This window comes from Parasteatoda tepidariorum, chromosome 10 (genome assembly GCF_043381705.1).
Source record: "Parasteatoda tepidariorum isolate YZ-2023 chromosome 10, CAS_Ptep_4.0, whole genome shotgun sequence".
In the NCBI taxonomy this organism is placed as follows: Eukaryota; Metazoa; Arthropoda; class Arachnida; order Araneae; family Theridiidae; genus Parasteatoda; species Parasteatoda tepidariorum.
The window spans coordinates 35524134-35590018 of NC_092213.1; the positions used below are offsets into that span (position 1 = coordinate 35524134).

The 65885-nt window shown below is 26.7% G+C and overlaps 3 protein-coding genes across 5 annotated transcripts in view; 1 reads left to right on the forward strand and 2 right to left on the reverse strand.

Moving 5' to 3' along the window:
* Window positions 1-9617, reverse strand: part of LOC122271425 (multidrug resistance-associated protein 1) — a 49719-nt gene extending 40102 nt beyond the window's left edge. Inside the window, exons 1-5 of the mRNA XM_043052567.2 lie at window positions 9202-9617; window positions 5893-6069; window positions 3684-3809; window positions 3469-3606; window positions 2358-2480 (exon numbers count right to left, since the gene is read on the reverse strand). Of these exons, the coding sequence (XP_042908501.1) occupies window positions 2358-2480; window positions 3469-3606; window positions 3684-3809; window positions 5893-6069; window positions 9202-9231 (594 nt within the window). The 5' untranslated portion in view covers window positions 9232-9617. The remainder of the gene's footprint in view (window positions 1-2357; window positions 2481-3468; window positions 3607-3683; window positions 3810-5892; window positions 6070-9201) is intronic.
* An 8073-nt stretch (window positions 9618-17690) lies between these two features.
* On the forward strand, window positions 17691-47304 carry LOC107445289 (Rho GTPase activating protein at 68F). Of its 3 annotated transcripts, none has more exons than XM_071186673.1 (13): window positions 17691-17904; window positions 23133-23243; window positions 26595-26825; window positions 30862-30949; window positions 32150-32281; window positions 34188-34274; window positions 34781-34879; window positions 37059-37172; window positions 38399-38475; window positions 39438-39515; window positions 39596-39724; window positions 42600-42706; window positions 45342-47304. In XM_071186673.1, exons 3-13 carry the CDS (start codon window positions 26597-26599, stop codon window positions 45510-45512), a joined length of 1311 nt encoding a protein of 436 aa, XP_071042774.1. In that variant the 5' UTR covers window positions 17691-17904; window positions 23133-23243; window positions 26595-26596; the 3' UTR covers window positions 45513-47304. The 3 variants fall into 3 exon arrangements, with proteins under 3 accessions (XP_071042774.1, XP_015915133.1, XP_015915135.1); XM_016059647.4 differs by lacking the exon at window positions 17691-17904 and adding an exon at window positions 17982-18498; XM_016059649.3 differs by lacking the exon at window positions 17691-17904 and adding an exon at window positions 18472-18667.
* Window positions 47305-54748: 7444 nt separating this feature from the next.
* LOC107445286 (uncharacterized) lies at window positions 54749-60731 on the reverse strand. Its single transcript, XM_021148767.3, has 2 exons — window positions 58701-60731; window positions 54749-54866 (listed from the first exon to the last, which is right to left on the reverse strand). Exon 1 carries the CDS (start codon window positions 60249-60251, stop codon window positions 58719-58721), a length of 1533 nt encoding a protein of 510 aa, XP_021004426.1. The 5' UTR covers window positions 60252-60731; the 3' UTR covers window positions 54749-54866; window positions 58701-58718.
* Between the last annotated feature and the right edge of the window lie 5154 nt (window positions 60732-65885).

Genomic DNA, 65885 nt, shown 5'->3' on the forward strand with positions numbered 1-65885 from the left:
CTTCTAACAATGCATAGTAAAAAATACGATTTTTGATTTTCTTTTAATATTAAATCTGTTAAAATTTACCCCCCCCCCCAAAAAAAAANCCCCCCCAAAAAAAAAAAAAAAAAACAGTTGAAAAATAATTTTTGACCAAATATGCCTTATCTCCATAAAGCAAATCAGTGTGTAAGTGTTCCAACAAATTAAGAAAAATAATAATTCACTTTTTCCTTACAAAAACAAACATTCTAAGCAATTTTTTTGTATTTTAGTCACTTCGTTATCAAAATATTTTAAGGAATTCTATTGAAATAATGTTGCACTATTATATCAAACAAAAATAAAAATTAATTATTCCTATTTATATATTAACTTTCTATGAAGCAGATCATAATGTAAGTTTTCTGACAAATTAAGAAAGACAATAATAAACTTGTTCCTCATAAAATCAGACATTAAAAAAAAATTTTTTTATATCTTTAGTCACTTTTTTATCAAAATATAAAAGAATCCTCTTTAAATAATATCGTACTGTCAAATCAAGAAAAAAAAATCTTATATTTTAATAGTATGAAGCAGACCATTATATAAGCTTTCCATCAGATTACAATAGATATAATAAAATTTTTCCTCATAAAATCAAGCATGTTTATTTTTATTTTATTTTTTCTTTTGCCCATTTATATTATTTGTTACGTAACAAATCATCACTAAGTTTTTTCACAGTCTAAAAAAAAACTAAACCAAAAGAGAAGACTGGAAAAAAAACTAAATTCTTATTCCTAAAACACAACACGTTATGCAATTTTTGTATCTTTAATCACTTTAGAATCAGAATAAACAGCAATACTTAAAAAAAGAATAATAAATTAAAAAAAAACATTATATTTAAAATAATAATTAAAAAAAAGTTTGTAATTTTTTTAAGCATAAGAGCTATTTATATAAGCGTCAGCATAAGCTATTTATATAAGCCTTTGCCATGTAACAGATCATTACATAAGTTTTTATCATAAGAAACAAAAAACACACTTTTGTTAACAGCAATTTCACACTTTATATAATCCAAAAGAAATTAAAGCAGCTTAGATTAGATAACCTTATCAATAGTCACATTTCTAACACTGAATGCAACAAATTACACAACAAAGAAAAATTAAGCTTTAACTCAACATTTTTCTAAATTATATTTTATTTATTTAAATTTCATAAGAAAATGTAATAATAAATTTTGGTAAAAAAATTAGCAACAAAATTCAAAGATTCTTCTGAAATTAAATAATTTATGAACATAAGAACAATAGTTTAATTATCCATTTTAAATTTTGAAATAGGGTAGTTAAAGAAAAAAAACCTAGAACTAACAACCATAGTTCTGACAACTAAACTATTAGTTTACCTGCCTCAACACTTCTAATAATAACTTCTTAAAAAATAATCTTAAAATAACTTCTTTCAAAATGAAATGAATTTTGCTTTTCGTATTTACTTATTCTTTAAGCTTCATTTTAAGTTTCATATGATGAATTAACATACTAAAATTATAGTAACTGTTTTTGCAAAAAATATATATGCAATTAGAAAGGTTTCGTAAAACTCAGATATATAATATTTATTTAAAAACAATTTTCACTTAAAAACAATTACAACTTAAAAGCAATTAAATTATTTCACCATTAAAATGCTCATGGTCTGTGTCACAATAGATAACATAGTTTAATCTAAAATTCAATTATTTTTTTAAATGTCATAACTTAATAAAATTTAAATACATAAATAAATACATTTTATTGAAATACTATAAATCGTATCTTTATAACTGTAAAAGATTTAAGTTCCAAAAAAAATACATAAGCTTGATATGGCTGTATGGCCAGAGTCGTTTCTACACATGATCTAAAAAATTTTGATCTCCCCCCCCCAAAAAAAGAAAAATAAACATGAAAAGATTTATATGGCTGCATTGCAAAATCTGCTTGTGTGAGTTGCAAAAGATATGAATTCATAAAAAAAGAAAATAAATAAAACATGAGCCTGATATAGTGCTGCAAAAGATGTTTCTGCATGATAGGAAAAGTTTTATTCAAAATGAAAATAGGAAAGTTGGCGGGGTGGGGGGGTCAAGTTTGATTTTCAAAAATTGATTAGAATTACAATTCATATATGAAGTATGTGGTCATGAAATAGAAAAACAACAAAAAGGTGTTCATGAAAAAAATTATAACTTTAATTTCACACTGCTGCAAGAAGAATTCATAATCCTATTGTTAGGTAATAGGATTTAATACCAAGATAATACTCCGGTTTAATACCAAGTTTAAATTATACTTTATTAGTTTAACCAAAACAAAAAATATAACAAAAGTTCTTACTTCGCTAGTTTTTTCCTTCAGATCTGCAAAGCCATGAAACACGAATAGAGTAAACGAAAAGGCAAAGTACAGCACATACATTGTAAAAGGATACTGTTCAAACTCTGCATCAAAATTAAGATTCTATAAAGGAATAAAAAAATGCAAAAACATTTCTTTTAATAAAAAATACAAAAAAAATTAGAACTTGGTCTCAATTTAATAAAAACTACAGTAATTGATAGTACCAAAGAGTTAAAAGATTGTACAGATAAATTTCAACTTAATCACAATACCAATTTAATGTCAATCTTGGAAAAAAATTAATAAACAGTTACTACATAACTATAAAGATATTTGAATGAGAATATAATGAAAAAATGATTAATTATAATAATTTAACTAAACTAGAAATAAACTCAAACTCAGCAGACAATTATGGCCAATCACCTCTAACTTTTGACCATCCCGGTAGAAAGTCACAAAATTTTGACCCTGATAAAGTGAAACCAACATCAGAGTTGTTACACCTCATTCTAAACTTCTGCACCAACAGGACTTTAAAGCATGAAAGCTATGCTTCTTGCTGTGTGTACAAGACAATTATTTAGTTCGCCACCAAGATTGAACTCATGACCCCCAGCTCATTAGCAGTGAAAGGAAGGAGTCACGAGTACAAATCCCAGCTATGGTGGCATCCTAATCAACTGCAACTCTAAATAAACTTTTTCATTAAAAATTACATAGACTAGCAAAATTGTATTAAGAAAAATAGAAAACCAGATTTTTTTCCAATTGTAATAAAGAGAAGAGATAGTAATAATTTGATATGAAGATGTTGTTAGTAAAATAATAAAACAAATTATAGAATTTAAAATCATATCAAAAGATCGATATTAGCAATTTTTAAATAGTGAATAAAATGGTTCATTTCATTTACAAAAGCCCTTCCAACCAACTACTGATCATTTATTAAAAACCATTAAGAACAAACACTGAAAAAGAAATCTTGCAAGTGCAAGACCTGTTCATAGATTGAATTCGATAGCAATCGTGACTATTTTAACAACTTAAACTTCTTAGTAATAATAGTTTAATTACCTAAAATTTATACTTTAAATAACAAACAAACCTCATTATACAGCTTTTGTAATGAAGTGTAATAACCAACAGCAGTTCCAATGCAAGCAAAAAGCCAAAACAGTGATAATACGGCAGAAGTAATCCTTCCTTTTTTTCGTTGATATAGTGTTACAAAAGCATTCACAGCCTGTAAATAAAAATATGTACATAAGTAACAAAAATTTTATGTTATTAAGCAATGAAAAAGTAAGATAATTTACAAACCAGTGTCAGAAAAAGAAGAAATGGTGTGTAATACTCAAAAGGTGCAACATGGCCTGTCTTTGAAAATTGAACCATTTGATAAGACATGTCACCAATTGTGAGAGCCATCATTAAAAAAATTATCACCTGAAAAGGTAAAAAAATAATAATAATGATAAAATTCCACAAAAAAAATTATATTAAAAAAAAGAAAACAAAAATACAAGGATGCCAACTTGAGCCACCACTGTTTTTTCAAAGATATAAGACTTTTTTATTTTATTTATAGAAACAGAGATTGTTGGAACTACTTCCTTGTAGTTATATGAAGATATGTAATTTAAATAGTATGCTCAAACCAGCTCTTAAAATTTTAAAAAAAATTTAAAATAGTACTAAAAGCATACATTTTCCTTGAAAAAATTCTTATCAAATGCAGCTAAGCTGGGCAAACTTTTAGTGTAATAGATTTTAAATAAATAAAACATAAATGTTACATGTGAAAAAATAATGTGCATTGAATAGTTGAATGCAACTTATCCTTCAGAATTTTGTATTCAAGAAATATACATCTGAAAAAAATATTTGTAACTCATGTTGGTAGAGTAGTGTTCTACCTAAAAATTGTTTCAAGGATGGCCCACCCCTTTAATGAAGACGATTATCTTTATGAAGAGGCAAGCAAAGACATTCCCTTACTCTTTTTGTAAACGCACTGTAATTCTTACTCCAGTTTTTATTTCAAGAAAAAAGACAGCACATTTATAAATATTTATTTAACTTTAGATTTAAAACTCTACCAAACAAGTTGATCTTTCCTTTTGGAGATAAATAAAACAAAACCCTAAAAAAAACTGAATATTAAATGTAAAGAGAATTGGAATTTTGAGCTAAAGAGAGTTGATAGGAATAGGTTTACAGTGATTCTGAATATAGCCTTTTTTTAAGCAATAATATTTTAATTTTATACGAAGATAATATTAAATATTAAAATTTTCTTCAAAACTTTTGTAAGGATAAAGACTTTTTTTCGATTTATGAATTTTTAATTGCTAAATATGCAATTCTGAATGTTTTGTTTAATTATTTCAAATTTTACAGTTATTAATATATAATTTTAAATTAAAGTTTTGCTTACTAAGCTCTTTTTTTTTCTTTTTTAAGTAAAAGTTAATGTAAGTGCTCTCCAAAACTGAAGTTGCTCCTTTTTGTTTTTAATTGTAGGACTGTTTTTACAAGGGGGATTTCAGGGTAGGGTACACAAAGAAACTTCAAAAAAAGTTACCATTTATCTGATTAATGACATGCCATATCACAAAATGGAAAACTACATAACATAATTTTAAAATAGCTTCCATGTTTCTTTTGGGACTAGAATTTAAAATGAGTTTTTGGAACAGTTTCTGAATGGTTAAAAGTAAAAAATTATTGTAAATATTGCATTACGATTTATTTGCAAATTGGTCATACAGCATAAATTAGAATTGGAAAATTTCCTCCAACATAAGCTGAATATGGTATTACTATCTATGAAACACTTTCTCATTGAAGGCCTACATTTTAGACACCAATTTTACATTTCTATAATCAAACTGGGGCATGCTCTCTAACCTCAAAAGATGCAGAGATGTCAATTTTTCAGAGAAAAATTCTAAGAAGTATTTGTGGTGGAACTCGGGTGGACAGCTTATGGCAAAAGCAAACTAATTTAGAATTACCTAAAAACTTTAAAAAGCCTAATGTCGAGAAATATTTAAAAATCCAAAGGATAAAATGGATCTGTTATATATCTGGTCAGAATGTAGGAAGATTGAAACTGCCAAAAACTATTTATAACCAAAAATTGAAGCACAGTCTCCAAATCAAGATGTCTGGGAAAAACTTCTGAAAATGGCTCAGAAATGGCCCACCCAGAGCTAATGTGCAACTGAAGAAGAAGATTCTCACACTTTTCACTTAAGTATATTAACGTTATGTGCAATCTCTCATTTGAACACTCTTTGTACTCTTGATGACCCTGAACAGTATTCTCCACAGTATTTGAAATTTTACTTGTGTACACATTAAAATTATACTGCTTAAAATGATACATTTTCACTGTATTTAAATACTTTGCACTTGGACTAATAAGTTGCAAGAAAACTATGCACCAAAATATTCAAACTCTATTAAAACATAGTAACTGGTTAGCATTCTTTAAAAATAACAAATTAATTACTAAAAATCATACCAATTTTGAAATGTTGAGAACAGACCATGGTATTGATTTCTTTTTTGTTTTTGAGATAAAATAAATTTCTAAGGGAATGAACAGCCAAAAAAATGCGACTGGCGCCCATATTAAACCAACTTTTAGGAAACATGGTGTAAAAAGTGGTACTGTAGTGTTCCATGTTAAGGAGGGATCCTGAAAAAAAAAATTATATACATTTTAAATGCTTCAATCAAACTGAATATAAAAATACAATATAAGCACACAATTTCTTATCACAAGTACAAGAGTCCCCCCCCCTTTGTGTTTATTCTAAAGTATCAATATATTTCCCAATAGCTATATTGTTTTTGAAAACTTTCATGTATGTGACCAATAAACATATTTCAGATGAAATCAATTTTTGTAAATATTCTGCTTTAGGCATTTCTGAATTATTTGCACTTAATAATGTTTTAAGAATGTCTTAATTGATTATTAATTCTCTATCAGAGTCTGCCATTGACTTGGGTACCCCATAAAAAAAAAAATTTAAAAATAATAATAAAAAAAACCAAAACAATTTATCTCTAATTTTAAGTATCTGTTTGGAAATTTCTTAAATAAATTTAGAGTTGATGAAAAAAGCTAAACTTAATAAATTCAGACAAAAATCTAATAAATTAAAACTCTGAGCAATTAATTTTTTATGATAGTTAATATATTTGAAGAATAAGGTTCAGACCAGCAATGAAAGTTTAGTAGTCCAATATGAGCACCTAGGTATTCATTTAGTACACTGAAAACTTAATATTGTAGGCAAAATAGAGAAAAAAAATCTAACTTTACAATTACGTAATTTATGGTATGATACACATAAAACATTATTAATTGCCATCTATAACCCCTAACTAATTAGGTTCATTAGTCCATGATGATTGAAGATTGGTATTTATTGAAATTAAGTGCCAAAAAGCTAAAATAATATTAGTAAATAGATTCACATTCGAGATGAAAATGGTGAAACCAAAGCAAAAATTAAATGAGGAAAACAGAAAAAGAAAGAACTAACAAAATATTATATTAAAAATTAATTTATCTAAAAATTATAAAATTTTAAATAAAGTCAATTTTAAAAGAGCAAAAAATAATTGATGAGCAATTATACTGTCAGTACATGAATGAAAAGCACATCAACACAATATGTATTTTTTAAATTTCAATGCTTAAATTTATAAAAATTCTTACAGGCACTTTCCGTTATTTCATTTGAATACCACACATTGGAATTCCATACCAAGCATAGAACAATAAAATCAGTATAATTTTTTTTAAGTGTATGGAAAGCATTTAAAAATTATTAATTGATAATTATTTAATAAATAATTAATTTTACACATTAGATGCTAAAAAACTTTTTTTTTTCTTACAATTTTGTAAATTGCTAACATATTTTAAAGAGACATATTTTTCCCCCAAGTGTATGATTTTAACAACATTTAAAGAACATTTTATAACAATAGTCGCAATGCCGACGTGAATCCTACTGATATCAATAAAGGCAAATCATAATACTACACATAATACATTTTTAAAAAACTATAATAAAAAAAATATATATTTTATTATAATTTTATGATGTTAATTAAATTTATATTGACATAAAACGAACTTTTAGCCTATGTGATATTCATATCACAGTTTATTTAGAGTGAGCACTTTCAGGTTAAAATGTTTTATATAACAAACTTTATGTTTAAAGCAACAAAATTTAATATATAAAGATACTCATATAATAATATTGACAGTAACATATAACAATTGATAATAACATTGGCTGTTGACTGTTCTCAATTAACAGTGTAATAATAGATGCATAACTATTATAAAAACAGAAAAGCAAATGAATTTATAAATGTAAAATTTTGATTATATTTGCTACTCAAGACTGGCTTAAAAAACTCAATAAGTTCCCGTTTTTAAATATCATTATAAAAGTTTATAAAGACATTTGTACAGGTTTTACTTGAAATATTGATAATATAGGTATATAACATTTATAATAATTATCAAATTAGATATTAAATGAAATATTTAATATAAAATAACATTTAAGTTGTTTTAAATATAGGATCACAATGATAAATGCACCATTTATTTATTTATTTTTTTTATCCTGCATGCTAAAAAAAATCAGAAATAAAAGAACAAACTAGATTGAAAGAGTGTTACTATTAGTATTTAGATGAATGATTCAACTAATATGTCTCATATCCAAAAAAAAAGTTCAAATGAATAATGAAATTTTTAATTATAAGTATAAAACAGTAATAAAAGTCTTAATCTATTGCTAAAAAATATTTTTTTTAAATGTTTTCAAAAAAAAAAAAATAATCTGAAAATATATCTACCTGTACCAATATTAATTATAAATTTTCATAATATAAAATAAATGGAAAAAGTACTTTAAAAGAATCAGGGGATATTCTGTAAATAAACATCAGAAATTGTTTAAAAAATATTAAGAAATGTAGCAATTAGAAAGATGCTCCCAAAATGAATGCTACCAAAACATTCTTCTTAAGAAAAAATACTAAATACTAAAAAAAAATACTAAATACTAAAAAATATAAACATACTAATATAAATTATAGTTTCAAATTTTTATAATTAAAATTAAAGATTTTCGAATTTCAAAAGCACAATAGGGCATTCTGTGAAATAATGTAAACTGCAATAACAGTTCAATAATAATAATAATGAAATAATAAGTGACATAACAATGAGAAACATAATTCTTCCACCAAAAAAATTGCAAACTAAGGCCACTTCAATTAGCCTTAGCCTAACCAAATTAAGGCTACTTAAATTATCAAAAACATCCTTTTTCTGAGAAAATGCTTACTCATGCTATTACAATAATTAACAGATTTGAATTTTCATGATTTAAAAAAAAAATAGATTTAAAATTGTGCATGTAATTTATAAAGAAATATTTTAAATCATTAGTTTGCTACTACACAAATATTTTTTGTATTACAGAAGTATGTTCGTATTTTATTAGAATATATGAAATAAAGTTAGTTTAATGTTATTTCAATTTTTAACCCAGCAAGGATACATTTAATTTTTGCACAATAAAAAAATTCACTCTGAGCAAAATGTAATAAATTTTTTGAGTATTTTATGGTGACAAAATGACAAAGCATGCTATAAGAACATAAAAATTTTATATAAAACCAATATCGTTTCGTAATGAAATTATTTCTGGTAAGTTCTTGAAACATCACAAGAAATTAGCATTAAATTAAATTAAATATACAGCGGACAGTTTGATTTTATACATACCCAAAATTTTGATTCGCAAACACCATCCATTCTTTCTTAAAATAAAAAAACAAAACTTAATTTTTCACAATCGTCCACCCCCTAAAATCATCTTCCGCTACAACTTATTATCAGAAGTCGATAAGAGAAATAAAGAATTAAGAGAATAAATTGAAGATTAAATCCAAAACTTTTAGATAGTTGATAATCTTTATTGTTGACAATTACTAGCACAATATCTTCTTCAAAGGATATACGGCAATCGTAAAATATAAACAAAGCGGCTAATCTGACGAAGGTAAACACAAGGAGGAGAGTTGGACGGAAAATCAGAATTATTCATCGAGAACGTTCCGTTTGTTCAGTTTCAGTCATATTACGTAATTTTTCATTTAACAATAACTCACTATTCGAATTTGAAACTTTCGAACAGTTTATTGAGTTTAAATAGTATAAGCGAGATGAATTGGTAGAACGTGTTGCCAAAACAAATTTTCTCAAGTAAAAAAATTAGGGAAAAAATGTTTATCAGGGGAAAATATAAAATTAAAAATCCCTAATCGAAATCGAAAGATTAAGTGAAGTTTTCGTTTCAAGCAGAAGCTATCAAATTTTATTTATTATTATTATTTTTTTTATCTTTAAGGTTGAAAAATACCTGCTAAATAAATTGTTTATTAAACATACAATTTATGATTTTTAATTATTTATAGAAAATAGTTTATAGAATAGGTTTTAAAAATGTTCAATGTTATTTATTGGGAAATAATACAAAAATCATTCTTCAAAAGAACAAATTTCTATAAAAAAATGATTTCGTTATTATTATTTTATAATTTCCTTTATCATTTATTAAAAGATTTAAAAAAATTAAAAGAAAATAATTACTGGATATTTTGATGGGGCTAGTAAGATTAATAAAAACCAAATGTCTCTCTCTCTCTCTTACGATTTTTTAATATACAGAGAAAGAAAAAGAAAAATAGTTAAAACTTATAACAATTTTGATGAATCAAATAAGAATAAATTTGATTGAAAATAAGTGTGAAACAATTTCTTGGTTTATTATTTGCAACAAAAAATGATAATAATAATAATAATTTCATAGTTAAGAGTTATTTTGCTCTATTCTATTATTTATCACAATGAAACTTTTATATTTATAACATATTTTTTGCATGGCATTTGCCTGAAAGGGGCATAAGTTTAATTCCCCATCGCGTGGCTCGCTATATACACCCAGGGCAAAAGGTATAACACCTTTATAGCACACCCAATCTTCGTTTATTTATGTGATCATAAGACTGCCTTCACAATTTTATCTTGCTTAGTAATTAAGTAAAGTTTGGGAAAATGTCATGGAAAGGCACATAATCAAATTGTCCAGGAGGGCGTATTTTAAATTCATTCATGCTGAAAAGCACCATGATTTTTTCGTGGGTAATGATAGTTATTATTATGCATATCTAGGGGAAATTCCAGAAGCTCGAAAATTATTTATCTGGAAACAATATTGAGAAACAGCTATAGTAAAAAAATGTCACCGTTTGAAAAGAAGGGACTTATTACATTACTAAACCAAGCTTTACTTATATAGAGAGCGCAACATTTGAGAATTTTTCATATGCTGTTTTAAAAATACTTCTACTAATTGAGAAATGATGTTAGGAGTAATTAAAAATTTATGTAAATTAAATATAAACAATAAAAAATATTAATACAGAACGAATACAGCACTGCTTTTATATTTTTAATATATTAAGAAATGCTATGCAAGTACCGTCTGAATCAAATGTCGGATTTTATAATTTAAAATTACATAGATTTAGTTGGTGTAAACATTTGAAAACCTTACAAATCAAAATTTTTTCAACCATTAGTAAATTAATTAATAAAAAATAATAAATAATTATATAAAAAAAAACTATTTTTGCATGAAATTGTCTTAAACTAAACAAGTTTTTTAATTGTTTGCATTTTTTAAAAAATTCCTATCCTTAGTTCCACGGAATCATGGCGAAATTAAAAATTGCTTTAATACGACGAAATAAAGTACCTACCTACCTACTATAATGAATGTTCTATGAAATAGTTTACTATTTCAAGTATATGTTCCAGATTACGGCTAATTCCCTCTCCCAAATTTTGAGGGTAGGATAGGAATCCCCCTAAATTCGTAAAAAAGAAAAAAAAGAAGGTATATATGCATATGTATATATATATACACAGAAAGTGTGCTTTTATGTCTGATCTCACGAAATAAATTATCGTCTGTACAAATTAGTTTGCATATTTTACGTCAAGATCCCAAACCATAATGATAATGAATGCGAAGATTGAATTAAAAGCTTCCAAAAGTGTTATTTTTTCCTTGCACTATACATCCTTTTAAATTGAAGCAAATCAATCAATAAATTTACATCCCTACTTAGAATAATTACTGATATGATATAAAATAAAGAATGAAAGAAAAAAAAATGTAAGAAATTTTTTCTATGCTAAAAATTACTAAAAATTTCATTTGTAAAAATTTTGAATTTGATCATCAAAACTAGAAGAGAAATTTCGAAGGTGAAAAAAGGAATAGCAAAGCTGTGATATGAAATACCACCCTCCATGAATTCTTCTTTTTGCTTTTCAGATAAAATTCTTTTATCAGATTATCAGCTGAAAAATTGGTGTGCTAATTGAACATAACCGAAGAAATATTGTCAGAAAAAATGGAACACATTTATTGCTCGTCATTGTGACTCAATAAAACGTATTTATCAATTTAAAGATAACGTACTACATTACAGCGTTTTTCAGTGATTAAAAAAAAATGTCGCCAGTAATTTTTAACTTCTTTTGTTTTGTTATACTTTTGTGTCCTGTTTCATTTATCTTGAAATCCTGAATAATGTAGAAATATTATTTCCTCGAAACTTTGCAAAATAGATTGAAAAATGTTCTGAAGTTCGTTTATAAGATCATTTAGTATTTCAATCAACCTTCATTTTAACCACAATTAACTATGTATTTATTTTTCCTTAAGTGTTCTTTCTCTCATATACATACACAGCATCATGGTACTGGTGAATATTCAAGGCTATGTCAAAGAAATATATCTTCAAATTTTTGGTAATATTATTTTCCTATGTTTGGATTATGCTTAGTTTATCTCAAAATCTCAAATTTTAATTTATTTATTATTACACGCAGTTATGTTCGCTCGTTACAAATACGACTTATGACTTTGTCAGTTTGAAGAATTGATAGTACAAATTAGAGAAAGACATTACAAAGATATACATCAGGAATACCGCGGGATTCGAGCCCGCTACAAAGCATTTTGCGGAAAGTCGAATCCGCTCGAAAAGGGAAGTCCCAATCCAAAATTAGCAACTCAAGAACGTATAGATTGATATGAGAATTTAATATTAATTGAGCAAGATTGATTGTAAATGAAGTTCTCAATTGGGCAACAAACCTGTGATCTACTAGAAATCATATTTCACTTGTTGGTGTGCAACACTTCAGTAGTTGTAGTTGTTAATTTACGCAGCACTAGAGCTATTGGTCTGAATAACAATCTGTCTGGGAAACATCCCAGTGGATGATTTGAAGACATGCCATCCAATGATGTACCGTGCTAGTGGCAGGGCTGACCCTCGCCAGTTGCACCAGCTCAGTTTGGAGCGCAAATACAGTTTGAGCAATGTGGTAGAAATTTGAAACTTGCCAAAAAAAGAATGGTGAAAGAAACATAATTTTCAGTATCTTCCATCCAAATATTTTCCTTGATTTTCTTTCCATTAGTTACCCTCAAAGAACAAAAGCCAGGGAATTATATCTGAGTAGCGTCCCACTGTCCCTATTTTTCAGACTCATCTTTTTATTAGGATTCTCTAATTTCAGAGACTTGCGTTTATGGTTTTTATGGCATTTTCTTAAGAACACTATTTTGTCTATTACACACACTTATTGAACACTATTAGCATTTTAAAATAAATTTTAAAATTCGAATGCTAAGTAATTAACGAACGTAGCACCCTGCGATAGCTGACGATTATTATTGTTGTCTCTCTTTTCAACTCGAAAAACTGATGCACTGACTCTAGAACTTTTCGATAATAAAAATTCATTGTTTGTCTGGATCGTTTAATGCCATAATTACATGTAAGTGCCACGTGTTTTTTAACGCTATCTTGTTGAGTTCAGTTTTATTAAAGTTTATTAAATATTTTTAATTGTATTAATCCCTGATAGATATTTTAATCAAATGCTATTTTACACTCTAATCAATCATCCGTCCTCTAATTCTACTTTCTGTAACAATTATATCTGACAACTTTTACTGTAGTACTCTAATTTTCGAATCAAATTCAAATAAAAGATGCATTTTTGCATAAAACAAAATTTGCTTTTAAATTCATTTTGAACTAAAATTTTGTGTACATTATCAATGAATATTTTATGTAGTGCTTTTGTGTTTAAACTCATAATCTTCAAAACTCTTCGGGTGAATTTTTTAATCTTTTTTCCAGTTTTTACTTGCTCAAATTCAACTATTAACATAAAATTGACGTTACATTCTAACTGTGATTTTTAGAAAAATTTTGAAAAAAAAGGAGATTTTAATCTCGTATGTAAGCATGGTTCATTTCCCTCCTTCCCCCTTTTCTGCAAAAATTAATAAAAAGCTTTTGAAAATATTGTAAAACAATTTTTTCAGGACATTTAAAGTATAATTAATACGCTCGGAATAATACTTCAGAAAAATAAAGGTAGTTACATAATTGCGTATGCCTATTTAATGAATGTTGTTGTTGTTGTTACTTTAAGTCGCACTAGAGCTGCACAATGGGCTATTGGCGACGGTCTGGGAAACATCCCGGAGGATGATCCGAAGACATGCCGTCACAATTTTGATCCTCTGCGGAAGGGATGGCACCCCCGCTTCGGTAGCCCGACGACCTGCGCGCGAAGTCGAGCACTTTACGGTAGCACAGTTTAACGAGGACCAATACCGCACACCCTCGGTCCCTACGCAGACTGATCCAAGTGGTCCCTATTTAATGAAATTTTGTAAATTTTGCTACTAGCACTTTTTCAACATGACGAAGTTAAATTTAGTTCTTTATGGTTCGCATGAGCCAGAACTCTAAATAATAATAAGAATTTAACAACCAAAACAGTTGAATTAATAGGTTGAATTACATTTAATTTATTTCTAAAAGTTATTTCTAATTTCGGCAGAGTAATTCCACCAGATGCAAAATGTTTAAAAAAAAAATACTGGATGGCTAGTTAATATATTTTTTTGGTTAATTTATTTTTATGAATTTTACTTCAATAATAAAACCAAAGTACTATTCTAATTCCGGTCAATACTATGTTTTAGAAAATTTAAGAATACGCATTTAGTGATAAACGTATACGTAATCGGATCTCTTATTTTAAAAGCTAATTTTGTCATGGTAGATAAATTTATTCCTTTTATTCCATTTATCACTTTCATCGATTTTACAAATATTTTTATATTTAGTTTTCAGTTTTCCTTTATTTTGAATTTTCAGAGTATAAAGCGATGACTAATTAGTACAAGGTAATAAAATTAAAAAAAAAAAGTTTTTTTTGACTGAAACTTGAACTATTATCAGCTACAGCATAGCACAGAAATATAATAGAAATTTGAGCACTCTAGCTAGTCTGAAAAGGGTTTAAATTTCAATTAGTAGTAAATAATTCTGCCTGTAAAGAATAGGAAACGATTGAAACTCACATTATCCTACAGAACTGAGCCTTAATTGAAATTTTAGCACTCAATCTAGTCGGAATGTTGTGGAAATTTAGAATCCATGGTTTGCCACTAACAGATACGACAACGAGTTACATAAATATGGTAAAATTTGAAGGTTTTGAGCAATTTAATGATAAGCCTAAATTTTAAATTTTTCTGTGCAGCGTTTTTAGTGAAAACGCTACGATTTCAAAGTAGGCAGATGTTTGTGTGTATTGCGTTGTTATCGAGTGAAAATTCTGGAAACTTTTATGGTATTTATCTCGAAACAATACTAAAGAATTGCTTGATGTAAAAAATATCAACTTTATAAATAGGAGGACGCATCATTATAATTCCCAAATTAGAAACTACGTGTGTGAAAGATATAAGATAGCTTTTCAACAGCAGTGGATTTCAAAATCGTTTTTAATTTTTTCTCCCTTTTTCTAAAGTTGGAAGTACGGGAAAAAAGCTGTAAAATGTCATTCATATTAATTTAATTATTATCAAATAATTAGCTCCTATGAATGTATTATATCCAGTCTATCTTATCTGTCTCAATTGCTGAATATTGGATGTTAAAATGAAACTTTTTTCGGCACTTTTCTCGTGGAACAATGGAACAAATCATTTCTACTTGTTTTATAATAAACCAAACAATGGAGCGCAATCTTGTCATGACACATTATCTTGTGCATTATATAAGATAAGTTATCTAGAAAATATGCGACGTTAAAATTAAAAATAAGAATAAATGTCTGATAAAGTATAGAAAGGTAGATGTAAACGTGCTACTTCGAGAATTATTATCGAGAACTTAAATGACATTAAAAACCGTTTTAGTTTGACATTAATAATAATGATTTTTATTTTGTTCAAATTTTTTATTTAAATAAATATATTTTGTAAAAGAACATAGCTAATAATTATAATTTTTTCATAAAATTGTTTCATACTTTGATTACTGTATTACAATAGCGCATCTCAGATAAATCCCAGTCCCACTTCAACTTGATTTTTAGGTTAAATTTTTACTTTTAGGTTAAAAAAAAAGCTCCTATTAAAAAAAATGGTTATTTTTTTAACTAGAGGAATATTTTTTTCTGTTAGTTACTACTTGATTTTAAAAAGAATAAAAACATTTGCTTGTTGTGAAAACAGTCTTGTTTAAGATAACAATTCTCGTAATTTACGAGATGTATATGCCACGCTTAGCCAACATGGGTAGATTTTCTTTTTTTTTTTTTCTTTTCAAAAATAAAAAGTGATTGTAGTACAAGGGTTTAGTCATAAGAATTTATTTTACAGGAATAAGAAGAATCAGACGAGAAATCTACTATAATATAATAATAATATAAACAAATATATCTGGATCTGAAGTCAAAGCCAAAGTACTTTTTTATGGCTACTATAGGTCACGGCTTGCTACGCATAGTATTTTTTTTTTCTTCATATTTAACTGTCAAAAATATTTTCTAAAATTTATACGGCTTTCTCAAAACTATGTTTAATGCAGTTTTCAGTTCTATATAGTTTCCTGACTTAAAAGTCCGGACAGAAACTGACTTCATTCTCCTCTGACTATCCACACGCTAAAGGTGTAAACATGCGAAGTTTTGTTATCGATAGAAAGTTCTGCTCGGCGCCACATATAACCCATTTTGTTGTATGGAAATCAATTAAAAAATGAGAAGTAATTTTATTCCTTAACAACATAAAACGATAACCTTATCTCATAACACAGTTCAAATCGTAAGCGGTTTCTATCTCTCCTAAGTCTTTTATATATTTTGAAAATTTTTATTTAAATGATAAGTTTTATTACTGAAAACATTATTAATTTTACGATTCTCTTCTGAGTTTTGTTACTTTTGACATCAAGTTAAGCGTCAGTTTATAAAATAGAGTACTACAAGTTTAACAAATGATAGTTCTTAAACCAATAACCGAATCTTAAATTTTTTTTATTCCATCATATTCCTTACATTTTTCTACACATCCCCGTCATTTAAAGAATTTTCACTATTTACAGCAAATTCTTACAGTTTTCAGCAAAACACAGTTACAGTTTAAAGCAAGTTTGGCTAAGTAGCTTTAAAATCAAAAATATAATTTTTGTTCAAAAATTTTTCATTTCACGTGGTTGGTTTTAATTCAGACATAGCACTACATATCGTATTTAAAATACATAAAATATAATTGTCAAATGTAATAGTTGAGCCCAGATTAGATTGTTTGCATTTCCTTCGAATAAGAGGTGAAATAACAGGCGGAAATCATGCCGTATCCATTGAAAAGGCCAACTTCTACTCTCCTTGGCGCCGGTTCGGGTTCGGTAGCGTGGATCCTAGCAAGCGTTATACATATTCATAAATCCTCAAATGTTTTTAATTCACAATTTCAAATAAATAATCTTCCAAAAACCACCAGTAGTAAATTAATACAAATAATTATAATAAATTTCAAAAGTAGGCTTTTTTGTCCCAAGATCGCCCCGATTTTTCTGCACTGAGCATACTTTGGAACTGCTTTGGAATAGTTGGTATTGTTCACCATTGACCCCAAAGATAACTCAGCATCTTTAGAATTGTTTAGTTTAAAACAAGAAAAACCTTCAAGGAAGAAGTTTATACAATAACAGTTGTATTTATATTTTTATCTTTAGCTCTTTTTGTTATTATCAGCCAAGCAGAGTCTTTATCAAAAATTAGATATGCGTTCAATAAAATACGTTTTTATCTTTTTAGAACTATTGAATATTTTGTATCAAATCTTGAAAAACTGAAAACTAACTCATGAATGATGTTTTAAATTCACAAAACAGAGAAAACTGTGATTTATATTCATAAAGCAATAATAATAATGCACCTGGTTCTGTTTAAACATCTGCTACACTCGTAGGTCTTGTTTTCATTATTTAGTTTTTGCATCAAAACTCCCTCGAAACCATCTTATCAAAGGTACTTACTTTATTTTTACATTTAACTTTTTAGATTAGATTATTAAGTTAACCTTTAATCACTACGAGAAACTAATAGTCATAACAATCAATACCAATGGAACTTATATGGATCATAAATGGATATCGCGTAGGCTATATAGATCTAGCAGGCGAATATAGATCTAGTTTTCTTAACCCAATTTATCACCCTTGAAATAATTTTTACTATTTGCCGGGATTTCAGCGATATAATAATTGTTTATAATAATTTTAATGAGAATTACGTCATGATCTTGAACTTACATATAAAATATGTAAGACCGGAAGCTGTAAGAAGTTAATGACATCAATTTTGGCTGCAGCGCAATCGAGAAATAGAACAAAAACAAATAACAAAATGGAAGAGAACACTATAAAATGTTTGTTAAGAATGATATTACTTGTAAATTTGTAAAAGTATGTAAATTAAATTTATAGAAACGTTGGATTTTTGCTATCTTTCTATTCTTCGATTGTCAAATTGACATTATGTAGAATTATCGAGGTTTATCTTTCAAAATGGATGAAAGTGATTCTGATATTAGATCTAGAAGAACTGAACGTAGACTATCAGGTAGGCGTTGTGGAATCTAATTCTATTAAATGTGAAATTTTTGCGTGTAATATTACTTAACTATAGATGAAAGTTGAAACTAATGGTCTAACTTAATCATTTTAAGCTCATTTTCACCTTTTTTTGTTGTTGTTCTATAAGTGATTTTTGCAGTTGATAAGAAAGTCACGTAAGTAAATTGTATTATCGCGATCATTTCAGACAGTTGTATTATAATATTTAATTGAATTATCGATGTCTTACGTTTCAAACACGCTAATTTAATTATATTGTTAAAAATTAGAAGATAGATCAATATCGTTGAGTATCTATTCCATTTAAGAGAAGTTGTAGTGTTCTTTTACTGTAAAATATTGAATTTATTTTGTATCTCAGTTGGTAAACCGTCAAATTTTACTGTAATAAAAATTAATCTATATAAATTTTACTAGCACTGATTTATTCAATTTAAATTTTTCTAACCAGAGTGTTAAGGATTTTGTGTATGCTGAAGTTTAAAATTTTATTTCTGTGTGTGTATATTTCTTTTATTGTTTCAAATTTTTTAATCTAAGCTTAATATTTTCACGTTTGTCTTGCTCTGAGGTAATATATATATATATATATATATTGTAAAATTAATCTTTTAACAAAAATAGTTGATGCTTTAAATTGTCAGTAAGGGGTCTTGTCTGCGCATTTTTAATAATTATTCCCTAGAAAATTTACTAATTTCATAAAATATTGCTACTAAAATTTTAAATGAAATTATTGATTGGAAATTGGCAAAATAATTGCTGTAGTATTTAATGATTTAATAATTTGTTTTTAAAATGCTTTTATGAGAAATAAGAAAAATTTAATGAAAAATCTGCTAGCATGCGAGAATTACTGATGAAAATCTATTTGAAACAATAGATCAGTATAATATTTCTTAAATTTATAGGATGTTTGTTCAAATTTCGAAATTTTTTATGTAAATTAGGTAAACAATTTTTTTTTTTTAATGATAAAACTATTCATTCTAGTGTTAACATTACTGGAAATGTTTTCATACACATTTAGTCATAGTTTTTTAAGTCTTCATTTAATCCATGAATTTGAGCTTATCCTAATTATAAAGCTTATAGGTACTTTTTGTTGTTGTTTACATTGCACTAGAGATGCATAATGAGCTATTGGCGATGGTCTGAAAAACATCCTTGAGGATGATCTGGAGACAGCATACATATCACTCTCGTCAAATCCCGTTTTAGAGGGAGGACATATTCACTCTCTATCCATCATGGATGGTATCATAAATTATGATTCATAATTAAGATATCGGTTTATATTTATTACTTTTCCTACATGTACTTGATTCTAGATATAATAGTTAATTCCAGGATAGTGTTTACTGCTGCAGTAATAAATAAAAATTTTTCTAACTGAATTAGTCTGCAATTCTTAAGCTTTACTTCCTTTATAATTCAATAGAAGGTTTTAAATAAATAATCCTAAAATCAATTGGAGGTAGGGTGACCCCGGGTAATTCACGATCACTCTGTTTCTGGGGTAAATAATGATCACCTGAGTTTTATTTAAAGAAATAATATTTTTTTAAAATTTGAGACGTGGACAAGAATGCTTGTTCACTTTACTAAAGTATAACTACATTTACTTAATAAAAGTTTTTTGTTTAATCTAGCAAAATAAGTATCTTTTAAAATGCTTTGTGTATTTTCCATTTCAAAGATGGGTTTCAAAATGTGCACATTTCTGTAAAGATCCCACCTCCTTCTCTTAATAATAAATATTTTGAGTTACTTTCTTTTTCTTTGATATAAAAATAGTGTAGGCTTTTGCTTAATTATTTCACAGCTACTGTAAACATTATAATTGGTTATAGGAAACTATATCAAATGTTGCCCCCTACAGATGGGGTAATTATTGATCACTGGGGTAATTCCTGATCATTGTCATTTCTTCTTATAAATAGTATAAAAAATAGCTAATAAATAGTCAATTGTCTTTTCTTAAATAACAGTTCATATTTATTAAGTGGAACAACTATAAAATATATTTTAACTATAATCACAAAATTTGTTTTTAACTGTATACAAGAAAAATGTGTTCTGATATGCACCATTTCTAGCTTGTCTTACCTTGCTTCTATCTTAAATTTATGTGTGTACATTGTTAGAATAATTTTTAAGTTGATAAATTAACCTAATATAAATATGGTGAGAAATTATAAGCTTAAAAAGGATACTAAGCTTCTAGAAAGCAAAAATAGTGAATTTCTTTTAATGATTGAAAATGAAAATTTCAGTGTGAGAGCTGCTGCCAGAGTTGAAGTGTTAATCTTTATTCCTGATTTTAAATAAACAGTTTTATTAGCTGCTTAAACATGTCTTTTTGATTTATTTGTTTGATCTTAATGTCTTATTTGTTAATTACCATTCTATAATTATTTTTAAACAGCCCATCTATAAAAACTGGTGATCAGTAATTACCCCAGAAATGATCAAGAGAAGGGGTAATTCCTGTTCACTAAAAATTTAAAATCTTTTCAATTCTAATTAGATTTTCAAACAAAAGAAGGTAGCATAGGACTCATCTCATATAGACTCAAACTTCCAGAAAATATTAAAATTCTATCTTGAATAGTTTTCTCTCAAAATAGATGTTTGCATTTTTTGATCAGGAATTACCCCAGGTCACCCTATTTAATCTTAACTTTGAACTGTTTATATCGGGTTTTAAAGTTCTCATGTTAACATTTTAAGTTGAGTGACTTTTAAATAATTGACGTGTTGAATATGATGATTAACTTTGGCTTTACAAATGTTTCTTGACCTTTTATCTATTATTTTAATGTTAAAATATATATTATTGAATATTGTACCCATACATTGACTCTACAAATTTGGATCTAACAGTAAATAACATTTAAGTCATAATAATATGTGTTTAATATGTAAATAGGTGAAAATAAATCATTTTTGTATGTTTAATGAAAATTGTTGTTGTGAATAAACTCAAAATGTAAACTACGATTTTCAAAAAGTATTTTTTTTTCTTCAGAAATCTTACAAAATATAAAAGTATAAAAACTTTTGTCCTAGAACCCATGGAATCTGCGGTCTGTCCTTGTAAATTTTTATACATATTTATTAAAATCAAATCTCATTCTGTGCAGCATAATAATGAAGAAATATATATATCAAAGGTTAAAATTGAAAAAAATTAGTTATTGGTTCAAATGACTAGTAATTGAAAGATATTATTAGTTTGTACATATTTTCATTGGTTTTTTTGTATATGTTTAAGAGATTGTTTTTAAAAATAATTCAATAAACTGAATTCAAATGAAATGTTACAATGCAGAGAATGTGTAATGTTCTCACTTATGATGAAATCAGGGGTCTGTCTAGGTTTTTCTGAGAGGTACCTATTTTGTGAAGATTTAGACATAATTAGTGAAAAATTACAAGTTATATTAAAAAATCAACCCAAAAGTATGGATTTATCGTTTCTTATGAGACACAAAAATAAAATTTTCAGAAAAAGTATTTTGTGAAACTACCGTTTTTCCTGAAGTTGAATTTGTGAAGATACCGCTAAACAGTAGTAAATTTGGCTTGTACAGATTCCTGGAAATGTACTATTTTTTAAGTAAAGGTAATAAGTAAATAAAGTAAAAAGCAGCATACCTTTCTTTTACATCGATTGCTGGTTTGAAGGACCACTGATAATCTATTTTATGATGGTCCGAGTCCTATTTGAGTGAACCTGGATCAACGGACCACCCTCAATTTATAGCCCTGTATACATTATAACCAGGGTTGGCAAGTTTTTGACACATGACGGTTTTTACAGGTTTATATCATGGTTTTTACTGTCATGTCAAAAAACCCTCTGTCAAAAACCCATAGTTTTGATAAAACTGTATTTTAATTTGAGTTTAACTGCTTATGATTTAAAATTAATTCATTTTTGGGCAATAAAATTAGAAAAAAAGTTGTTAAAAGATATTTAAGAACAGATTCTTGCATTTTCCCAACATGATTATATCAAAACATACTATTTGAAGTAAAATATTAGGATACTAAACAAAATTTTCAACATTTCCAAGCATCATTTTGTTTGGCATATTACATTACTGAAGAATGTCAAGTCATTCTTGACTTAGAGTTTGTTAGTAGTTACAAGTTTTGAAAGTTTTGTTTAGCTTATTTCTAATATTTAAGAAATGCCAAATTTTAAATTCTTCTTTTTAGTTCTTGAATTTATTAATAGTTCCAAGTTTTTTTGTTTGTTTGTTTATTTCTAACAATTAAGAAGTGCAAAATTTTGAATCCTTTGCAAATCAAGCTATAATGATAAAAGTTAAGTATCACTATTTTCAATAAGTATGTTACAATATTTCTGTATGAATGTATACCCTTCTATAAGAATACATGTATATCGTTGCAAAATCAATAGCAATCATTTGAAACATTCATTTATAAAGGCAATAAAGTGAAAGTAATATATTGTCCACTACATGCCATAAATTAAAGAAAACGGTAGGTTTTTGACAGTTTTTACCACTGTCATGTCAAAAACCAGTATTTGACGGCAAATACCCAACCCTGATAGTTGCTAAAATTTTTTACATATTTATATTTTAGAAGGATCATCTCGATCTTCAAGTAGTGACAGTGTCCCAGGAGATCATAGCTGTGATTTTGAGCCTGCATTAGAATTTGACGACACTGAATTAGTTCATGCTGTTGAAGCAGGTATTCATTATAAATTATTATTATATAACTTAATTTATTCAAAGTTGCATTCTTTCTAATTCATTTACATTTTCCAGATTTGTTTATTAACTAGAGGGCTCTGGCCCTTGCTTCAGGGGTGGATCCAGAAATTTTTCCTGGCNCCGGGGGGGGGTCATAGACTCAGATTCCCCCCCCCCCCCCAGTTATTAAAAAAAAAAAAATTTTTTTTAAATATTTTTTTTGGAAAAAAAAGAAAAACTGGGGTTTTTAATCCTAGTCTTCTCATTTATTTTTTTCATAATGAACAATAGAACAATAAAATAATTGAAGTATTCAACATCTTTAAATAATAAATGTAATGCGTTTTTTAGAAACTTCGTCAAATCTTGACTTTGGAAAAAAAATCGATTTTTCTGACCTACCTAGGTGTATATGCCCCCTTAAATAATTCTTAAAATATTTCTTTTGTAAACTATTAAAAAAATTATTATTAATTTTTTTATTTTTTTTTTTCAATTTTGGGGGGCCATGACCCCCCCCCTTCCGCTGGATCCGCCACTGCCTTGCTTGCAGTGCTACATGCCTACATCTTCACATTTGGTGAAAAGTGCTAGTTTTGGTCGCTTTATGAAATTAAAGATTTCAAAAATGGGAGGGAAAAAACTTTAATTGTAATGAAAGAGTAGTCATGGCAGTCATAAGAGTACATGGTTGCAAGAAATTATAATTTTACTTTGATTAGTTTTTCTTTTACATCGAAAACACCAAAAAGAAAAAAAAATCAATTTGAACTATTTAATTACTACAAAAGTATATTGAAATTAAAACAAATGAAGAGTTTTTACTCATTTTGAGACATAAGAATGTGCGACTCTAAAAAAGATCATACTACTTCTGCTTACAGTTTTTGCACAATTGAATTTCACAGCTTAAAAAATATTCTTATTTTGTCGGCTTAGAATAACGCAAAAATTATTGGCCGCATCATTAGCATTTTTATATCAAAATATTTTTATTTTTGTAAAAATATAAAAATGTATAAATAGATATAAAAATTTGTTTTAAAACATTAGTTAATATAATTTGTTTTATAATTATAAAAATCGTTCTTCTGTGCAGAAAAAAAAATATACAATCAAACTCGCTTATATCGAGTGTGTAAGGATTGCAATATTTGCTTATTACAACGTAGTATTTGTAAAAAATGGGTAAGTGAAAAAAATCATAAAAGTTCAAAGTTCATCTGAAAAATGTGGACAAAAAAAAATTGACTCTAAAAACATCAAAAAAAAAATTTTCAAGGAGGGATTAGCTTAATTGGATAATTGAAATTAAGTAGAAATTTCACGAACCATAAAAATGTTGCTCGCTAAAACTCGGGTTTGTTTGTCAAAAGCGAGGTATGCTCCAATATATTTAACATTATACCAACGACGTATTCATTAAATCCAAGTTCTCGTTAAATAAGGGCTCTACTGTATTGATATGTATTTAAACTAAACTTTTAGTAGAATTTTTTGTGTTCGGTGTGTTAAAGGTTACTTTAAGATTTTTAGTTTAGTTACTTTAAGATTTTAAAATGGGTAAGTGAAAATAATCATAAAAGTTCAAAGTTCATCTGAAAAATGTGGACAAAAAAAAATTGACTCTAAAAACATCAAAAAAAAAATTTTCAAGGAGGGATTAGCTTAATTGGATAATTGAAATTAAGTAGAAATTTCACGAACCATAAAAATGTTGCTCGCTAAAACTCGGGTTTGTTTGTCAAAAGCGAGGTATGCTCCAATATATTTAACATTATACCAACGATGTATTCATTAAATCCAAGTTCTCGTTAAATAAGGGCTCTACTGTATTGATATGTATTTAAACTAAACTTTTAGTAGAATTTTTTGTGTTCGGTGTGTTAAAGGTTACTTTAAGATTTTTAGTTTAGATACTTTAAGATTTTAAAATGGGTAAGTGAAAATAATCATAAAAGTTCAAAGTTCATCTGAAAAATGTGGACAAAAAAAAATTGACTCTAAAAACATCAAAAAAAAAATTTCAAGGAGGGATTAGCTTAATTGGATAATTGAAATTAAGTAGAAATTTCACGAACCATAAAAATGTTGCTCGCTAAAACTCGGGTTTGTTTGTCAAAAGCGAGGTATGCTCCAATATATTTAACATTATACCAACGACATATTCATTAAATCCAAGTTCTCGTTAAATAAGGGCTCTACTGTATTGATATGTATTTAAACTAAACTTTTAATAGAATTTTTTGTGTTCGGTGTGTTAAAGGTTACTTTAAGATTTTTTGTTTAGAGTTATTATAATTATTGAGGCATATAAAAAAATATTACTTATATATTACTTATATTATTTTATCCAGCTTTAGGGTTTGTTTGTCAAAAGCGAGGTATGCTCCAATATATTTAACATTATACCAACGATGTATTCATTAAATCCAAGTTCTCGTTAAATAAGGGCTCTACTGTATTGATATGTATTTAAACTAAACTTTTAGTAGAATTTTTTGTGTTCGGTGTGTTAAAGGTTACTTTAAGATTTTTAGTTTAGAGTTATTATAATTATTGAGGCATACGCATATAAAAAAATATTACTTATATATTACTTATATTATTTTATCCAGCAGCTTTTAAATTCCACATCATTATTAAACAAAGGGATAGCAATATTTTTTTATTCTAATTTTTTGTTAGAAATATTTAACTTTTAAAAAACAGAAATAGACAGAAACAGCATTTGAAATTAGGATATTATATTTACATGCTATTCATATATAATTTGCCTTGAAACAATTAAAATTATTATTTTTTTGCATTTTTAAAAATTTCTATGCTTTTTTTAATGTTAAAACAACATATTTGGTTTAAATTGTTAATATAATTTTCGTATGTTATTAATTGCTTATTTACAGGGGCAGTAAAACATGTTAATTATATGCATGTTACTGCTACCAAAAAGGCAATGTGGACATGTATCTTCGTATTTTATATATTTCATATGAAGGTACTGCATGTCTTTTACACTAATTACTGCAAACTATAATTTTTTTACTTTTTTTATTTTCAAAATTTTTATTTTTTTTTATCTATTTGTTAAAATAAATTGTTTTTTTAGCATTAAGCCAGTGTTTTTAATATTTATATTATATTTGAACCTGCAAATGTGTTTCTATGATATCAGCTTTGTATTTATGTAATAAATAAATAGCTATGTATTGTTTTTCATCTTAGTATTTTTAATTTTTGAATTATCTTGAATATTTTAGTATTCAGGGTTGGTATGAGTTTTCTGGTTTCTGATGTGTCATTATTTTGTTTTTCCTTACTCTTCCTAATATTCATCAAATTGTTGTAGATATGGACTTAGATAATGATAAAGAAACAGTCAACACCGATAGTGATTTATTAGAGTCTCCTATGTCAGATGGCCTAATGGAAGATAATTTCGAAGAACTATTAGGTACAACAGATGCTTTCCCACCTGATCTTGATGAAGATTATAAAGAAAACAATGACAATAAAGTTGAAGATGAAGAAGAAGATGACTTTTCTGACATCTCTAAATATGGTGTAATTGAAGTGGCAGGTAAAAATCTATTATTCTGTTGTTTATTAGTCTCCTAATCTTTAATTTAAATTTCAACGAAACAAACAACAAATGTATTAGAAGATCACTACATGCATGCAGAGCCGGATTATACCTTTCGTAGGGCCTAGGCATAGCCGTTTTTGGACCCTCCCCTCCTTCCCCTCTTTTCAAAATATATGCTAAAATNCAGAGCCGGATTATACCTTTCGTAGGCCCTAGGCACAGAGCCGGATAATACCTTTCGTAGGCTCTAGGTATAGCCGTTTTTGGACCCTCCCCTCCTTCCCCTCTTTTCAAAATATATGCTAAAATTTTCTTGCATCTTTTTTTTTTTACATTTTTATTAATATGGATTTTAATTTACGAATTTGTTTATCGAACTTTATCTGCAATACCGACATACTGATGATATTACAGTTTATATCAATAATACCATTATGATTAGTTCGATCGATAACTATGTAAACACTTCACGTCAAAAATACAACAACAAACCAGCAAAGAAAACAGTGAAATTGATAGCGAGATTAATTACAAGAAATATTTATACAGTAGAGAACCAATTATCCGGGATGCTCAAGACCATCGCTATCCCGGATGTCTGAATTTCCCAGTTTTCTGGATCGACCAAAAAGTGTCGTTAATCAATGTTTTATCGAACCCGAATTACAAGGAAAAAGTGTAATGCATAAAGTAAGAGAAAAAAGAAAGGTACTCTTAACTTTAAAGAGAAAAAAAAAGGTAGAAATATAACATTTGAAAGATAAACTTGTGAATACTTTTCCTCACATTGCATTAAGAATATATTTGTCGATTCTTGGATCAAATGCAGAAGGAGAAAGATCTTTCTCCAGATTAAAATTGATAAAAAATTATTTGCGTTCAACAATGAATCAAGATCGTTTGGCATCGCTCGCACTTATGTCTATTGAATACGACATTTTGCGTAGTTTGGAATTCGACAGCATAATACAAGATTTCGTTGAATCCAAAAATCGCAAAAAAGTAATATATTAGATCATAAGATTCTGCAAAATAATTTATTACCGAAAAATATTATATTTTTATTTGTATCTTCATAATTTTGTGCAAAATACACTTGTTTTTAAAGCTAAATTATTTTTGTCAACAAATTTTTTTCTCTCAAGTTTTTCGTAGGCCCCTGAATTTCGTAGGCCCTAGGCACGTGCCTAGTGTGCCTATAGGTTAATCCGGCCCTGCATGCATGCTATGATGCAACCTAAAAAATTACAAATGGTGACATTTTGCACAACCATAGCCAAATAAGAGATAACATGTGAAACGTGACAAACCTTACACTTTATTTACGTTTTGATATTATTTTTCTTAAATTTGTTTTGGGATCACAACCAGTTAAAATTTGTAAATTACAGAGAACAACTTTTATGAATGGCAAAATTAAGCATAAATTTAGTCACAAATCACAATAAAACTTCCTTGAATATTGAGCCTTATCATACATCGCTTCGTAAGCATACCATAAGAGCAATACGCTGGAAGTTTTCTAAATTTCTTCCGGTTTTAAGAAGCTTGCTATTGTTTACATTCAGTCAACCATCCATAGATATATTTTTTATTATTAGTTTTTTCGATTGGTGGTAAGGATTAATTAGTGCAGCTAAGACTTTGAAAATTTTACGTTGATAAATTTGACATTTGGTAAATTTGACATTTGATAAATTTTGAAATTCTTTGCCTCCATTATGTATATATATTTTTTTTTATTTTCCATTGATAATAGAACTGTATAGATATTTGGCTCTCTGTTTATCAACTTTGTAGAGAGTGTGAAAAATTTGCCTTAATTAGATTGCATTCTTATCAAAATATTTGGAAAAATAGCATTTGAAAAACTTTTTCTTTTGCAGGCTTAGGATTGTCAATTTTTTTCATAATTAATTAGTAAATTTAAAAATGTTTATTTTTTAATTTTATTTTCTATTGCATGAATTATATTAATGCAAGAGCACAATAACTAAAATGAAATAAACTAGTGCAAGAATAAAATTAATTTTAAAAAAAAATGTCGATTGCTGTAAAACAGCTCTGATAACTTTTCCTTCCTGTCTTGAGAACATTAAAGGAGTTATTTTCTATATTGGATGAGATAATATACCTTCTTAAAATATCAATAGTAATTATTGCATCTGCAATAGGCAGTGATGACCCATTTTTTATTTCAATTTTCACTTCATTCTCATTTTCCTTTATAATGTCTTAATAAATTCAATTTTAAATCAGTTGCTAAATTATCTTCATGATAGTTGAAAAAATTCTATAACTGAACATCTATCCTGTCTTCCGTAACCCCATTACAAAAAACCTGTTTATGCTTGTAAAAAATTGCTTCTGTTAAATAAACTGTTATAAAGATTTTATCTACCTATAAAAGTTTTGCTCCTTAAATAGAGACCAAGTTGTCCTTAAATGGAGATTTTTTACATGACAGGACTGCAACACATTGTCTTTAAATAGAGTCTATTGCTAAGTAAAACGCTATTAAACAGAGACTCAAGTGTGTTAAATGTTTCTTTTTTTTCAAATTTACTTTTGACCTAGGGGAGTGTCGGGTACCCCCACCCACTGTCAATTTCATATGTATAGAATATTTTTTCAAGTCAATGGGCCATCAGACATTAATTGTTATATTAAAAAAATATTATATTCAAAGTTTCAAGCATTTATGCAGCTGGTAACATGGTAAACAATAGTTTTGAAAATATGTTGAATACAGTAGTCAATTTTTTTAAATTTCTATTTTTTTTAGTTAAACTATTCTTTTTTTGGTTTATTCTATTTGCATTATTTAATTAGATGACAAAACAATAGAAACATACAAAAATATTGATTATTACTCAATATTATACAGAAATATAAGCAATACTTCTTGGGCTACCCGACTCTTCCCTACATTTTAATTTTTTAAAATGTTTTTTAATGTTTGATTTTTTGATAATGTGGCAGGTGTATATGTCAAACTGGTCGCTCATCTTCCATTGACAGGACCCCTACATTGTCATGTTTGTGTTGTCTATTACTGGAGAATATTGTAAAAGTTTCATTATTAATATCATAAACAGTCTGCATAAAGAAGAATAATTTTTTTAATGTGAATCTTTGTTTTATGTCTATCTAATCTATGTTCACATAAAAAAAAAAACATTCTATGTTCGGAATTAAGCATATGAAATAAAATTCTTTTTTGTGAATTATTAAATATATCCTGCTTTTTTATTCCAAGATATTTTTTATTCAAAAATTTTATAAAAGGTTGAAACTAGAAAAGTATCTCTTTATTTTAAATAATTCCATATCAATAACTTTAGCTTGTTTGGCTATTATTTTCTCTAGCATATTTAATTGCTTTTACTCAGAAAAATTTATTTAGATTTGAATTCCAGAACATGTAGAATATTATAAAAAAGAAAAAAGATTTATAGTTGGTATATGTTTTATGTAATTATCAATGAAATTAAAATTTTAAATTATGTAATTAATTTAATGTAATTATTTAATTATGTAATTAATTTTATGTAATTATATTTTATTGCTTATGTAAGCAACAAAAAAAAAATTTTTTTTTTTAATTTAAACATTTTTTGAGATCTATTTTGTGAGATTAGTTTCACAACACACCAACTCTTAGTATTACCAATAAAAGGTTAAAAGTACTGAAAAGAACTTTTACTATTTAAAACATTTTGTTTATTTTTTTTTCTTTCTAAAACATTTTGTTGTTGTTGTTTTTTTGGAATTTTTCACTAACCCAGTGTTAAATTAAAAAATTATGAAGGATTTTTTTTCTGAATCTATTAGGATGCTTATTACAACTACATTTAGTTGCATTTTTATTGGTTCTACTATGACATTGCTATAAATATCTTTGTTGAAAGAAAATCTCATAATCCCTATTTAGAAAGTGAATTCATTTCAGTCAAACTTTCTTGGCTCATCATTATAATGTTATAGACTCCTTGGATAATTCATTTATAATTTTTTTTTTCTGTTTCAGGTGATGATTCATATGGTCGTAAAGTTATAGTAATATCAGCCTGTAAATTGCCATCAAACAAGGCTTTTAATCATGCTAGATTTTTAAGGTAATTATATTTAAATGTTTATAATAATTAAAATTGATGTGTACAATTTTTTTTGTCCAATATTCTAATGTTGTGAAAAATTTTAAAATCTTCCAATTTGATGATATTTATAATGCTAGATTTAATACAGTGAGTAATTAATATTTCTTAAGTTTTTTTTAACTATATAATCTCATATAGTCTTGTATATAAATTTTTTAAAATGTAGTAGTTTTAATAGTCTTGGTATCTTTCATCTTCATTTGAATATGTTATCTGTTGTTCATGTAGGATTTACCCGCATTAATTATTTTCTTATAGAAGTTTTACTTGATTTTACTTTTCTCTTTATCCAAAACTTTAATTATTTGTAATTATTGCCTTTTAATTAGATGTTATCTTGACTTGTCTTCATCCAGATGTAATATCTTCCATTCAGTTTCTTTTTGGAAGAAATTTACAAGCATTTTTAATGAAATAAGAATGTTTTATAGAATTTAGAATTGATAACTTACTTTGGTGTTTTGTAAAAAATCATTTAAAGCGATTTCTATTTTTAGATACTTAATGTAATTTCTGTAATTTCATTTTTTTCTTCCTTTTTTAATGTTTTGTACTGGAGTCAATGATAAAATCTTTGATATTTTTTAAAAAAAAAAAATTAAAGTATTCTTTAATTTTATTTCAACAATAGTTCATTATCCTTCATTAATTTATACTAATTTTCATCAACAATGTTTTTCTGTATACTTTTTCTACTTATTTTTTTATTTACAATATTTTATTTACAATGAGCTCAATAAGTTGAGCTCAAATTGTTAGCTTTTTCATTGCTTTCATACTCAGAATTCCATAATTCTGTTTGAATATTAAAAAGAATGTTTTTATAGAGTTTCAATGTTTTTTGGCCTTGGTTCTAAACAAATATAAGGTGTTGCTGTTTTTTTTTATTGTAAATAAAAATTAATAAAATCGTCCTTATTGATAGATAGTAAAACAAAATCTTAAAGAAATATGCGACAATACACCTTTGAGCTTTTCACTAGAATACAACAGAAATTAGAGCATCAGTTATACTTATTTTTATTACATGGTTTAAATATTTTGCTGATAGCATAGACTAGTTTGGTCTTTCTCTTACATGCTTACAAAATTTAATTAAATTGACTATAATATAGATTCTTTTGTTGCATAAGTAAGAAACTATCATATCTGTTTTAGATACCTTATGCACACATTGGATCAATTTGTTGAAGCTGATTACACACTTGTTTATTTTCACTATGGATTAAACAGCAAAAATAAATTACCACTGAGTTGGTTGTGGGATGCCTATAAAGCTTTTGACAGAAAGTAAGTTATTAATTAAGGCATCAATATTTCAAATTGTAATAATGATGATATATAAGTTATTGAGTAATATTTCAATGCACTTTCTGTTGCTTTTGGATTGAGAAAATGTAAGATGATTATATGTTTTCCAGATTGTAGCCATTTATTTATTGAACTACTTAAGCAAATTTTAAAAAAAAAAATTCTTACCATTTAGTGCTTTTCCTTTGAATCTTATGGAAAAATCAGGCTAGCCACAAGGTCCTATGCTGAATAGATAATTACAGGTTTAAAAAACATTTATTGACGAAATTCAATATGTTTTTAACAGTAGATTTTTCATTGTTAATTAGTTTATCCAATAGTCATCTCTGGCCTTATTCAAGCTATATTTTTGTACAAGTCTAAACTTTAGAAATTTTTTAATGAGGCAAACTTGAGAAAACTTTGCTGCATTTTATTTTGTTTGAAGAAAAAATTTATTATTTAATGTTAGGCTAAATGTTTCTTTTTTTAATGCTTAAATTTTACCTTTTTTTTAAAAAGTGAATAGTTTAAGAACATTCACTTTGGTGAACATTCTTTTGGAGAACATTTACTTCATCAGAGCATATCTTCTTTTGCCAATTTCATAAGGGATTGTTTGCTGTTACTGGTTTTTTGTGCAAAATATAGCATTTTCTCACAAAACTAAGTTTGGAAAAATTTTTGTTTGATCAAAATCATGTATGATAAATTCGTTTTCTTTTACCCACACCTTTATTCAATTTTACTAATTTTTTTCTTCATTTTCTGCTACTTTTTAAAGTAGTAGTAATTTTTTTGTGTACTTGGTAAATCATCAGTTTTTCTAATTTGAAAAGAAAAAAGAAATTTGTATTGGTTTGAAGAATTATGTAAATCTTTTATCTGTCTTTGTTACCAAGATCTTCATATTCTTTATTGATTTCTTTTAAAATATGTTTCATTTCATGGTAGTGAAATTTTAACCCATTTAAAATGGTTTAAAGAATTTTAACGAAACTCTATGCAATTAAACTTTTTATTTGATTTGTGTAATGGCAAGAGATTTTAAAAGTTAAATACTGCTAGATTCAGTTTTGCACGCCTTTTACTAAGAAGGATAATTTTAAAGTCATTTTAATATTTGCTATAACTTTAGAACTTATATTTATTTTTGTAAAAAAAAAAAATCCCACAACTATATAAATAAATGCAATTTTTGAAGGATTACTTGTTTTGGTTTAAATTTTTCAGAAATTCTGGTATAAAATTCAGTTTTTTTTTAAAATTTAAATTTAAAACTAATCCTGATTGAAGAAACCATATTCTGCTTGATTTAAAAAAAAATTTTTTTTTAAGTGTAATTATTTCTGTGAATTTTTTTTATTTTTAAATTTGACTTTATAGTATAATATTTAATCTAAACCCAACTATTTTTGTTTTATTCAGTGCAACATTTTCTTTTAATAAAGTTTTAAGCAGTATTAACTTAGTTCAAATTACTCTGCAGGTTTGAAATTTGACAAAGTTCAACAGAGAGTCTACTGTTGAAGATGAAATGTTATAAAAATTAATAGAAAATTGTTTTTACTTCAGCATGTTGTGAATACTAGGTGATCATTTGAAAGTTCAGTGTTTAAGAACCTTTTTTTTATATATTAAAATAAATTCATTCTTGCAAATACTGTAAGTAGAAATTATTTTTTTACTTTGAACCACTTTTGACAGTTACTGTTTGTAGAACCATGCTGTTGTAATTGTTTGAAAGAAAAAAAGTTATGGATATTTAATTATATGTTTGTTTCAATTAAAAAGTTAATGGAGAAGTTTTTGTCTTTTTCGTATTTAAAAACTATGTTCTTCCTATTCATTAATTGTATATTCTAGAAATTGTATATTGTATAATTTTATTACTTGTTTATAGGTATAAGAAGAATTTAAAAGCTTTGTATCTAGTCCACCCCACAAATTTCATTCGCTTTGTGTGGAGACTCTTTAAGCCTGTAATTAGGTACATTATTTACTTTAAATTATTTCTTTTATAATTGTTTTATAAAATTTGATCATTTTAAGTTTTCATCCCCTTAAGATCTTTAACATATTTGAGGTTTGTTAATGGGTTAAATTATTAAAGAATGAGGGAAGAGTTAATTGATCATAATCCAAATGGTACTTTGACTGTTGCTAAAAAAATTAATTTTGGTGTTTTGTGACAAGATTTTTATAAAATATGAAAAAAATATTTAAATGGCAGTTTTTAAAATAAATATTTGCTCATGCATTGTAGAAAGGAAAATCAATGAACTATATTATTTTACTATTGTTAATAAGCAGTTAATAATTTATAATTTTTGGTATCATTTAGTTTTGTAATATTTGCAATCAAATTTGTGCATTTTCATTGCGTGTATTTTACTAAACTAGATTGTATTTAAAAATTAATAATTTTTATGTTCTATCTTTATTCAATTAATTTTGTACTCTTTATCAATTTAACTTGTTATATCATTTTTATAGTGCTAAATTTGGAAAGAAAGTGATGTATGTGAATTATCTTCATGAGTTAAAACAACATTTGCATTTTGATCAACTTGCCATTCCAAAACCAGTGTTAGAGTAAGTATTCATTTTTCAACTCTTTTTATTACATTTTTATTAACTCGTTTTAGTGTCTATCTGGGATAGAACTTTGTAATTGAAATTTAGATACCTTACGACTTGTTAGAACACAAATATCGACTGAGCTCCTAAACCAAACAATAATACAAGTTTTAATCATTTACTTACTGTTACTAGCAGAATTTATCATCAGAAGCTAAATATGCTCAAAATGTATCTGGAGCTCTGTTCTAAATGACAATGCAAATTTCAATTATTTGATCATATAGGTAGACTTTTTATCACCAAATAAAATTTATGCTTAATTGAAATTTCAACCAGTTCCAAATAGCTAGAATATTGAAAGTTCAATTAAAGCTCTGTATCTGATGCCAGTGGACAATTAAGCATCTCATAACTTTTTATTTTATTTTCAATCTTAACTTATTCGATTATTAACACTATCAAGAATCTAGTCCATTGAAATATATTTCTCCATCATCATCATTTCCACAATCTATGTGTTTATACTTAAAATTTCACTTAATGCATTTTAATTTAGTCACATAATTTCAGCGAATATCATTAGGCTAAGCGTATATCTTTTCTTACCACTTTTATTCTTTGAGTAATTAGGAATTTTGTTATGGCGAATAATTTTTTTTATATGTATTTATAAAACTTAATTCCTGTTTCTGTTGTATCAAACTAAATAAATGCATGTGCTTGAATTCAATGCTCTTATAATATTGATTGACACAATTAAAATAAAGTAAATAAAATCTACTGGAAAATATTAATTTCTTTTTTCTCTTTTAACTTAAAAAGGTTTTTTTTAAAAGTAGGAATTAAAAGTTTTGCTGGGATTATAAGTTTTTGAAAGGTCACTGCTATATTTAAAATATATTTCTCTGCATTACATTTAAACTAGATTAAATAGATAAAAAAATCAATAACTTAAGCTTTTCTACATTTTCAAAATTAAAAACTATTTTATGAAAAATTGGTTCGGCATGTCCTTTACTTAATTAACCTGAAACTAAATCTTCAAAAGGAATTTGAAACTTAAGATTAAGATATTTAAAAATTAAGATTAGCATGGTTTAGAGAATGAAGGAACAAAATTATTTTGAATTTATAACACATCATTTTATATCAAGTAGTATCAGGCATCCATATCTCATTCTAATATTTTTTTTTCTACTAATTTAAAAAATCCTGAATTTTCAAAACTTAAAAAATTTCATCAATTATTAACTATGATTCTGTGGGCGCCATTGAAATTTAACAATACTGTAAAAATATACTATATTAAGCTCACGCTACATTAGGGCACAATTTATTATACATATCTTTGTTCTCACATAATTTTTTACCATCTAAAATAGTTGAATTTAATTATGAAAATTCAAAGGAATGCAAGAACGTAATGGCTTTCACAGCACAGCAATTGTAAACAAACAAGTGATATCAGTTTGTGAATTATCACGTGACTCTCCTTTTCAGATCGAAACGAAAGTAAGCATTTTTCGCTTAAAAGTAACTTAATTAGAACTCTTAGAAAAGTAACAATGTTTTCTGGGAATTTTAAGAGATTCTGAATGCATTAAGATTTTTTTAAAAATTGTCCATTCAAGTTAAATATATAATGGTTAAATGGTATAAATAAAATGGGTCCTTATTTTGTCGCTAAAAGAAATTTTGATCAGTTTTCCGATGTAAAATTAAAAGGAAGAAAATATTAAACACTACATTTTAACACTAAATGTAAGAAACTGCTTTTTTTGAGTAAACTAGAAAGAAAAAAACTAGTTTTATTTTCGTTCAGACTTAGAATGATGGGTGCATTGCAAAATGAAATTTTTCCTACTTTGATAAAACAGTGATGTCTACACTGAAATTGTTCCTACCTTGATAAAAAGTTATACGCCAAACTTTTTTTTATCTTAGGTTTGGCAACAAAAAAAATTTTTTTTGGTCTACCTGAAAAATATAGTTTTAAATATTTTTTTTTTATGATGCTGTAGAGAAAAAGTTTTTAGCTGTAAACATCCACTGTTAAACATGTTCATTATTCATTCAGTATATTAATTATTTATTGAGCAAATGTACTTGTTTCAATAATTTAAATGTAATTACTATTAATATTGTTTTCTAAATGCAATAAAATTTTTTAATTTCATAATATTTCATCTAGGCATGACAAAAAACTTGTAGCTGCCACTAAAAATTCCAAATTATCATCCTCTAGTTCGTTTCATACAAATTTGCCATCTTTTGAAACTCAACAATTCAGAGTGCCACTGTCTTAGTAAGTAATTACAGTACTTATCAAGTCTTACATTTATTGTTGTTACAAAATTCTTCAAATTGTTTCATTAAGGTATTATATTTATCATTTGCTTCAAGTATTTGGTTTTAGTATTTTTATAGATTTAATTTTATTTTATGTGAGAGTCACAATATTCAAACTCTAGTTTTCAATGTTCAAACCAGTTTGATCTCATTAATTTATTTAGTAAAAATAATTGGTTTATGTTTGATAAATGATTATAGCTTGTGCCAATTAAATCAGAAAAAATTAGTAACTCTATATTGGTTTGTGTAAACATAAATTAAGTTAACATTGAGTATAAAAATAACATAAATAATATTAAGTAAAAAAAAATTTTTTCCAGTATATTTTGAATTTTAAATTTTGAAAAATTTTTATAATATAATGTTGCAAAATTAATATTTTTTTAAAATGTAATATTGTTTATTTGCTTAAAGTATTTGAACTTCGTTATATAATTTTAAATTTAAGTTTTATTTTTTTTATAAAAGAGTTTTGTGTGATATAAATTATTTTATTTTACTCAGTGATAAATTAATAGCCTTGTTAAGTATGAAGTGAGTAGAAATTTTTGTTTTTTAGTATAGAAAAATGTTTAAGCTGCATCATTCTTTAAAGATTTAAGCTTATTATGTATCTATCTGTTGGAATAGTTCAGACTAAAAAGGCTACTAAACTAAAAATGTGCATAAACTAATTTTACATTTATTGAGGTATTTATTAAAGAACATTTGTCACATTGGTGGTTTTAAACAAGATATCTACAAACTAAAATCTGCTGAATATACGTATCTCCCTATTGTTATAAAGCACATGAAAGTATTATGTACTATAAAAAATCAGAATTTTATTTAGAGAAAAACATTTCATGTTAAGTATAAAATTATGCCAAAAATGTTTTGATCATTTGATATTTTTAGAAAATTTTCAATTTTACAAGTATGTTTTTGGTAAAATTTTATGTGCTAATTTTTTGTGGATAAAATAAATTTCGAATATCTACCCTTGTCACAAATATTATTTTAATCTTAAAATTATTGCACAACCATTTATTTTCATTTATCTAAGAATTTTTAATTTATCTTAAATTTTTTTGATACATATTTTGTTTATTTTACATCTATTGCTACCTCTTGAAATACATTTTGTTTAATATTTCAAAATATTTATAATTGAGTTTTTTTTTTATTTTTAAATTTTAGTATTAAAGAACACAGCAAAGGTGATACCATTCCCCGTGTAATGAGAGATTGTATAGAATATTTAGATAATGATAATGGTATGTATTTATTATTTTGTAGATGTTTATTTTTAGTTTAAAGTTGTCTTATAATTTTTGAAGCACTCTAACACCCAATAAAATAAGTTGCTGGTTTTCTGCCGTCTTTATTTTTTTATTATTAAATATTGTATTATTAAATATTGTATTATTAATAATATAATACGTATTATAAATTTTTTTTATTAAGTATAATTTTAAAAAGAAATTTACAATGATTAAAATAAAAATTGTTAGTGGTATTTTAAAAAATATAATAAAGCTGCTATATAAATTTTTAAAAATATTTTATATTAGTGCTTTTACAGTTAATTTTAATGTTAATTTTCTAATGTTTTATATAATTTAATTGTTTTTTATTTGTGGTATTGCTTTCAAAAAAAGCAGCAAATCTGCTGTATATTTTTTTTTATAGTTTAATCAATAAAAGAAATGGAATAATTTGAATTTGCTTGAAAAAAGAAATAAACATAGAAATAAAATTTAAAAACTATTTTTTGTGAAATTTTTTCCATGAAAATTTAATTAAGAACTATTAGCAATAACTTCATAATAAGTAAATGTACTAATTCTGAATTAAAGGGATTATAAGTGATTTTATTTTACTCTGTTCTGATGCAAAACAGGGATTCAATAGAGATAAATCAAATGAGGATTTAAATCAAATGATTCAGTCAATTTCAAAATGATTCAAATCACTTAATCAGTTCATTGGTTTTGAATATTAAACTCTACTTAATATGTTTTAGTAGTCCTGGTTAGAAGTGTACTTAGCATCAACATTTTATACTTAAACATGAAGTTCAAGTAAAAATTTCATAAGCTGCAAGACATGGGATAAGCAGCTTTAAAATAAGATAGTGCTTGGCTATCTTATTTTAAAGCTTAAAAAGTAATTTTTATTCCATTATTGAAAATTTGAGATTATCTTATATTTCACTGATTTTTTTATTTATTTTTAGCTCTGGAGACTGAAGGAATATTCAGACGTTCAGCCAACACAAAAATTGTTCAAGAAGTTCAGAGTCTATTTGATGAAGGTAAAAAAAAAAAATTCTGTAAGAATTTTTTATATTTTGCTTTTAAAGTCAATACATCTCATACAGTGCTCTCATTAAAGGTAAACCTGTAAATTTTGATGATTATGGAGATATCCATGTTCCTGCTGTGATATTAAAGACTTTCTTGAGAGAATTAGAAGAGCCTATTCTAACATTTGAACTATACGAGGAAATTATGACTTTTCAAGGTATATAAATATTTTTTTTGCATCTTTAAAAATTTTAATGGTTTTTAATTAGTTCATTATTTTTATTTACATTTTTTAAAATTAACTGCATTGTTTTTAAGTATAGTAAGCTATAGTGCATAGCAGAGTTGGACAAAAATGTAACCGATTACATTTTTGACAATAATTTACAATCGATTACATATGTATATCGTATGTATATATACATACACTTATATTGTATATATACATACACTTATATTCATATACATACACTTATGTTGTATACATACATATTTTATACACACAATATAAGTGCATGTATATGAGTGTGTAACTACAGTATTCCTACATATATATTTATCTACATATGCATTAAACAGATACTTATGTGCATACATTTTAGTTATATTCATTCGTATGTACGCTGTATGTAAATACGTACAAAATGTATCATTATACGTTGCATTATACTATCTACTGTAAAATATAACCATATATAAGTATACAATAGTCTTGTAATCCTATATTTAGATCACATGCAATCGTAATTGCATGTAATCTTATATTTTGATTACTTGTAATCACGATTACAACAATTGATTACAGTAATTGGTTAATCATGATTACAGTTTTAATCAAAATTATGAATGTTTGTAACAGGGTTGGGGTTTTGGACATCCTAAACTGGTTTTGGACAGGACACGTGGGTTTTACTGTCTTAAACTGGTTAAACTGTCCTAAACTATCTTAAAGTGTCCAAAACCTTGAACTTTGGTAAAAGGTAAAAATTCTATAGGTGTAACCATTGTACACATAATAATTACATGTATCAATAAATATTTGATATTTTTTATACAATTACTATAACTTATTAAAAGAAAGTAATATAATATAATAGGAAAAGGTATATAATTTTTGAAGCTCCACAATTCATTGAACAACAAAAGTGAATACCTAATCCTTTAAATATAAATATGCTTTTAATACTGATAAATAATATTTTTGCATAAGGATAAATATGGCAATATTAAAAAATAATAATTTTTCTTAAAAAAAATACTAAATTTGTTCAAAAATTAACCTTTTATTTTTCACAATATTTTTTTTTAAAAAAATGTTATAATTTCTGCATCACAGGATGATAAAAAAGACATCTATTTTAAAAAAAATTGTTTTTAAATATAAATATATTAGTTTAAATTGAAAATACAAAATAACTGAAAAATGTATTAACAGTTTTGAAGGGCATAACATCAGTTTCAGTTACTGTCACTGGTGATGTATCACCACTATGCTAAAAGAATTGAACATGAATGAAATAAAAGTATTCTTGAATAGTACTATAGATAAATAAACCTGTTTATGACGAACCAAGCACTTAGTCCCTAATATTTTAACCTGTATGGCGAGGCCAAACTTCAGTTATATACTGTTGAATAAGAGGACCAATTGAACTTGATTACTGATTAATCTTCCTTTGTTTAAATTGAAGAGTCAAGCAATATTAATAAAACATTATACTTTTAAAAACAAATATTCTCTAGTATATTTAATTATCAATATGTTTTCAGCTCTATGTTTATTCTACCTCTTAAATATTGTTCAGATAAAATTGTGACGTAATTTGTGTAAAAGTGTTTTGGACAAAGGGGTTTTGGACAGCACGGTTTAAACCGTGGATTAATCCATTCTGTCCTAAACCTTGCCAACCCTGGTTTGTAATCATGATTACAAGTAATTGATAACTGTAATTGTGTATTGTAATCATTATTACAAGTAATTGATAATTGAGTATTGTAATCATAATTACAGTTGTAATCAAAATTTGTAATCATGATTACAAGCAATTGATTACTGTAAGAGAAAAATGTAATCGATTGCATTTTTGCTCAACTCTGATGTAATCCAAAATTATGATTACTTGTAATCAAGATTGTACTTGTAATTATCTGTAATCAATTACTGTGTAATCGATTACTGTAATCAACGGCTAACTCTGGTGCATAGCATTATCAGAACTTTATAGCAATATACATCATGAATGATATTTAATGTCTCGACGTTTTCACAGTTTAACTCATTTACATTAATATTTTTGTTTCCCAAAATAAAAGTAATCAGTAATCTTGATTATATATATCCAATAATTATCATTATCAATAATTCTTGTAATGTCGTATTTGATAATAATTTTTGTTATTAATCATATTATCATAATCTATAATTATTATTATCAATAATTAATATTTGTGACTTTTTCATATATGTTTCATGTTTTTGAATATGTCAGGGCATTATTGTGAATAACTGTCATAGATTCAACTTTTGAAGACTTATTCTATTATGAATTATACTCGTGACTGCATCATATATATTATTTATTGTTAGTGACAATGTTACTGTTTAGTAGGCTATAGTTGTTAATAACTGTCATATGTTTGATATTTGTTGAAGAACTTTTTTTTGTTGAAATGTCTAAATATCTTAATCTCATTATTTTTGAGCACAGAATTTTTTTTTACTATCACATCTATTACTATCATATTTACTATTACTATCATATAAGAAGTGTTTTTAACATTCTGACTATGTTACATTTTAATTTATCATAGTTTAATCTAAGTTTATCACTGAAAGAAAAAAAATGTAAAAGTGGTTTGTTAGGGTTATAACTAGAATTTTTATTAACTTGTTCAGTGCTTTATTTTTGCATCTTCCTCACAACTAATTTTGTTGTTTTATTTTATCAAAAAATATTATTTGGCAAAAGTTTACTCTTTCTTAGCTCATTGAATCTATTTTATTAGCCCTATTTTATTTTTTTTTTATATCTGGCAGACAACTTTTTCTGTAAATATATTTCGTGACGTTTTATGTCTTATCTTAATTTCAGAATTAACTTCAATTGAAAAATTACCTGTTGCCAAATCCCTCATTTTGCACAGACTTCCTGAGGACAACTATGAAGTGTTATGTTATCTGTTTGAGTTTCTAGCAAAGGTAATTGCATATGATTTTTAATCCTTTTGGTACAATTTCAATAAAATATACTAATTAAAAGATACAAAAACTTTTTCTTATGTTTGCCATAAAAATTGTGTATTGTAAAATTTTTTCTAAAATTAAGATTTTTTTTAAATAAATAAAAAAAATAATTTAAATATTGTGTTAAAAAATAATCATGGTTTTAGATTCTCCAAATTTGAGACAAGAAGCCTTGAAGGTTATGGGTTTGAAGTTTTTTCTTTTAAATTGCAGATGTATTCACCCGGGGGAAAAAATGTTTTTATGATACAGCAATTTTTTTTTAAATGTAACTTTTCAAATTCAGTTTTAACTCAGTTTCCTTAAAACTTGATTGGTTTTGCTAGTGTGACAGAACAAAAAATTAATTTTGTTATATCCTCAAACTGATTATTGGCTGTTTCAATTCTTATTTATATGTAAAATTCTTCATGTAATATACTAAAATAAAACTTTAAAAAAATTCTGAGCATTGCCATATAATTTTAATTCAATAAATTTAACTTCATAAAATCATGAGCTATGTAAGGTTTTGTTTGAAATTTTTCTTCATTTGAGATGTATTTATGTTATATTAACAATCTGATTTTATTAGAAAATTCTAAAAGTTAGAAACTTTGAAATTAATTAATCAATAAAGTATCATATTCAATAGTAACTTTAGTCGGTGAGAATTGTTTTATTATTGTTTGGTATGGCACGAAGAATTTTTGACAAATTCAGTGATACGATTAAGGTGTTGTACATGCCAACACATACCAAACAGTTCCCATTGGACTTAATTAAAAATTCATTAAAATATGCTATTTTTAAAATTAAACTTTCTCATATATTTAAATAATGGTAATATATTTAAAAAAGAATTACTACTGTAGGGGAAGTCTTGGTTTATTTGTATTTTTACCAATTCACATAAATAATGAAAGGCCAGTAATTAACTAACTCTAAATATTTATTGAACACGCATATAAAACACACATAAAATGAAACAAGAGTAAAAAAAATGAAATACAAGAAAGGGTTCAAATTAAACGTCCCTATTATACGGCGGTTCCCAGCAGACTGTCTTAGTTCACCGCCAGAGGCGCTGTAGTGGGGGAAAGAGGAAAATTTGTCACACTACTCTAATTCCTAAATGAATAAATATTTTTCAAATTTTTTTTTAAGCTTACTGGTTTTTAAAATGGAAATCTTTGAATATCCATTAGAAAATATGGAATTTTGAAAGTAAAAATTTCAAATACAGTAGGGAACCGATTGTCCGGAACGATCGTGACCATCGCTATTCCGGATAACTGATTTTTCCGGTTTTCTGAATCGCTGCAGAAAGCCTTTTTTTTTTATTGTTAAACCCAACTAAAAACAAAAATATTTGGAATTAATCTTAAAAAGAAGAAAACACGATGAAGTAATACACTAATGATTATTTCCAAAATGATGGTAAGGTAAACATCTTTCAAAAAAGAAAGAAAAATCCTAAAATCTTATGAGGAAAAAAAAAAATTTTTTTTAAAAATAGCGGGAAAATTTATTGAATTTCGTTCTGGTTTTTTGGTTTTCTGATTTCCGGATAACAGGTTCTGTACTGTATTAGAGAAAATAATCAAATTATTAAACAAAAGTCCCTTAATGCAAAACAAGAGTGAAGGATGATTTTAAAAATTAAATTATTTTGAAACATCCAAAAAAAAATTTTTTTAATTCTTGAATTTCTAGAAACCTGCTTCCAATTGTCTAAGACTAATTTAATATTTTGTGTAATTTATTAAAACAATTAACAAAGCTACAAATACCCATTGATACTTTTGAATAGAACAGTATTCAATTAACAAAATAACAATTATTTTAAATGCAAAATGAAAAATAAGATCATGGTTCATAGTAAATAAGTAAAAAATTTTAATTACACAAAATACTATGAAATCAACAGAATTTTCCAACATCTAGAGCAAAATCAGTGCATAAATGAAATAGAAATCAATACCATTTTTCTTTTAACTTANCCGGATAACTGATTTTTCCGGTTTTCTGAATCGCTACAAAAACCCTTTTTTTTTATTGTTAAACCCAACTAAAGACAAAAATATTTGGAATTAATCTTAAAAAGAAGAAAAAACGATGAAGTAATACACTAATGATTATTTCCAAAATGATGGTAAGGTAAACATCTTTCAAAAAAGAAAGAAAAATCCTAAAATCTTAAGAGGAAAAAAACATTTTTTTAAAAAAATGACGGGAAAATTTATCGAATTTCATTCCGGTTTTTTGGTTTTCAGATTTTCGGATAACGGGTTCTGTACTGTATATTTAAATAATAGAAATACTTGAATAAATTTTTCTTTTAGTCTCTAATTATGTAAATATTTTTTTTAAAATTCTAAATGTTATAAATCTTTTTGTAAAAAAAATCTTTAGGGCTTTTTTAATTTTCTTAAATGTCATAATTGAACTAACTAGATTTGTTATTTTACTGATCATAGAAATAAAAGCTGGCTTAATTGGTATTCAATTTACCTTCTTATTAAAAGACTGATTTCAATATTTATTTTTGTTTGTTTGTTTGTCTTCTTTTAATTTTATGTTTCATTAATAACATGTCTGTCATTGTTAGGTCATTGATCGCAGTGATTTAAACAAAATGACAGCATCCAATCTTGCTATTGTCTTTGGACCTAATTTGTTGTGGGCCCGGAACAAACAAGCATCCCTCTTCTCCATCACGAAAATAAACCACTTCACAGAGTTCCTCCTTAAGTATAATGACTTAATTTTTTCAAAATGATCACTTTGAAGTGTTTTTAATACAGAGGTATTAATATGAAATGAAGTATATTATTAAAAGGTGCTATGAAATTTAACTGGGACTTGATTCAACTCTGTGTCTGATATTTAACACTTGTTTGTGTTTCCAACCATGCATTTCAATTATAGTTGTAAGTCTTGATGGTTCTAGGATTGCTCTTTTTACTGCTTCTGATACAGAAGTATCAGTTACAAAATATGCAGTGCATTCACAGATTTTAAAAGTCATTGTCTATGGAAATGACTTTTGCTCAAGGTGTATTCAGTGGCAATTGGTTTCTGTGTATAATAAATTCTAGTGTATGTGTGTTTTATGCATATCATTAATTTAAGAATACCCAACTATTAACCTATAGGTATTTTTGTATGTATGTGTGAAAAAGAGTTATTCATAATGTTGCTGTAACTACTAGTGGTTTTGTAAATATGAAAATGAAAAATTTACTGTTTAAACTTAGTGTAAAAAGAATATTCAGAATTTGTAGATATGTTATCAATAAGAATATAAATTTCTTATAATAAAATGTTTTTCATATGTGTTTCGACAAATTTAGTAAGATTATGCATTTCAGGGTTTTAAGTTGAGGTCTAAGAAAAAAATGAGTAGTCCTTTTCAAGTTAAATTCTCCAACATAATTTTTAATTATGCAAAATACTTAGTGATTATTGCAATTAATAGTTTTATGAATTTCTAGTGATGATTAGGTCAATTTAAAAGAAAAAATTATTTTTTAATTGAAAATTAGTAAAAAATTAACATTTAATAACTTATAGTAAGTTTTTTGGAATATTACTGACAAAAGTTATTAAGTATAACTTTTCCAAGCTTTTGACTACAATTAAAGCATATATTTAAAAAAAAAAAAATTTTTTTAAAAATAGTTTTATGTTTTTTAATTAAAATATTTATAGTTTACTAAACTAATTTTTTTCATTTATGTTGATAATTAGATAAAATGTATGCCTCAGAAAATTACTGATTTGTGATTACAAAGAACAATATTTTGATAAAATAATTTTTCCTAAAAATTACTTAATCAAAATGTTATTATTTATCAAAATGTTTTTTTTATTAGAAAATAATATCTAACTAGAAATTATTCTATCGTTTTTAATGAAAGTTATTATTCATACATTTCCTTTTCAATTATAACATTTTCTTCTTTTTAACTAAACTGTGAAACACTGCAATTATCTTGCAAATTAAAATTTTTTCTAAGATGGAATAAAAAGCAACAAAAGCTTTTAATGCATTAGATTTTAGAAGTATTAAACTGTATCTTTTTTTTAGAACACTTGTATGTGATTTAAAATTATTTCATTTTGTTAAACACTTATCTTAGCCTATCATACTTTTACTAAGAGAATAAGTTTATTATTATTGTTTTATATTGAAATAAATTAAATTTTTGGTGTGATTAAAATTCAAACAAATAGTTGTGAATTTTTAAGTAAAAGATTTTTTGCATCATTTTAGAATTATTATTATTATTTTTTAAATTTAAAGAAATAAATGGCTTGGCAGGCCATTAAATCGAGAGACTTAATTTCCAAAAAATTTTAACTGATAATTCAACTTAAAAACTGTGAGAAATAATGAGTTTGTTTTTATTATTTAAATGTGTTGTAAATAATTGTTATATTATGCCTTTAATTTAAGGGAAAAAAAAAGGAATGAGTTATTAGTTTTGAAAGTCTGATCAAAGAGCGTATGTGTAGTTTTGTTTTGTCTCATTTATGGTTTCCTCAATTGTTTTGAAATCTAGCAAAAATTGAAATTTTTTTTTATGCAATTATGTTTATGTACTCCAACATTCTTTTTTGTTTATCGTGATGCTTTCAAAGTTTAGGCAGGTCTTTACCTTTTGCAAGTTTTGTTTAATATCAATTGCAAAATAATACTCCGCTTTAGAATGTTAGTTTATTGTATGTTATAAAATCATTTAATATTTAATTGATAACTGTACTTTTCTTATGATGTGCAAATCTCTACTAGTCAACTAATAGGTTTTTGGTTTTTTTTTTAAAAGTATTTTAAATAAAAATATTATGCTCTTTGTGTTTACATAATAGTTTCATGATTGTGCTATTGCTCTTGAACAACTTATTTTTATTTATTTTTTTATAGAATTATATTCCCGGTGTATTCTGTTTTTATGTTTCAGTTTCTTTATTAGATTTTATTAATACTTTGACTATCTATAAGTTTTGACAAAGTCATTCAAGCAAAAAGTTGGTAATCAGCATTGAGTTTTCAAAAGAATTAGCTTCCTTGAAAAAAATAATTATGAGCTAAAAATATGCATGGATATTAGACTAATAAAACATGTTTGTTGAAATTTGATAAGCTATATTATCAAATGAAATAATCATTAATTTTTTTAATTAATATATCTATAATTTGTGCACAATTTTTAAATTTAAACACCTTTAATCTTTGTTATGTCGTGTTTAAAGATTCAACTTGTTGAATTTTCGCCTATTATCTATTCATTCATGTTAAAAGCTTTCATTAAATCTTTTTATGTAGCTAACTTAAAAGAAACCTTTTGTCTCATTCAGGCTTATACATTATTTCCGCACTTAAAATACTTTTTCTAATGCTAAGAAATGAAAGCACTTAATAACAAGAAGTGAATGTATTAAACCTAATTATATCTGTCTTATTGTTCAAGAATTTAATAACTCTCGAGATTTCTTAGTGTGTAATTTATTTATAGCATGTATTTATAAATGTACATGAAGTAATGTGCTTTAAGGCGTTTTATCGATGTATGATACTTTTCAATGTAGATTTTACTTCTTAGACAAACTTTGAGTGATTTTTAAACCCTTTAAATAAATGCGAAAAAAATTTTAGAAACAAAAAAAAATTTTAATATAAAGGAACGAGCTTGAATAGAAAATATAAGAAAAATCATATATTACTAGTTTCAGATTTTAAAAATTCAGAGGATTTAGCCTATCTGTATTGATGTCTGTATATGGTTCAACCACCTTAAACATAATATTTAAATAAAATATTGCCATTCCATGTATTTCAAACTCTTTCACATTTATGTTGTGTTTTATTTTTCTATTTCAGTGTGTGAATTGTTTATAATGTTTAAAAACCTTTATTGTAAAGTTGCATACCTACCTCTTGCACAATCGTTTATTATATTAGAATTAGTTTTAGTTATATGTATCACTTATGTAACATGTACCTCTTCTGACGAAAATTTAATTTGCCTCATCATATTGATTTTTTTAATAAGCATTACATATTCTGGTTTATGTTATTATGTTTTGTTTATTAACTGGCAGTTCAATGATTCTGTTGTCATATCTTGCAGATTTTGTATTACAATTTTTTTCTTGCAATATTAGTGACTGAAATTCATTACATTGCTTATTCGATATCGAGACTTTTGCCTTTTATTTTTGTTCCCTGATTTTGTACTAAATTATGATAAATATTGTGATAATATATTTTTTTATAACTTTTAGAAGGTCAAAAAAAAAATTTTTTTTTTTTAATGAAGTTTATTATTTACACACTCTGCAACTGTGTCGCAAGAGAAAAATGACGTGTGGATTGTGTTTCAAAATGACTTTTTCTGGACAATCTATAATTAATATTTCCTTTACTGTACTACAAAATCAAATCCATTTGGTTTTATTATTCTATCTTTTAAAAAAAAAAATTTCTGTTGATCACTTGATTTTTTAAACATTTTTTTTTCAGTTGATCACTCGATTTTTTTTAAAAAGAAAAATTATACTTTTAATTATTTTAATAAATTTAGCAATAAAATAAAACTCCCTAAGATTAACTTTTTATGTCATTCATAAGTATTTTATTCATAGGAATTGCAATAGTTTATTTTTTTAAATCTTTGGAAAGGTTATTGTCTTAAATAATTATTTAATCTCATAACTGTATATTTAAAATTCTTCATTAGGTAGTGACAAGCAATATTTTTCACACAGTAGTTAATATTACTTTATGTGGAGGCAATTTAAAAATATTAGTCTGAAGAGGTACTTGATTTGAGCCATTCTCTGTGCCCTGTGTTTTCTTGTGATCTGATTGTTTGAAATATACAAGAGCTTTTGTGATAAGTTGGAATTATATACTTAAGTTTATTTTGTATAAATATTTAAGTAATTCTATTTTATTTTTGTACCTACTTAGTAACCAGTATATTATACTTTACATGCAATGATCAATATTTAAAGGTATATAAATTTTATTTCTTAAAAAATATGTGCAAAATTATATCTCATTATTTAGAAGAGCTTTATATGTTATTTAAAAATATACTTTTTGAAATGTACTACCCACTGAAATTTTAACCCTCACAATATTAAAAATGGAGCAAAATTTCTCCATGAATGAACATGTTCAAATAGATTGTAGAAACAATAAGCGATGCTCCTCAACACTGGAGGGGTAATATATATATTTTGTTATTTGTTTTATCAGTTGTTCTTGAATTGAAAACTTACAACCCATAATTTCCTTTGGAATTCTCATAAAAAATAAAGTCAAAAAAGTATCCTTTTAAAAAGGTGCAGATATATATTTAAGCTATTAGAGAACAAAAATGCTATTGAAATCTGTCAAATCACAAGTGAAAAATGAGTGATGAAAAGCACTGAAACCAGTTTGATTGACCTTTGATACTCGAATGTGCTTTTAATTATTGCATAATTACTAATCTTAGTTTCTTCTGGTAGAAAAACAGGTTGATTTTTCCTTTGCTTAAATATTCATTTGCTACTTCTAACTTCTATACTTTTTTGACAAGTATCCACTATATTAAAAAAATCTACAGAAAAGAATATATTAGGTAATTTAAATATTTTATTTCTGTTTTTTTAATACTAAAATTGGAAATAGTTGATAAGTTATTGTAGCGGTAGTATAACATGATGTTACAAAATTTATTATATTTTATTTAGATAGATAGAATGTAAAATGCATTTTTTTTTAATAGTTTTTATTATAAGGATCATATTCAAATGGGTAATACATTAACATTTGTTTATATTGGTTAAATTAAATTATTCAGCTAATTACTTTATGCTACAACTGGCTGGTTTTATCTTTAATTATCATGTTAAGAACAACTGAATGGTAATAATGTTGCATCAAAATTTCTTCTAAGTTATAAAGTGAAATATATTTGCCATACTTTTTAGTTTGAGCTTGTGCAAAAAGAGAATTATCTGTATATTATTTTTTTATGTTTTGAGTTTTGAATCTCAGAGATTTAATTGATATTTTGTTGAAAAGTAAAAATTTATTTCTGTAATTATATTTATTACTGTCATTAGTTGTTTTTTTGTGGAGAGAATAATTTTTAGTTTTGAGAGTTAAACATCACTAATTTCATATTATTTACTACTTATACTGTATTTTTGAAATGGCTTTATAATATGATGGTTAGTCATTATTTATACTTGCCATGATTTCTCATACCCGCTTTAATAAACAAGTTTAAGTATATGGGGGCACAACCTTCTTTGCAGGAAGATGATAGGAATAAAATAACTGAGCTTTCATAGTCCGAGATCAGTTTTTATGTATTTCAATTAAGAACTTAATTAATAACTTCTGTCAAATAAGACTTTATTAACTTCTGTGTAATAAGAACAATATGGATTGATCTGAAAAATTAAAACACAGAATACAACAAATTATGTTTATTTAAAGGTATGTATATAATATTTTTGAAGTAAAAATAAAATTAGCAATTTGGCCCACTGTGTTACTTGAATATATTTATCGTAAAATATTTGCCTTTAATAGCAATATGCAAAAATAATTTTATTTTTTGTAGTTCATAAATTACTTATATTTTTAAATAAATCTTTGAACTACTATATTTTAAGTTATGTCTTTTATTAAAACATTCAAAAGACAGTGATATGGCCTTAAAGACAAAATATTTATGCCCTTTTAAAAAATTAAATTGAATCGACAAAAAATTCTAAATAAAAAAAAATTCAAGTTTTATAATTTCTTCTTTTGGCTAGATGATGGGGCTGCAAATTAACCATTCATCTGACCTCCAGGCTATAATTTGTGCACCCTTATTGTAGTATGTTCATAAAACTGTGTTATACCTAGTTAAAGTCTCATTTCACATTTTAATTTAGAAAATTATTTTTTTCTTACAAAATTATTCCCCCCCCCCATTTAATTGGAATTTATAATTTTATTATTAATAGAATAATCATTGGAATTTACTGCTATTGGGAATTTTTTTTTTTTTTTAAGTTCTCAAAGCTTTTCAATGTATTAAAAGTTTATGAATCTTCAAAATTCTCTTTATCGTTAAAATGAGTAAAAATCAAAATAGTAATAATTTTAATTTCTCCCTTTTTTTTAACATGGCAAGTATAATTTATATAAAATATTCTATAATGTAAATATTTTAACTATACAAGATTTTGAAACATATTTGTCAAGATGTTTAGTTTGTACTTTCATATTCAGAATACTTTTTCTCCTGTACTAGTCTTTAAAAACCCAATTGAAGTCATCTAGTGTGAAGCACCAGAATTTTAAAAACAAAAAACATTGCAACTTTATTGAAGTTTTAACTTTATAGAATGTTAAGAAACTTTTAAGGAGTGGTATTTGTTGTAAATTAGTCCTCTTTAACTGCAGTAAAAGTTTGACATTCTTAAAAAGCATTTGTCTTTTGTTCTTTTCCTTATTTGAGAATATCACTATTCAAACCAAATAATTCTATTTATATGGTAATAGATGTGTAGTTTTTCATATCTCGTTATTTTTTTCAATATTAAAAGAAATAGAAGGCGATGGAGAATAAATGGTTTGCTGCATTTTGCTTGAAAACCAGAAAAATGTCATCAAATTTCAGAAAGGATTTCTAAGTTTATATCCAGATGGCACTGTAGACTGGATAGCTATGAAATATTGTTTTTTTTTTTAAATGTATCTCTCACCATTCAAACTGAAATATTTTCATAGACTTTGTTAAATTTGTTCCCGGACTGCATCACGAGTTGCTGCATTCGAAACATTAATTTTAAAATTCTTTTAGTTAATAGCGTCATCTTGTGACGGATTTGGTTACAAAATTTTAAACTTGGCAGGAAGAATTAATCTTAAGCAGAACGCAGTAAACCAAACATTTCTATTTTCTTAATTTTTTTTAATATCACTGGTCATTTATTGAATGCCAAATAAAATATATATATATATTTTTTTTACTGAAGATTTCTGAAAATGCAATTTTTTTGACATTTTTAAACAGCTCGATAGAGCATTCTGGGAGAAAAACAAAATTTCCATTTAATCAAATAACATGTTTCCTTCTTATATAGTAAAAATTGAAGGCATATCTATTTTCTTAATTTTTATTAAATATCACTGGTCATTTATTGAATGCCAAATAAAATATATATAAATATTTTTTTTTTACTGAAGATTTCTAAAAATGCATTTTTTTTTACATTTTTAATCAGCTCGATAGAGCATTCTAGGAGAAAAACATAATTTCCATGAAATCAAATAACATGTTTCCTTCTTATACAGTAAAAATTAAAGGTTATTGCAAAGTGCTGTTAATATATCAAAAATAAGTTAGAAGCGAAAATGTTACATTTGTCAAAAGTATGGCTTTCGACTATACTTCAACGTCTTCGATTATTAAATTTTACCTAAAGATAATTTGCTTTCATGATAAAATCAAAATTTTTTAAAGTTATACTGTCTTTTGAGTTTTTAAATCTGGATATGTTTGAAAAGCATGTTTACGAACATGGACATAGCATTTGATACAGTTTTTCAAACTTTTTTTTAAAAGAAATTAATGGTTCTAAATAAATTCGTAATGTGATATCGTCCATTAGCAAAATTTTCTTGGTACAATTTATTATTAATTATTTTTTTTTTCTCGAGTCAACAAGACTTGAGACTACAAGGTTGTCACAGTTGCTATAAATTTATAAAAGTGGTTGTAAATTTATATTGTAGGAATTAAGTGTTTTAAAACTCCCTTTATTATTTAGATTTCTGAATACGAAGATATCGCCAGAAAAGTTACTTCTGTAATATACTTAGTCAGGGTTGTAGAATTATTTCTTTTTTTAATTTTTCTATGAAAAAGAAGTGGATTAAGCATGTTTCATATGCAAAAAAAAGAGGGGAGGGGGGCATGAATGAGATGAAATTATTTAGATGTGACACTAATTGCAGGGTATCCATAAGCTACTGAAATTCCAAAAGATGGCGCTGCAAGCACTAATCACTTTCCAAAAATTTTGTTTCTGATGACACTTGCCAATATCACCACTGACCTGTTTGGTGAAACCAAGCGAATTTAAGGCAGAGGGTGTGTTTCTGGTTTTTCATTGGCTCCATCTATGGCCAATAATAAGACTTTAGCCACACACGTCACAGGCCGTTTATAGGGCGGACCTATTCATACACTTGACTTGATTCATACGTAATTTTGACTTGAACCAGAGAGGTATTGATTTGTTATGGGAACATGGAGGTCTTTGTGATCCAACATATTTAACGCGCACCAGTAACCATTTACTACTCGGGAAAGTCTTCAGCCGGCGGGGATCGACCTCACGACCACTTGGACATGGGTCCAACGCCCTACCAGCCAGGCTGTCCCGGCCTCACACTTCATGACAGAAATGTGGGTTAGTTCCATCAAAAAGTCCTTCACATAGGCGAATTTCTCCCATTACTTGATTCAGAAGTTTCCTTGTCTTCTGGATTGGGTTCAAAATTACAAGGATACGGAGTTGAACATTGGTAGACCCAAAATTGAGTCTGCTGTTTAAAGGCGTTTATAAAATTAAATAGTCTTATGATAATCAGAGCGATCAGTTTTAGCTTTGAAACAATTTGATCAGATTTTCTTGCGATTTCATGAACAATTATGAATTCTTTTAAAGGAGCATTAGTATTCTCTTCAAGAATTTTAATATACCGTACTGTATGTTAATAACTTTTATTGCTAAATTCCGTCTTTATATCGTTATAAGTTTCTAAGGATTTCGTAATAAATAGTTTCATTTTTTGCTTCTGAGATTTTTAATTTCGAAATCAAGCTTATCTTTCGTTGGACGTCCTGTACCTTCATTTTTAGCTCAATCAGTACAGAAAAAAAAAATTTATGAATAAAAAATCGACTTATTGTGTTTGCAAGTGTAAGAAATAATTTGAGTGTAAGATAAAACAGTTCAATTAAATTTTATTACTTCTCCGTGAAACAAATTCAGAGGGGAAAAAAAAAGGATTACCAATCTTGAACTATCAGTATTTTCTCTCCTTTTATATGCAGCTACAGCAAACCTGTAAATAAATTTGACATGCATTAGACAATTTTCCTTATTAATTTTAAATAAAAGTCATTCTACAGATGTACCAAAATAAGTAAGGTCACAACTGCAAGTCATGGAAATCGCTTAAATTACTTCCAATACACAATGTGGGGTTAAAAAAGCAAAGGATGAGAGGATGTTTACTTAGCAAAACTATCAGAGTGCTGTCTTTCGATGCCACTCTAGGCGGAATAAAATTATTAAATACCATTTACTACACAGGGAAGTCTTCAGCCCGCAGGGATCAAACTCACGAACTCTTGCACATAGTTCCAACGCCCTACCAACCAGGCTATCCCGGACTCACATTTCAAAGTTCCTATCAATAGTCTTATGATCCTCTTGCCGTCAGGTTAACCGTGGGAGGTTTTCGTGGTTTTCCTCTCCGTGAAACGCAAATGCGGGATAGTTCCATCAAAAAGTCCACGAAGGCAAATTTCTCCCAATACTTGATCCAGGAGTTCCCTTGTCTTCTGGATTGGATTCAAAATTACAAGGCTACGGAGTTAAACATTGGAAGTCGTAAACCGCGAATTGGGTCGGCTGTTCAACGACGTTTATAAAAAAATAGCTTTATGAGCAGCTGTGGTGGCTCAGGGGATAGAGCGTTTGCCTTCCAATTGGATGAACCTGATTCGAATCCCAGCAATGGCTGGTCGATACGAATTCCGCACCCAGCTCGCACCGACCGCAGTGCTGACGTGAAATATCCTCAGTGGTAGACGGATCATGGATTAGAGTCCCCTTGCCGTCAGGCTAACTGTGAGAGGTTTTCCTCTCTATGAAACGTAAATGTGGGTTAGTTCCATCAAAAAGTCCACAACGAAGACAAATTTCTTTCAATACTTGATCCAGGAGTTCCCTTGTCTTCTGAATTGGGTTCAAAATTACAAGGCTAAGGAGCTAAACATGAGTAGTAGTATACCCGGAAATTGAGTCGTCTGTTCAACGATGGTTATAAAAATATAAACTAAACCTGACGAAAAAAAGAAGTTAAGATTATTTGAGTAATATAGGATCGAGGGATTGTGTTAACGTAAAGAAGACAAATCTTTCGAAAATAAAATATTGGATATATGGTCCCAATCTTTAGGAAATCGGACTTAACGAATGTTTAGGCCCCTTAATGATAATATCGCCATACCTTAGAAAATTTACTATCTATAACAAATAGAGTGTCGAATAGTTTCAGAGTTATGAAATTTTAAATTAGTAGTCTAATGAACTATTCGACTAATTTTGTTCTAATTTTTGTCTTTTTCTATTGAATATTACGCAGTTTAAAATGCAAAAATTTGCATTTTCTCCAAGTCAAAACTTTTTCGACCGTTATTAAAATTCTATAAACAAAACTTATTTTTGTATCCTTTAATAAACAAGTACGAGTTTTATAATAATAGTGTGCTAAAGTGAAATTAAGATGGAGTACAAACTTTCCACTGATCTCCTTTCTAAATTAAGACTGTCGTGAGGGTTATATAATTATTAAAAAAAAAAAAACGGCGTGCTTTTTTTCAAAGTAAATTGAGTTTCTCCATCATTCTTCTAAAAAAAATTTTTATCTATGATACTTAAGTAAATTTTTCTACATTAATAAATAACATAGGGTACAACTACCTTTATAGGATAAACCTATTCTATTTTAGAAATATGAAAAACTACTAGTTTAAGTGAAGAAATAAATTATCTTAATTCAAATGAAAGACATCAATTTTCAAGGTAAATTTTTAACTTAAAAATTATGTTTATACAATGGTGTATTGTATTACTTTTCCAACTGCGTTATTGTGTACTATGTTATGTACAGTGAAATTGAGCTTCTAGTATAAGCTTTAGTATTTGAACAACAAGGAATACACCCGAACAAGAATTCTAGAACAAGTATTTCAGCAGTTAAAAGCTGCTAAGAAGTAGAAGAGTGTGAAACAGGTAAACATAATAACAGGTAACGATAGTAACAGGTGTAAAATTATATGTGTTCTTTAAAAGGTGAATAAATTTTTTTTAGTATAATAGAATATCAAAATAATGGTAATATAAATATTTTAATGTATGGAGTTTGTATATTATAAACTTAATATCTAGAGCTGATTTGTTATAAAATACAATTATGAAAAACCCAGTTGGAATTTTCAAGGGTGTTTTCGAAAAAACCCGGGTGGTTTTTATTAGGGTTGGGTAAAATCATAACCCTGACTGTGTGGGAAAAAAAGCATGTTTATCAGAGATGGTACTTTGTGTCTAATTTCTTAAAATAACTAATTAGCGTATTTAAAGTCAACCCTCTGAACAGCAGAGTGGAATTTATACCGATTCAAATTCACCACATAACTTATGAATAAATTATATATGCTAAAAAATAATTTAAAAATATCTAACCATGAAAGTTGGTTTATTTTAAAAGTTACAAAGGTTAGATCCCAGTTTATTTTAAAAGTTAAAAAGGTTAGATTCCAGTTTATTTTAATTAATAATAAGTTGTTTTTTCTATAATTTATGTAACAAAAGGTTTTTTTTTAACCAATTAATATTTTTATATAATAATACGTTACAATCGAATTTTTAAACGAAAATTTACATGAATAATGATTTTATTTACTTTAACCTCATTGCCTATTTATTGAATCTGAAATTTGATATTATGTAAAATTATTTCAAGATTTTCCTTGGTTTTTGTCTAAAATCGCTTATTTCTCGGATTCCCCCCTTTCTTGAAAATTTCAGGTTTTCCCGTCCCTGTGGGAATCTTGTGCTTGGTATTGTGTTCTAAAAAGAAAGGATTTAAAATTACATAAAAAAAGAGAATTGTTTAGTTCTAATCTAGATTTTTAAAAAAAAGAAAGAAAAAACATTATATTTTATTCCACATAAACCTATAAAAATTTTTATTCAAAAAATGAAAAGGAAAATAATTTTGAAAATCGAAGAATAATATTTTAACTAGAGCTAGGTNAAAAAATAAAAAAAAACATTATATTTTAGATTATTTTATTCCACATAAACCTATAAAAATTTTTATTCAAAAAATGAAAAGGAAAATAATTTTGAAAATCGAAGAATAATATTTTAACTAGAGCTAGGTTGCCAAAATATTGGAGTTGTAATGCTTTTATTTAAAAATGACTATTGTTCATTTTCAACACTAATAGTGTTATTGTAATAAATTTTTTTATGATTTATATATTATCTAATAATATTATTTAATTTAATATTATCTAATATTTATTAACTAAACTAAACTTATAACTAAAATATTTAATATTCTAATTTGAAGAATAAGGCTTAGCTGAAAAATTAGTTTATACTATCAATATGCTTACGAAAATTAGAAATAATCAATTCGATAAAAATCAATCTGGAAAAGTCTCAGTATTTGCAGACAGCCATTCAGAAAATTTTAGAAGGCAATTACAATTTAGTTGTTTCTATTTTGCGGTATTCTAATATAGTTTATTAATTTTTAATATGGTGGCTTAGTAAAATTTTTTTTATTTATTAATGTTGAACAACGAATTAAAAATTAAATTTAATTCTATTTTAAAATGAAAGTCGTTTACTTATGAAAGCAGTAGAATTTAAATTTAAATCAGACACCAACGAGGGGAAAAATGAGTGAAAAATTTAAACATCTTCAGAAAAACGGTTGATTTAATAAGATTATTATATATTATAATTATATTATGATAATTATATAGATTATATTATAATAATTACATAGATTATATTATAATAATTTTAATGTGGCAGAAGAATCGTTAGAAAAAACAAATTCTATTTTTTAAAAAAAAATTAGATATATACTCACATTTTAAAATAAAGGAGATCACATTTGATATGCAAATTTAATGCACATTTGATGTGTTATTTCACCTGCTAGCTTGACATGTTTTTTCATAAAACTTTTCCATGCGGAAGAAATCAAGACATCTTTAGCATTTTTATAAATAAAATTGCGCAAGGCGCGATCTAGGTCGCGGTGTTGATGCAAGTCTGCCAATTCCAAAACATCGCAAACATTTTTAACGGTTAAGGTTTCTATGAAAAAGTTAGAACAATACTGTCTCAAATCGAGAATCTGATATTTATCAGCGGCTGCGTAAAGTTCTGACACATCAATCGAGGCCAAATCCACATTATTTGTGTACACGAACGTCAACATGTGATTTAAAGTAGCAGCACTCAGATCACATATGTCCACAGAACTCGTTTGCGTTTCTTTCATGTCGCTCTCGAACATGGCTCTGAAGACAGGAGATCGAACGCTTAGAACACATTTATGTGCTGGAATAGTTTTGCCTTCAGCCATTAATGTAACATCACAAAATGTTTTGTCTTCAAACATGCTTCGTAATAGTTTAGACTCATCAGATTCGTAATCCGGTAAAAAATCGGGAGAGTTATTCACATTGATCTGCGGATAAATCACTCGATCAAGAAAGGATGTTGTAGAGCCATCTGACGCGCAAAACTCACAGCGTAACTCAATTATGGAATCGGGACGATTTAATTTTGCTTTAAATGTAGTTAAAGGGTAGGTCACAATCCATTTGGTATCATCTTTCTTAAATTTGTGCTCTTGGCGAATCACTATCGATTCCCCAATGACATCTGGAACGGATATTTTACAAATTAGATTGACAGGATTGCTTCCTGAATTAACTCTGCGCACTTCCATATCTGCATTTTTTTCAAACAGGAGGGTGTTATTAAAACGCAGAAGGACTTCGAATTCACCAAATCCATTGAAGTTGCACAGAAATGGCAATTCGATGGTGTGCTCTTGTTTTGGACCAGGCGTCTCGGCAATGCCCAGTAATTTGTTACAAGTAAGAGGAATCGAAAAAATATGTCTTTCTGCTCGTACTAAAGTTCTAGCGTAACAGTTCACAAAAGATACGGGATTGATGGACTTGGTACTTATTTCACACCGAAAAGTTAGTGTATCGTTCGGCAAATAGTGACGAGCATTTTCATACATTATTTGCCGATCTATAGATAGTCCTGACGAGAGTTTACTTCCCCTGATGCATCGATTTATAAAAACACCTGTTTTGCGCGAAGTCTTCATCTCCTCTGCTGATAGATTCAAAAGAAAGTCGACTACTTCAGGGCCTTCATCACTGTGTGCCCTGGTGAATTCGCAGTGAACTTTATTTTCCTCATCTGGCAATCCTCTGGGGAAGAGGAGCAGGCGGAATTTACAACGACCAAGAGTTCTCACGTGAAAATAAGGACTTGCAACATTTTCACCCCGTTTTTGAGAAAGACAGCTGAAGTTTTCAATTTTCCAAATGAACACAAACACTTCATTTTTGTCGAAGCAATAATCCATTTCCCCAATGGGATTTTTATACATTATAAAAAAATGAAGTCAGTATACAAGCACTTCTTCAAGACTTTATGACACAAATAAAGTGTAAGGATTTATCACTGATGAAAAAGTGGATATAATCAATTAAAACTGAACAAGTTCTATTTATCTATTAAGGGTTACCAATAACCAAACAGTTCCAGTTCCTCTGGTCTGTAATATTCTATACTAACACTTTAGCTTCGTAATTTTATAACACAAATTAAGTGCATGGATATGCCACTGATGAATGAATTGATGTAAAGAATTATAACCAATCAAATTCTATCATGCAAATAATCTCATAAGATCCCTTAACCAAATCGATAAATTAAACCCATAAATCTTATAATAAAAGTGCTTACTATCCAACATAGACTAAGAGCAAGCCGACGAAGAAGAACGATATTTATCTTCTCTTCCTACGTCTGGGAAGAAACAGGATTATCTCCGCATGCGCGTCCGGAGTTAAAACGGGAAAAGAAGTGCTCCCGGGCTTCTCCTGATGCTCTTTGAGGAAAACGTCATATTCTTGCCCTAGTCGTGTTAAAAGAGCAAAGGTTATTTGTTATATAAACACGTGTTTCGTAACGAATGCACTTATGGACGAAGTCCTAGAATTCAGGAATAAGAAGCCCAAAGCGAGATATCATTAAAAAAGAGAAAATAAATGTATTAAAATAGTGATGGTTATATTTTGAGAATAGAATAAACTCAGGTTTTTACGATTAAATGGTTTAGATTAATGATTGTTTCCTTCGAAGGCAGGAAGGTTGCATTCTTTATTAGCAAATTTTACTTAAGACAGTTGTGAGCTAAATAAGCTGATAAATTAAAGTAAAACACATTATATAATTTTAAAGGGAGGAGACAACATTTTTTTTTTTAATTTCGTAATATACTAATCTTTTTTCTTCTTCAAATCTTTAGTCTTAATAATAGTCTTTTAATAAAATGAGAATTTAATGAATATTAATAAATATAAAATAAATAATAACGTAAATAATAGTAGTTAAGTCTTTTTTTAATTTATAGTCATTCTTAATATTCTACTGGCATGCTAATAACATTGTTGCTTCTTGCGCACAAGTAGAAATTTTTTCCCCCACACGAGTTAATTTATATAATTTTATGATAAGTAAAATCAAATAAGAAAAATTCAGGTACCCAAATATCTTTAAAGGCGAAATTTATTTGGATTTATGAGTGTATACACAACATGGTGCATGTATATAAAATATGAATGCATGAACATGGTATATGAATACCAAAAATATGACTTTTTTTTTTTGGTGGAAAATATGGGATTGGGTCAAAAAAAGAACAAAAATCAACCTCTTTTCAAAATCTCATTGCTCTGTTAAAATTGATTTATTTTTCATAACTCTCGCTTTATTATAACCTAATATAAGCAATTTTTACTATACATAGTGCTGATATATATATTTGTCTAAATAATTTTATTTTAGTAAAACATTTTTAAATGCATATTTCAGGAAGATAAAGACAATTATATATTTTTATTCAGTTTATTTTCATTTAAATTGTATTTAAATAAATAAAGTTTACGGAAACTAATTTTTGAAAGCGAATGTCATAGATTATACATAATTAAAATACAATCTCTCAGTAGTTAATAAAAAAAAAAANAAAAAAAAAAAAAAAAAAAAAAAAAAAAAAAAACACCACCGATTTGGATATTTAAACGTGCGTTATATTTTGCTTTGTTGCACAAAAACTATTAGAAACATGAAAGCAATTTTTTGTTTTGAAAAAAATATTAACTTTTAAGGAGAAAAAATCTGGAATGGTAAGCAATTACGAGAGTTGACGAGTGAAGCCTACTAGAATTTTATTTCTTTTTAAAAACAATTTAGAAAATGAAAATAATTTTTAAAAATATATATATATATTTTTAAAGAGAGAACATTTCAATTTAATTACATTTTAAGAGTTGACGAGTAAAGTCTACTAGAATTTTATTTCTTTTTAAAAACAATTTAGAAAACGAAAATAATTTTAAAAAAATATTTTTTTTAAAGAGAGAACATTTTAATTTAATTACATTTTAAGAGTTGACGAGTAAAGCCCACTAGAATTTTATTTCTTTCTAAAAACAATTCAGAAAACGTAAATAATTAAAAAAAAATTTTTTAAAAGAGAAAACATCTTAGTTTTGGATTTTTTCCAATACTTATTATTCTAAAATAATTTTTTTCTCCGGAAGAAATAAAAATGATACACTATGAAACAGTACTTAACTAACTTCTCCACTATAAAGCATACATGCTACTTAATTAGTTGAATCTAATTATGATCGACAAAAGAAATTATTTTTCTCTTTACATACCAGGCTATCACAAAAAGAAAAGAATAAATACTAATAAAAAAGGCTTAATTTTACTAAACGTTACATAGTAGATTTGGCGGCATTGCACATTAAAATGAAATAATTTTTTGAACATTGATAATGCTATGAATCAAAAATGTAGGTAGGAAAATTTTCAAACATNTTTAAAAATATATATTTTTTTTTAAAAGAGAGAACATTTTAATTTAATTACATTTTAAGAGGTGACGAGTAAAGCCTACTAGAATTTTATTTCTTTTTAAAAACAATTTAGAAAACGAAAATAATTTTTAAAAATATATATATATATTTTTTCTAAAGAGAGAACATTTTAGTTTAATTAAATTTTAAGATTGGTAAAGCCTACTAGAATTTTATTTCTTTCTAAAAACAATTCAGAAAACGTAAATATTTAAAAAAAAAAAATTTAAAAGAGAAAACATCTTAATTTGTTTTGGATTTTTTCCAATACTTATTATTCTAAAATAATTTCTTTCTCCGGAAGAAATAAAAATGATACACTATGAAACAGTACTTAACTAACTTCTCCACTATAAAGCATACATGCTACTTAATTAGTTGAATCTAATTATGATCGACAAAAGAAATTATTTTTCTCTTTACATACCAGGCTATCACAAAAAGAAAAGAATAAATACTAATAAAAAAGGCTTAATTTTACTAAACGTTACATAGTAGATTTGGCGGCATTGCACATTAAAATGAAATAATTTTTTGAACATTGATAATGCTATGAATCAAAAATGTAGGTAGGAAAATTTTCAAACATAAAAAAAAAATAACAACTGAATAACTTAGGTGAAATGGTTTATGAATTCTTGTATATTTGAAACATAACAGCAGCTGCCAACGGGAGGTTGAAGGTTTTCCAGTTATGTTATCAGCTCAGTCTTCCTTTTCTTTCATGTTGTTTTTAAACATTGCGGCAAACGCATTCGAAACATCACCGAGCACGCACTTATGTGCTGAAAACTGATTAGTTCCCTCTTGGAGGATAACATCACATAACACTTTTTTCTTAAAGATACTATTCAAAATATTTTGGACAATTTTTTCGGATGTAATACAATTTCTTTTTCAGAAGGTGAACTTTCAAACTTATTATGAGAAACGAAGATTCCATCTGAAATCAAGATTTTGCGACGCAAAAATGTCAAATTAACCTCCGCGTCCCGTAATTAAAGGAGAAATGCTTCTTCCATGCGCCACTTCGCGAACCACATTCAAACAGATATTTATCGTTTTATAAAACCTTATTTTCCACGCGATTAAACCGAGATGTTTGTCAACACATAAAACGTTGAAGTGGAAGTTTCAGTCAATTATTTGCTTAGCTCACATAGTACTGTTTTAAAGTAATCTCCCTGTTTTTAAGTAAAATTCAGGTTCAGTGTTAAGATGCAAGTCATCCGATTGTTCTTGCTCAGAGAAAATTTTAGAATAAATTTGTGTTCTGCTGAGTGGACATTCAAAAGTATAACTCTTTCTTAACTTTAAGAATTTTTTTAGCACAGTAAGACATTGCAGATGAACCGCCATTGTGGTTATTTTCGATGAGACGCACAATGAAAACTTTATTTTGAAGCAAAAATAAACATTCTGCTTTACACAATCTATCTATTTCTGTTAAATAAAATGTATGATGTAAATCAAGCTTCTAAGTAACAATTATGTCTTTCGAAACAAAATTGGGTATACTATGAAAAAAGAAAGAAGAAAACTACTTACATTTCGAAAATTTTACTAGGATTACCACTTACCTTTTAGTTCAGTTAATAAACTGGGTTTTAAATATGTTTACGAAATGCATAAACTTGGAGAAAACAATAAAATCAATTATTTAAACAAGAACTTGACTAAAACAATTCTGATTAGTCGAGTCACGACTTATAACAACAGTCAGCCTGACGAGTCGCGACTGTTAACAACACACTTCGTTTAATGTTTATTTGTTGCTAGAAGTGAGGCTCGCAGAAATGCCTTCAGGCTGTGACGTAGGCTATAGTATACTCAAATATTATTATGAATAAAAGGCAATTTTATTCTAGTTCTGTTTTCAAATGAGATTCACACAGACACAGCTTGTAAGAAATATAGTAGTCGTCCCATTTGCCCTTTGGTTAAGTTCGGACATCAGCTTTTGAATTCGAAATCAGGACTGTGATTATAACTCACCTAACTTTTTGTTTAACATACAAAAATTCTCAATGCACTAAGAAAACTAAATTTTTTTCTACAGTCTTAGACAAGAAATAGATAAGTATACTATAAAATCGAATATTAGGAAATAGAATAATACTTATCTATGCATTGAGCCTAACAATCAGATCCGAAGGCAGTATTATCAATGCTATTACTAAATAAAAACAAAACATTCCAATGACATTTCCTATACAAATTGGTTGCAATATATTTCGCCATAAAAAAAAAATCATTATCGCTTTTTTCAATTAATTTTCTGTCAGAACTGATATCTCTCGAATTCGTCATTTCTGATTTACAAAAAGGGGTATGGGGTATTCTTCAAACTTGTTTTCATATATATATATTGGTGGCTCAGCGGTAGCGCTTTGCGCTGTCGAGACACAGGTCCCTGGTTCGATCCTCGGGCCGGGCAGTGTTGACTCAGCCATTCATCCCTTCAGGGGGTCGATGAATGAGTACCAAGCATTCTTGGGAACTAAACACTGGGGGTTCCACGTTCGGCTGACCACCTGGCCGGAACATCTGCTCCTGCACCTCAGAGCCCAAGGTCAGGAAAACTGAGATATGCACAGTAGGCCTTGGCCCTCTATGAGCTGTCGCGCCACTGAGTTTAGTTTTATATTAATCTTATAGTATATGTTTAAAAAAATTGTCTCATTCAAGTGGACGAATTAGAAAAGTTTAATAAACGACAACGGTACTTGGCATCTACAAACAATTTTTTTTATTTATTTTTCTTATTTATTTATTAATTAATTACATTTCATGAATTAAAAAGGTACCACTAGATCTAATAATCAGATGTTTAAGAACATACATTCGTAATGAATCTAGGTGCTCGCCTAAATTATACTAGATTATAAATTCGATTTTGCTTGGCATTTTCAATACTTTCATTAATAATTACTGAGTTATATAGTTTTAACGGTTGCACATAATCCTCAGAAATTAATTTACTAATTTTAGTAAAATAAAATTTGAATTATAGTTAAGTGCCTCGATGTAAACGCATATTCATATGTTAAGTATACTGCACTATACATTTATGTTACACCCCCCCCCCC

Bases quoted from the DNA above. Each gene is read 5' to 3' on its own strand.
- LOC107445286 (XM_021148767.3), bottom strand. From the start codon at position 60,251: ATGTATAAAAATCCCATTGGGGAAATGGATTATTGCTTCGACAAAAAT.
- LOC107445289 (XM_016059647.4), top strand. From the start codon at position 18,444: ATGGATGAAAGTGATTCTGATATTAGATCTAGAAGAACTGAACGTAGA. The intron at 37,173-38,398 runs GTAAGTAATTAC...TTTAAATTTTAG, and splicing joins TTCAGAGTGCCACTGTCTTA to TATTAAAGAACACAGCAAAG. The intron at 39,516-39,595 runs GTAAAAAAAAAA...CTCTCATTAAAG, and splicing joins TCAGAGTCTATTTGATGAAG to GTAAACCTGTAAATTTTGAT.